This window comes from Paramormyrops kingsleyae, chromosome 5 (assembly GCF_048594095.1).
Source record: "Paramormyrops kingsleyae isolate MSU_618 chromosome 5, PKINGS_0.4, whole genome shotgun sequence".
Taxonomy (NCBI): Eukaryota; Metazoa; Chordata; class Actinopteri; order Osteoglossiformes; family Mormyridae; genus Paramormyrops; species Paramormyrops kingsleyae.
Window position 1 is genome coordinate 41978102 of NC_132801.1, and position 72089 is coordinate 42050190.

A 72089-nucleotide genomic window follows, 5' to 3' on the forward strand; every position below is an offset into this window, starting at 1 on the left:
TGTAAAAATCCTGCAGCACTGGACAAACACTGAAAGGGACTGGAGGAGGATCGCCTGCCACAACAGGATGATGGCCCCAGGGCTAGAGGGGTCATGTGAGAAAGAGACATACCCGTCCGGCAGGGAGAGGAAGAGCAGAGCTGGGCAGTGATGATTAGGGAGGACATACCCAGTGAATGTCAGGCCTGTCAGGACCGCCCCTCTGTTGCAGCTGACCTTCTGTTACAGTCAGGACACAGATGTCAGTGTGGCACCAGCATTCTATTAAAAGGTTGTGGAAAATTATAGTCATGCAATTTCATCACTCCACCCCTCCTGTTCCCAAATCCATTTTTTCTTTAACACCGTCCCCCTTCCCCCTTCCTAGTGATCCTCCCATCCTGAAAATAAAACTGGGAGAATGTGTATCCATGGCATCCAAAGCAACACAGTGCAAACGCGCTTCACAGCCCCACACAGCAGGGCGACAGTGTTGGATATGGATGACACTCAACATCGGTCGGGTTAGGAAAAGCCATGATCCACTGACTTTGGAGGGAGGGAATCTTCCACCACTCACCACATCTTGCCACATTTTTGGGGCAAAATATAGGCAGTTAGGTGATTTTCACAACCTTATATAAAAAGTGGGGTGGGCCCTCCTTTGTATACAAAGCAGCCTACAGCCATAAACACTTGCATTTTTCCCTTTTTAAAACTGTGCATGTAACCTCTGATAATGAATATGAATTAATGCTGAAAACAACAGGCAAAAAGCAGCAGCTGCAAGTCCCACAAGGAAAGGACAAAAATGAAAGAAAAACTGTCCTTGAAATAAGCAGAAAAAAATTAACACAAATTAACACATGGAGCTGGGGGACAGAAAAAAGTTTTTTTTCCTTTTTTTGAATCCTGTACCAATATTATTTAACAGCACAGACGGTTCAGACTGAGAAGGTCCAAGGAGCATTCTCCATACAAGGCAGCAGAGCATCTGACAACCCCATGACCTAGTGGTCAGTAGGATTCCTGGTGAATGGGTATGTAAATCCTGCCACTGGATACTTAACATTCATGAGGTGGCCTGTAGATCTGCAGGTTACCAGTCGGTGTCTGGAAGGCCATGGGTTAAAATTCTATGGCAGGTAGAGTAATGGCATCACTGTTGGACGCTTAGCCCCAAAAATGGGGTGAAAGAAAAAATGTCTGACCTCAAGCTTTGCTCTAAACCGTATGTATGTTTCATAGGAGATCAAGATGGAAATATGAAAATAATTCCTCTGTCCCTGAACTCATGATTGTACAAATGGAAAACAACTGAATGTACAAAAGTATATCAAAAGATGGCAGCTCTTTGCACAATGCAAGCAATTTGGCTGTCAAGGCCTCTCTTCTCGGTGGGGCTGTGGCTGAGATGCCCTCACATTAGCAGTACTCAGTTATAGCTGCTGGGGTTACACAGTTGCCAGCGGGTGTTCAGCAAATCGAAGTAACAGATGTCCTTGCCCATGTGTCAAGCTGGTGTGCAGCTACTGGGCATTTGTACCCCACACAGGGCTGGTACATAGACAATCGAAGACTGCCATTTTGACAAACAGGAGCTTCTCAGCAGCAGCTCAACAAGCTTGACGTGAGTCTTGAGGATTGAGGAACGTAATATGCAGCTCACAACTATCCTCTGGTGGAGTATCTGGGTACTACACTAAAACCACTACTAACAAAGCTCTAGCACAGGAGTGGGGGACCTGTTCCATGTCCAGCCAGTGTGAGTTTAGGTTTTTGGGATAGCTTCTCAATCAGTCAATAACAGTGGGTCCCTAGGACTGGAGTTCAGAACCACTGTTTTATTATTGTCTGATTGAGAGGTCATCCCAAAACCCACACCAGCCTTCCACAGAACAGGACCCCCCCCCCCGATCTAGGAGTTTGACTCAGTTTCTGACCTTCGGCTTGTCACACTTTTTTTAGGGGACAAGCTAATCTGACCTACCATGGGTTTCGGACTCACCCCATGGTCCAAAATCCTCAGGGAGGGAAAGAGCTTCAGATTTGGTGTTTATTTTTACAAAGTCCACAAAGTCAACAAAATCCAATCTTCAATCACACTGTCATAGCAGCAAAAGAGCATTAGGTACTGCTGCAGCTGTTATTGTGTGCTGGGTGCTCGTGTTCAAGGACCACACATGGGTTTTCTTCTATGACAGACAAGGAAAAAAACACCAGAGACCAAAGGTCTTACTAATATAGTTATATATTTATTTGTACATATATCCATTCACATTGGTTTTATTTTATATATATATATATATATATATATATATATATATATATATATATATATATATATATATATTTTTTTTTTTTTTTTCATATATAAAAAAAGATTTACAGTAATTTAAACAATTGTCGCAAAACGATCGTCATTCTGGGAACACACTCTCCCCGGCATGTTGCCTTTCAAAGGATCAGGAGTGAAAGTGGATTTGCAAGGAAACAGAAAAGGAGTACAGAAAGCTCTGGAAAATCGCAACACACCAACCCCTCATGTAATGTCGTCTTAAGTCTTTTTTTAAAAAATAAAAAAAAAAAAAAAAAACAGATACTTTTCTCCAACCACAATGGATGGCAGTCCCCTCCTCTGCTGGCAGAGCTATGCTGCAGTGCTGAACTGTCCATTTGTGTTTGAAAGCACCACCAGCTGCAGGCAGGGGACAGAAACATGTACCAGCCAGACAGTCAATGACTTGACTGCTTTACACTGGAGGAGGAAGAGGAGGAGGAGGAGGAGGAGGAGACAGCCTAAGAACAGCACCTTGATTAAAGCTATAGTTTCAGTGGAATTGTATACAAGGTGTACTTGATCATTGCCCTAACATTCCTCACGCATGTACACAAGCCTGACTGCGAGGGCCTACCATTCCTCACAAACATGCACACACCTGTCCGTGAAGCCCTAACACTGATCACACACGCACATCCATCTGTGAGGCCCTAACATTCCTTATGCACATGTTCACACCTATCGGTTAGGCACAGGAAACAGTATTTTGGAACCACAGGGAGTCTGATAGGGCAGGTTGTGTGTGTGTGTGTGTGTGCGCGAAAAACATCATGCCCTGGTGGCAAGTTGAAAACAAGGATGCAGCCACCACCACCAAAAAAAACACCACATAAAACACAATATATCCCTTTCCTTAGTAATGCAGTACAAGTAGTTTGTTTGCGCCTGACCATTTCAAATAGCACTTAACACTTACTGTTCAGTCACTGATGGTCACAAAGTTGCATGACCTGGGAGGGCTAAGGAGGATTGGTGAATTGGTGATTCACTCTTGCAGCTTCAGAAACAAGTCAGGGCTCAGTTGAACAGACCAGACACGCTGATTGGCCCCGAGTCCTTATTCCTCAAAAGGTGACTATACCACCCCTCTTATGGACCCGTGTATGTTATGGATTTCACAGCAAATTTTCATTCCCCAGCACTCTGGTGGTGGTGTTCATACACCCACTCACTCTGCTGACAGCCACTGTAACTTGTTTTACCATAGCCCCTGTAGATCCTGGGGGCAGCCAACATAAAACAGGAATCAAACCCAGGTCTAAACCATGGGGGACAAAGCTGTTCCAGTCAGCAGGGATTAGGTGAAACAGGAGTTTGGTTCACATCAGTATCCAAAAGGTGTGGGTACCTTCACAAGCTCAGTCAATACAGGGCCAGCCTGACATGCATGATTAGAGTAAGCACCAAATCACATGATACTAAAGAGCATTAACATCACTGCTGACTTCTCTCCCTTTTTTTTCCAGAAACAGAGATAAAAAGCTGTTCAAAGGGAGATCATGTGTCATAATCGCCCCTCCCCCCACCATCAAAAATAGCTTGCAGGGGGCAGGCAATGGTAACAGCCCCAAAAACAGAGATTACAAACACTCATATCTAAGGAGCTGACTGGTGACGAACACTCCCACCTTCTGACCCTACTCCCATGCTGGTGACGCGCAGGACAGAACACACAAACACACATGCAGACTGAACAAGCACAGCTCTCGTCCCTCAGTAAGAATTAGATGGATGGGTGTTGCTATTCCCCCCCCCAAAGGATTATTCAGGGGCCTCATAGTACAGGGAGGGTGAAGCTCAATTTGCATCTTGCTAACAAGTAACACAATGCAATTCCAACATAATGAGGAATCATGCACAGCCAGCTACTGCAAATTACTCTATAATTTTTAGCATTTAGCGGAACTACTAATGGAAACCAACTCCAGAGTTTGTGGGGCCGTATTCTAGTGTGCCATTCTTATCCAGGCCATGATTTTTCCTTTTGTTTCCTTGCTCTGCCACTTTTCTCCTTGGTGCAGGGGTCAGCATTTGGTTGTATGTCCTTGTCTCTTGATTCATTAAGCCACATTGTTACCTGGGCCTCCTTCACACAAAGTAACATGGCACCTGAAGCACTTCTATCTCCTACACAAGGATCGCTCGCTCGCACGCACGCACGCACGCGTCACATCTGGCAAATTAGTGTCCAGGTGTTGCAATTACACTCTACTTTAGAAACTACTTGTCCTTTGTTTTCTTTCCTAAGAAAAACTAACAGAAAAAGGATCGTACTCAGATCATTTTCCTTCACAAACAGGCGAGGTTTTGGTCACCTCTCTGCTTCATGCCAGCCAGGTCAAATCAAAATATCAGCTAGGATCATATAAACACACCCACTAGTCTTGGATTCAACATGTTCTCCTGCAGTTGTTAGACACCACTAGAGCTCCTATGTACTGAATACAAACCGCTAATAAAAAAAATAAACTATAACATCATGCAATGTTTGGCATTTTCTCAATCCCCTTTTTGGAAATCTCATTTGTTGACCTTTATAAAAAAATATACGATTCTTTTAAGCATTATGAAGCATGGAGTTGAGGAGGGGCTGGAAGAGTGAGCAGGGGAGAGACAGACCAGAACAGTGTGTTTGTGTGTGAGGGTGTGAAGTGAGCAGCAGATGGATGGACATGCCTCAGAGCACTGAAGTGTGTCTCTGTGGATACATGGAACTGATTTAGACAACTGAACTTTCAAAGAAAGGACAGCAGGGAATGCTGGGATACAGGTATCCAATGAGTGGGCCGCATGAGGCAGGCAGGCCAGGGCTCTGTCTCTCACTCCGTTTCTCCGATGCAGCGTTGCATGCGGGGCAGGGCAGGAACACAAACGTGCAGCATGTCGGAGTGGAGGGAGGGGCTTCAAGACAGGGGCTTCAACATCATAGCAGGATACAGCAGCGGCAAAACCTCTGACGGCTGCCCCCAACTGAGGGAGGGGGAGTGACCGGGGCAAAGTAGGCGTGCACCTTGATGTTGGGCAGATGAGTCTGGGGAGAAGAGGCGAGAAAAGCAGGAGGACGAAAGTCAGGCAAACACTGCAAACTGGCAAATGTCTTTGAAGCTCATCTGGGGTAAAAGCATGTGAACGTTACACCATCCTCTATGACCTACATATAAATACACCCAAAAAATACATAGAACACTACCAAGCTAGCAGGTAACATTTGTAGGCTGCCAAAGAATAGCATAAAGCTATCAAATTTAAAAATTTAAGTTAAAATTCTGTGAATATATAATACAGTCGTCCCTCGTTTATCGCGGTTAATCCGTTCCAGACTCTACCGTGTTAAATGAATTTCCACGAAGTAGGATTCTTTATTTCTTTATTATTCGGCTGCACCTGGCGTTGAAGGATTTGCGGGGGTGCTCGAATACACAGGCCTACAGTCCATACGTACAGTAATTTTAATTTTAATACAGAGGTGTATAATTGACTCAGACAACAGAGCGCGCGCATTATCATTTTTACTGTCTATCAACTTTTTAATGAAAAAATGTATTTCAATAAACCGGGATAGAGTAAAGCCACGAAAGTTGAAGCGCGAAATGGCGAGGGACGACAGTAATACATTTAAGCAAAACTGATTTCAACAGGAATTGTCTCTTAGAATCAACACTTGCAGACTGGGCCCACATTATAAGGAAAGGAAGCTACAGCAGGAGACACCCCAACAGCTAATAAAAGCACTGCTGCTTAACAGAGATCCATGCGAGTGCGGCGCCCACCCGGAGCCTCTTAATGCCAGCGCGGGTGATCTGCTGGCAGTCGTAGAGCTCGATGCGGTCCAAGCTGTGGCAGGCCTTCAAGTGCTCCAGCGATGCGTCCGTGATCAGTGGGCAGTTGTCCAGCTCCACCACCTCCAGCCGGTCATGAGCACAGGGCCCACTGCCCAGGTGCCTGATGCCGTCATCTGTGATCAGCTCACAATGGGAAAGGCTCTAAGCAGAGGGGAGTCATAAGTCCAGAGAGCCTCCCTGTCAGACTGTCAATTCATATAAATATGAAAAACACTGGGGGGGGAAAAAACTTCTATAGTAACACAGGCTGTGCTAGCTATTAAAAATATAGTAAAATATGCAGTATAATGAGTAAAGAAATGCATTTTGGAATTTTTTCCATGGCAGTATATTCTGATTGTCCACTAGATGGAGCCCTTGCACTTTGTACTTATTCACCCCACCAAGGTTTAAATAAATAAATAAAAACACAAGCATGTAAGAAAAACAGAGCCCCACTCTGCTCTAAAGCAGCTCTGTCACACAATTGAGGCTTCATTCCAGGTCTGGCCAGAGGTCCTGAGCCTCATTAAGCATTGTCATTAACACTGTTCCCACTAATTGGCTGGCCAGGCTAAGCCAAGGTGGCCCCAACTTACCAGGACCTGCAGATGGGGGCAGTGGATTGACAGCTGTATCAGCGTGCTGTCTGTAATCTGAAAGGAAGATGAGCAGGAGGAGTGCTGTTAGGAATCCTTGAGGCAGTAATGGCCGTAAGAATTCTAGAATCACCCTTGACTACAGGTTTTTTTTTTTTTTTTTTTTTTAAATAACACCACAAAAGCCTGATTTACTAGAGAATGAAATGCTGTGATAAACTATGCCGAGGTGTGTTCCAGGGGCCTCACCTGTACACACTCCTCCAGATCCATCTTTTCTAGCTCGTGGCAGTTCTGAAAGAGGAGGAGATGGCTTTTCAGAAGTGTTAGGAATGTGGCCATTCAGGTTTGACGGCAGAGCATTCACATAGGATCGGCTAGAGGCCCTACAGCAGCAAGCACTGTGCACTCACCCGGGCCAGTGTGGTGAAGCCCACATCGGTGAGCTGGGAGCAACGAGCCACCTCCATTATTCTAAGAGGGGGAAAAAATTGAGTCAGGCAGAGGTCCGTGATCCCAGCCTCACTTTGTGAGGCAGATGGACAGCTCAGTCTGGGTCTATTCAAATACCCTCCTGGAGGGGCAACAAGCCACTTCTCCAGATCCCATTATACCACCGAGAGCTCAGGCGGGTACCTAAGGCGGGGGCAGTTCTGGCCCAGGGCGTTAAGGATAGCATCTGTGATGTTGCCGCAACCGGAAACACAGAGCGACTGCAGTCGGTGGCAGCCACGGCAGATGGTAATCAGGCCTTCGTCTGTGATCTGCTGCTCCCAGTGCAGGGGCGGGGGGTGGGGGGGGAGGCAGACAGACAGTGGGTACGATACTGTCAGCAGCAGGTGGACAACAATGCTGAATGTGAAAAAGATGACAAATAAGACAACAGGATAGCATGAACAGGCTAATAACAGAGTACTGAAAGGAATGGGACTGAAGGATGAAACGAGGAGAAGAAAACATGCATATCATTCACAATGGCTTCACACACAATTAGCCATGTAGGTTATATAGAACCACACCCCCCTCCAACATACAGACACACCATGCCAGCTAAGGGAGGGAGAGACGGAGCAATTAGACTCCAGACCCATGGGGGGGGGGGTTGAATAGAAAAATCTGTTCTGTTTTCATCTTAAACGTTGCAACTTACCGAGCATGTCTGTAGGTTTAGGGTTACCAGCTCAGGACAGTGAGCCCCAATGTACTTCAAGGCTTCATCCTCCAGCTACAGTGGTGATACAAACAAACATGGCAATATGTTTATACCCCAACCAGATGTGCCCTCAAAAGTCATCATGCTGCACATATTCCAACAACTCTACAAGCATTAACCTTCAGTAAGATCAAATCATCAAGCAGACTGACAACCAGGTATATCCTACACAAAATCAGCAAAAAAAAAAAACTGTACCAAAGCTGCAGACATGACCAAAAGGGAGAGTGGAGACTAAAGGGGAGATCAGTGGGGACCAAGTGGCAATCACACCCAGACACCTTCATTCTGAGGAATGTAGCCAGCCAGAGGAGGGACCAGGCATGTTTAGTCACGTTCCGTTTATATATGCCATGTGCATGCTTATGACAGATGAACAAAAACAGAAGTGAACATTATTGAAGTCCAGGGGCCTCATGTATAACGACATGCGTAGAATTCACACTAAAACATGGTGTACGGACAAAACTAGGAATGTGTGTATGCAAGAAAAAATCCAGATGCACAAAACTGCTTAAGCACAGATCTACCCAAATTCCCTTTATAAATCCCAATAAGCGTGAAATTTTACGTACTCGAACGAGCCCACAGCCACCCCCCAACCTGCCCATAATTATTTGCATATGTAAATCTGTATAAATACCCACTTTGTTCTGTTTTTCTTAAACAATGGATAAACCACGTGGTAAAAAAGTATTTCAGCAAGTGCGAAGTGGAGGTCATGTTAACAGAAATCGAGAAAAGTGATATTATTTGGTGGTTTAAGTAGTGGCATCAGTAATAAACGAAAGTTGACGGAGTGGCACAGTCAGTTAAAAGTGTTGGTTCTGAAAATCGCACGGTGGCTGAAATTAAAAAGAAGTGGACGGATTAAATTTGACGTGAAAAAACGAGTCTATCATAATAGTCTTAACAGCACAGGCGGAGGTCGTGGAATTCCCAGAATTCCCGGTTGCTGAAATTATTGGGGACACACTTGTATCGTTTTATTGTTTGAATAAAAAACAAAGTCTTGTCTACATGAAGATGACTAAATGGTGTAGTTGCAACATTCAGTTGGATAAATAAATAAAAGCTAACTCATGCCACTATTTCTGGCTCCTTTCATTGAATATGTAGCAACTTTCATGTGTATGAATGAGCCATTGACACCTGGCCATATCCCTCCCCCCCTTTTATGGCACTGATGGGGATGTATCTGGATCGCGTTTCACTGTTGCGTTGTTCTTCAGATTATCGCGCGAATGTGATTTGAATACGCGCCTCCCCCCTCTGCCTCCTTGGGTGGACGTGCAGCCCTCTGGTGGCAGGAGGCCCGGGTACCTGGCCGCTATGGGGCGGCTGGGTCCAAGATCCCTCGAGGCTCTCCTGGCCATCTGGGGGCCCCGGGGTGGCGTTGTTGTGGCCTCACACACTCATTGGGAATCATTCCATGTTAACCTGCACACTCATACACACACTCACAACACACGAACATACACACATGCGCACACACATACACACACATGTATATATGCGCTCACACACACACGTACATATGCACACCCACCCACATACATTCACACCCACCCACGTACACATAGAACATGCACACACGCACAAGATAGCCCAGGGCTTTCTTGCCCTATTTTATCCCTCTCTCTACTTCTTGTCTGGGTGTGTGTGTGTGGCCTCCAACCTTTCTTCTCAGATGCAGATACTGGTGCGGCACTATCCAGACTGTGTTCCTGTTGGTCTGCTTATGCATTTTTTTCTTTGGTATTAATGTATCTGACCCCTCATTTATTATTTTTTCCTCTTCTTTCTTCTCTTCCCTCTCCTCTTTCTCTCCCTCCTCTCTATCTCTCCTATTTCAGTTAACTTTCCCTGTCGGCTCCGGTTTAATAGCGCAATAATCTAAAACGGTGAATAAAGAGTATATCTCAAGTAACAAGAGGAGCTTAATCTGAAGCTCCATTTGGCAAAATAAAAGTGTTGGCACAATATAGCACCCAGACCTGCTTGCTAAACTGCCGGACATGACAGGGGTATATTAAATTAAAAAAAAAAAAAAAAAAAAAAAAAAACGCGTTAATGCGGCTATTTAGAATGGGAATAGCAATCTTCGGGTGAGAGCGGTACTACACGCCCCCGATGCAGGTAAAACAAAGTAAGGTGACATGGTTTACTTTTTTGCCGATTTAACCTCACTTTAAAAACTTTAATACTTCCGACAATGAACGTTTTGAAAAGAATAAAGATTACAGATTTAGCCAGCGTTTTTTTTCATGATTTTACATTAAGATTTCAGCGAGATAATCTGAAATGGACGCGAAAAGTATACTGCGTCGCCGACGATGCACTCGACCCCAGAGGGTTAATCTTTGCCTGTTCAACCACAGTGTAAGGAAATTTTATATATCTGGGTGACAAGCGGATTATGCCGTCCCATACAGCTGGCATGGCATGACTTGGTATTGACTGAGAAATACCAGATCGGTCCGCAAGTTCTCGCTGAAAAGCACCTGTAGCTAAGAACCCGAGAGTGGACAGAACTTGTAAAGGAACAGGTATGGCGTAATTCCTCATCGTCTGCCTTTGTAATGCTAGCCCCAGTTCAGCACACAGTTCCAAAAGGATTGCTCTTGGAAATCTGAATTGACTTAGAGGCCAGTCATCATCATGGGCCAAGAAATCACTATGATCCCTGAATACGCGCTCTCTTATAATTCTTCCATAAGCTATGTCTTCCAATAAAACAAGAGCTGCCATGGTAGTTGTAATAGTTCAGTCATTTTCTGCACCATTTTATTGTTACAAATTGATTAAAATTGGGTGCCGTACATTTGTAAACAACATACAATTAATGTCGGTGTATTGGATAAAGCCAGCATCATGACTGTGTATAAATAGGGAAACCACAGTAGCAACGACTTTCCACTGGGTGCCATCCGCTTACAAAACCGAACAGAAACATGCGTATGCTGTGTTTGGAGCTGCCGTGAGAATGTGCATAGCGGTACGCCAAGTTTTGTTTTTATACATCTCGCGTGAGCGTGGAAATGGACGTCCGCAACATGCACCGTTTATACATGAGGCCCCAGGTTCTTCATGAAACTCCCTTAATTCATCATTTATCTTGGGTGTCCCACACAAGGGACCAAATCCCTAAGGTGAGTAGAGGTACAGCCCAGTCCGTGCAAGTTGCCCAGCCCAGCCACCATACCTGTGTGCAGCCCTTGAGGAACAGGCCCTTAAGACCGGGGCAGCAGCGAACCAGGGCTTGGATGCCATCCTTTGTCACCTGGTCACACCAGGAGATATTCAGCTGTTCCAGCAAGGGGCAGCCCTCACTGTATGGAGAGGTAAGGCATTAAGAATCAGTCAAAACCCAGACAGATGAACTTAAAATGCAGTTACTGCACTTGTATGGGCTCTGATGGGCAATCATTTCACAAACAGAGGGAAATGTGAGTGTAACTGCAGCGTATATGGTGAGGAGACCTGCAGGTAGAGTACATGGGGTCAATTTAGTGTGAAATATTTTTTTTTTTTTTAATATCACATGTCTGTAAGTGAAATAGCTGAGCTTGTATGAAAATTTCAGACCTGGATGTGGTCCTCAGGGAAGTGCATGGTGGCAGATAGTCCATGTGAAACCTCACCTGAGTGCTTTCAAGGACTGGTTGGTGATAGAGGTACATGAGGCCAGATCCAAGTGCTTCAACTTGGGGCAGAACTTACTGAGGCTGGTGCACGTCCTGCACAGTGGGGGGAGGAGAGAGAGTGTAAGGCCATGGGCAACAGGCCTACAAACCACCCAACAGCAGCAACGTCAAGCACTTACGTGTCAGTGATCTTGGTGCACCCATTTAGACTTAGCAGCTCGATGTTCCGGCAGTTTTGGGCAAAAGTCCTGCAATTAGAGTGTTTTGATGAGTTTTCTCAACTGTCTACATTCCTCTAATCAAGCAAGCTTCCCAACACTTCTCAAAACCTTTCTATTACCATATATTTAGTCTTTCTAACTTATAATCACAAGGCACTCTTTGTTCATTCCTTTCATGGTCCCTTTGTTTACATTTCTCCTGAGAAGAGTGTTTAAAAACTGAACAGTTAACATTGGTTTCATTTTCCACAGAAGCAAAATACATAAACCAAAGATACTTATAAAGTATAGGTAATTTTAGCTATAGCAGTGTTTCCACTAGTAACATTTCTCCGCCACGGCAAAATCTTTGCCACAAAAAACAAATAAATAAAATCTATCCAACCAATCAATTATCATAACCAGCACTCTGCTGACTCGCTCAGGAAGCCGGATTCCCATCTCCATTCCCTGTGTGCATTACAGATTTCAGGTTGTTAATGGTATTGTCATTTAGCAGACGCTCTTATAAAGCTCTAATAAAATAAGCATTCAGGTAGGTGGGGGTGAAAACATCTCTCCTTGCTCTCTTACACCCCAGACACACACACTTATACATATCGCTATTGTGTTGTGTGGGGATGGGAGCAAAACAGTAAGGTCTAATCATTAACCTGTCCCCTGGCGACCTAGTAACATTACCAGTAACCTTCTGACATGGTTCCAGTGTGAACGCGAAAGAGTTAAAGATTACCATGTTTGAGATGGGCAGGGGAAGGGGGACTTCTCCCCCTTTATTCACTACATGGATATCAGTTGGGAGTATACGACACACATTACTTTACCATTATGGAAGACTGAGTGGGAATGAAAATTAATCTATGTTTTTTTCCTGATACATTAATACACACTGGGAGAGACTGACATCCCACAACAAAACTGCCAAGTTGTTATGTTGTTGAGTGAAGCACTGAAACTCTGCGGAGAAAACTCATTTCGGCCGCTTGCACTCGCGATGTCGTTCTTTCGGTCACTACCCACAGCTCGTGACCATAGGTGAGGGTAGGAACGTAGATCGACTGGTAAATCGAGAGCTTTGCCTTTTGGCTCAGCTCCTTCTTCACCACAACAGACCGATGCAGCGCCTGCATCACTGCTGATGCCGCACCGATCCGCCTGTCGATCTCCCGTTCCATCCTTCCCTCACTCGTGAACAACACCCTGAGATACTTAAACTCCTCCACTTGGGGAAGGGCCTCCTCCCCGACCTGGAGAGAGAACTCCACCCTTCTCCGGCTGAGGACCATGGTCTCAGATTTGGAGTTGCAGATTTGCATTCCAGCCGCTTCACACTCGGCTGCGAACTGTTCCAATGAGAGACGAAGGTCACGGTCTGATGAGGCCAACAGAACCACATCATCAACGCCCTGGCTGCGCCTAGAAATTCTGTCCATAAAAACTATGAACAGAATCGGTGACAAAGGGCAGCCCTGACAGAGTCCAACCCTCACCGGGAACGAGTCCGACTTACTGCCGGCAATGCGGACCAAGCTCTGACACCGGTTGTACAGGGACCGAACAGCCCTTATAAAGGCAGTCCGGCACCCCGTACTCCCGGAGCACTCCCCACAGGACTCCCCGAGTCCACAAAGCACATGTAGACTGGTTGGGCAAACTCCCACACACCCTCCAGGACCCTGCGGAGAGTATAGAGCTGGTCCACTGTTCCATGGCCAGGGCGAAAACCACACTGCTCCTCCTGAATCTGAGGTTCGACTATCCGATGGACCCTCCTCTATAGCAACCCCGAATAGACCTTACCAGGGAGGCTGAGGAGTGTGATCCCCCTATAGTTGGAACACACCCTCTGGTCTCCCTTCTTGAAGATGGGGACCACCACCCCGGTCTGCCAATCCAGAGGCACCGCCCCCGATGTCCACACAATGCCTTGAGGAACTCCGGGCAGATCTCATCCACTCCCAGGGCCCAGCCACCGAGGAGCTTTTTAACCACTTCAGCAACCTCTGCCCCAGAGATAGGTAAGTCCACCCCCAAGTCCCCAGACTCTGATTCCTCATTGGAAGGCGTCTCGATGGGATTGAGGAGGTCTTCGAAGTATTCCTTCCACCGACCCACAACGTCCCGAGCTGAGGTCAGCAGCACACCATCCCCACCATAAACAGTGCTGATGCTGCACCACTTTCCCGCCCCGAGACGCCGGATGGTGGACCAGAATCTCCTCGAAGCTGTCCGGAAGTCATTCTCCATGGCCTCGCCAAACTCTTCCCATACCCGAGTTTTTGCATCAGCGACCGCTGAAGCCGCGTTTCGCTTGGCCTGCCGGTACTCATCAGCTGCTTCCGGAGTCCCACAGGTCAAAAAGGCCCGATAGGACTCCTTCTTCAGCTTGACGGCATCCCTCACCACCGGTGTCCACCAGTGGGTTCGGGGATTGCCACAGCTCCACAATGGCCGCCTCCACAATGGAGGCGCGGAACATGGCCCATTCGGACTCGATGTCCCCCGCCTCCCCCGGGACATGGGAGAAGTTCTGCCGGAGGTAGGAGTTGAAACTCCTCCTGACAGGGGATTCCGCCAGACGTTCCCAACAGACCTTCACTATACGCTTGGGCCTGCCAGGCCTGGCCGGCTTCCTCCCCCACCAGCGGAGCCAACCCACCACCAGGTAGTGATCAGTTGACAGCTCCGCCCCTCTCTTAACCCGAGTGTCCAAGACATGCAGCCGCAAGTACGATGACACGACTACAAAGTTGGTGCCAAGTGCACATATGAACACCCTTATGCCTGAACATGGTGTTCATTATGGACAATCCGTGACGAGCACAGAAGTCCAACAACAGAACACCACTCGGGTTCAGATTGGGGGGGCCGTTCCTCCCAATCACGCCACTCCAGGTCTCACTGTCATTGCCCACGTGAGCATTGAAGTCCCCCAGCAGAACAAGAGTGTCCCCGGGGGGAACGCTCTCCAACACCCCGTCCAAGGACTCCAAAAAGGGTGGGTATTCTGTACTGCCGTTTGGCGCATAAGCGCAAACAACAGTCAGGACCCGTCCCCCCACTCAAAGGCGAAGGGAGGCTACCCTATCGTCTACTGCGGTAAACCCCAATGTACAGGCGCCCAGCCAGGGGGCAATAAGTATGCCCACCCCAGCTCGGCGCCTCTCCCCGTGAGCAACTCCAGAGTGGAAGAGGGTTGAACCCCCTTCGAGGAGACTGGTTCCAGAGCCCAAGCCGTGCGTCGAGGTGAGCCCGACTATGTCTAGTCAGAACCTCACAGCCTCGCACACCAGCCCAGGCTCTTTCCCCATCAGAGAGGTGACATTCCATGTCCCTAGAGCTAGCTTCTGCAGCTGAGGATCGGACCGCCAAGGTCACTGCCCAACTCACACTGCACCCGACCCCTATGGCCCCTCCTACAGGTGGTGAGCCCATTGGAGGGGGACCCACATGCCTTGTTCGGGCTGTGCCCGACCAGGCCCCATGGGTGTAGGCCTGGCCACCAGGCGTTCGCCATCGAGCCCCACCCCCAGGCCTGGCTCCATCCAGAAATGCTATACAACACATTTAAACATTACTTTTTAAAGCTGATGAATCACACTAACACAAAACAAGAAATACACGGGACCCACAAAGACTTTGAATGCAGCTGAAAAGAAGTGGCACACACACGTCTGTGGGTTTACCTTCCCAGACCACTGCCCTGTGAACCCCCCACCCCCAACTGCGGACGCACGCACACTAAGGGTGTCTACTTACGATTTGGTCGACAGACGATTCAGGGCTCATGGTTTGATACACTCACAATATACACTCACCTAAAGGATTATTAGGAACACCATACTAATATGGTGTTTGACCCCCTTTCGCCTTCAGAACTGCCTTAATTCTACGTGGCATTGATTCAACAAGGTGCTGAAAGCATTCTTTAGAAATGATGGCCCATATTGATAGGATAGCATCTCGCAGTTGATGGAGATTTGTGGGATGCACATCCAGGGCACGAAGCTCCCGTTCCACCACATCCCAAAGATGCTCTATTGGGTTGAGATCTGGTGACTGTGGGGGCCATTGTAGTACAGTGAACTCATTGTCATGTTCAAGAAACCAATTTGAAATGATTCGAGCTTTGTGACATGGTGCATTATCCTGCTGGAAGTAGCCATCAGAGGATGGGTACATGGTGGTCATAAAGGACATGGTCAGAAACAATGCTCAGGTAGGCCGTGGCATTTAAACGATGCCCAATTGGCACTAAGGGGCCTAAAGTGTGCCAAGAAAACATCCCCCATACCATTACACCACCACCACCAGCCTGCACAGTGGTAACAAGGCATGATGGATCCATGTTCTCATTCTGTTTACGCCAAATTCTGACTCTACCATTTGAATGCCTCAACAGAAATCGAGACTCATAAGACCAGGCAACATTTTTCAACTGTCCAATTTTGGTGAGCTCGTGCAAATTGTAGCCTCTTTTTCCTATTTGTAGTGGAGATGAGTGGTACCCGGTGGGGTCTTCTGCTGTTGTAGCCCATCTGCCTCAAGGTTGTGCGTGTTGTGGCTTCACAAATGCTTTGCTGCATACCTCGGTTGTAACGAGTGGTTATTTCAGTCAAAGTTGCTCTTCTATCAGCCTGAATCAGTCGGCCCATTCTCCTCTGACCTCTAGCATCAACAAGGCATTTTCGCCCACAGGACTGCCGCATACTGGATGTTTTTCCCTTTGCACACCATTCTTTGTAAACCCTAGAAATGGTTGAGCGTGAAAATCCCAGTAACTGAGCAGATCTGTGAAATACTCAGACCGGCCCGTCTGGCACCAACAACCATGCCATGCTCAAAATTGCTTAAATCACCTTCCTTTCCCATTCTGACATTCAGTTTGGAGTTCAGGAGATTGTCTTGACCAGGACCACACCCCTAAATGCATTGAAGCAACTGCCATGTGATTGGTTGATTAGATAATTGCATTAATGAGAAATTGAACAGGTGTTCCTAATAATCCTTTAGGTGAGTGTATTCAACAAAATAAGTCTGGAAAAAAAAACTAAGGATCTCACAGTTCTCATTTATTCCTTTTTTGGCATATACATTTCGAAACCATATATTTTTTCCTTATTCTTCCGACTCCAGTGCAAAATGCAAAAAACAACTTAACTCTTAAAAGTGCTTTAAACAAGCAGATCCCTACCTTCTTGAAACTAAAAGGAAAAACAATTGAGAATGTCCTTAGTGTAAAAGCAAAAACAAACAAAGATCTCACAGATCTTACTTAATCCCTTAAATTGTTTTCCAGTTTCTTCCTTATTCTGCAATCTCTAATGCAAAATAAATCTCATAGCAAAACTGAGATTATGCCTATTGTGTCCTCTTGCGTTAACATTAATAAATGATTCCGTGCCATGGTGCATTGTTACACCCCTACAATGCGTATTGTCCTATTTTTGAAACGGGAAATATCAGGTAACGGTGCATTGTTACACCCCTAACAAGCATGCGCATGCACGCGCGCGCACACACACACACACGCACACACACACACACACACCCCCTGCCTTGTGGGTTTACCTTCCCACACCCCCTGCCCTGTGCAGCCCACACAGACACAGGCTTACCTCAAAGCGCTGTCCCCAACACCCAGGCACCCCCTCAGACTGAGCTTCCTCAGGAAGCCCCCACAGCGCTTGGAGATGTTCTCCACAACACGGCCCTGCAAGGTAAACAGGGTGTCTGTATTCTGGGAAAGCAGCATTGCTCTCTACACTCATGACAGCATCCCCACACATGACACCAACAATGTCTTTAAGTTTGCAGATGACACAAATGTGGTAGGAGACAGTGGAGATAAGACAGTATACAGGGATGATGTCCAAACAAGCTTGCCCTGAACATTTGCAAAACAAAAAGAACTCTTTTGAGTTCCGGAAACACAGCACAGAACACAAGCCTCTGTATATCAGTGTGGACTATGTGGAAAAGGTCCCTGCTTTCAGGTTCCTGGGCACACTCATTATGGAGGATCTCTCCTGGACCGCCAACACCACAGCAGCAGTCAAAAAGGCACAACAGCGACTACTTCCTGAGGATCTTCAGGAAAACAAACTACTAGAAGCTGCTAGTGTCTTTCTACCGCTGCTCAATCAAGAAAGTGCTGGTGAACTGCATTACTATGTGGTGCACTGGCAGCTCAGCAGTGGACAGGAGAGCCCTTCAGAGGGTCAACACAGCCCAGAAAATCACTGGATGCATACGGCTCTCTCTGGAGGACCTTTTCAGCTCCCACTGCCTCAGCAGAGCAATAAAGATATCAAAGGAACCATCCCACCAAGGGTATCATCTGTTCGAGTTGCTGCCCTCTGATAGACAACTCAGGTTCCATCATTTCATGGACAAACAGACTAAAGAACAGCTTTTACTAGAGCCATACGTGAACCAAACACTGTCAAACTATGACGCCAACCTTAGGGTCTACAGGATCCTTACTGCAATATTCTAATTCACTGTGTAATTGTAAGGTATCGTGTTATTATGTCATGTCGTGTGTGATTTCATATGTCTAATAGTTTTCATGTCAATTTTGCTCACTTAAAATAACGCTGCAATGTTTACATCAAACTGCACTTTATCGGTATTAACTGCACTGTTAATTGCATTTATTGCACGTTACTCATCTATTTATGGTATACAGGTCCACGCTGGGTTTGTAGTATTATTTATTTTGTCCTGTGTGATGTCTTATATCCAGAATTTCTGATGTTACCATCTGTGTGAATGCACCCATTGGACTGCTGCAAAAATTTCATTATACTCTGTACAATGACAGTAAATGATCTGAATCTGGAAAATAATCCTGGCAATAAAGCAAGTGTGTGCGTACAAACACAAACACAATGGGGGACAGGAGGGGGTTCACACTACTCTTGCCATTTATAAAGATCACAAAAAAAAGTGAATGACCAAATTAATTATACTCAAAACATAATCAAAATGCATATAATAAATACCAGGGTGGTATTCCCTGAAAGTAGCTAAAGAAAGGCAGACTTTCCCGAAAAAGTCAGACTCAGCCTAGCTCCATCTCTAAACTTGCCTCATGTCATTCCACGAACGAAGTTCAGTTTTAACTAATCAAGGCTCATTCAAGACAGACTTGCATAGTCTCACTTAGTACGCACACCCACAATATGCAAGAAGCCCAAATAAATGGATGAACGATAGATCGACCAAATGAGTCGGAAAGCCTGTAAAATGACAGTAGTGTTGTTTTCCACCACAGAACAAACGCTGCTGATGGAGCTGTATGAAAAGTACAAAGATGTAATCGTTAAAAAAAGGCAATACTGTGGCCATAAACACAGCCAGGCAGTTGGCTTGGCAATGAATTGCAGACAGACTAAATGCATAAGTTACGTAAATGTTACAAGTGCTTAGTAGAGTGGCATGGTGGTACAGTGGTTTATGCTATCGCCTTATAATGTGACAGTTGCTGGTTCGATCCCCATAGCCAATGGAGAACCTTCTGGGTTGATTTCACCTGTCATTATTACTGTATAATATTATTTGATCTCAGTAAAATACTTTAAATCACATCCATGTGAAATGTTCTGCACAAATAACCGTATCTTGTCTTTGCTATCTTAGTAATAAACTTTCAAAGTAGACAGCGACTAAACAAAATATAAAAATATCTTCCTGTTCATAACGGATTTTTTTTTCCAATTACAGTCATTGCAGTTCATGTTTCACCTTTGTAATATTCGTACGCTTTTATTTTACAGTAAAATACCATTATAACGGACTTCCAGGGACCTGGCAAAACAGTCCGTTATATCCAGAGTTGCTGTATGCCCAGAACACAACTACAGGACACCATTTACTCATGCCACACCTCAGCAGACACACTTGTGGTATAGATTATTATATTGTACATGTAGTAATCCAACTTTACCTGATCAGATGCGTGACTATTAATAATCCCGACTACGTATGTATCTGCGCTGGATATCACCGGCACGCCACACGCCTTGTAGGCAGAACTGCATGTCCGTTATAGCCGAACAGAACTACAGCTAAAAGCAGTCCTGGGGACCAAATTGTTTGTCCATTATAAGCGAAATTCCATTATATGCGAGTCCACTATATCGATGTTTTTTCTGCATGTTCTTATAGGCGCACAGCCGGGACAGGTGGACCTTGTCCGTTATAGTCGATATTCCGTTATAAGCAAGTCCACTATAACGGGAATTTACTGTAATTATTTTGGAATTAATTGGAATGCCAAGACATGATTTCATAGGTTTTATTATATTGATTATGTAGCAATCTCAGCTCTGTTCTCCATATTATGGAAGTATCACGAAGAGGATTACTTCCGAAAAGATGGTTTTTATTCTTTGCTTTCTCGTCTTGCTTTTACTCACAGCACTAACTACAGGGTTCAATTTTTTTATATACGTATATACAAGACTCATTCTCCCACTAACTCAAACAAAATCATGTCATTGTTGGTACACCTTACAGATTAACCAAATAATTCAATCAGATAATGTAAAATATAATGTCAGATGAGGGGACACAATTTGACAGATTACATGACATGAATAGTAAGATCATAGAATTTTGTCCAACGGAACGATCTTTTGGGAATCTGTTCCCACATGTCAGACGTTCTTTGAGACAACGCTAAACTAAGCGAGACAGTTAGCCTGGTGCGGAGCAGACTTGTTCACTCACCTAAGTTACCATGGTAGCTCAGCGGGGATTCATTTAAGACACGTTGATGGAACGGAATTCCCACTTAAATGAGCCAGACTTGTCGAAATAAGTCAGACTTTCCCTTAATTCTGCTTTGTGGAATAAACTCCAGTTTTTCATTGAAAGTGAATTACAGAGACAACAGAAACAAGGGGATGGAAAGAAGAGTATTTCAGTTACCTCAATGTCTCTCTGGAAGTCGAAAAGATCAATTCTCTGCCAGTTACTACCATCCAGGGCTAGCACGTTCCAGGACTGGGGAGGGGGGGAGGAGGGGGAAGTAAAACATCAAGCATGCAGAAAGACAAACACAGGCCAGACTTCAGCACATGAAGATTACTTTAAAATCCCTAGTACATGCTACCAACATAAATGTGCACACAGAGAAAGAGTCAGAGAACATGCTTACCCGTGAGACCTGCGCACATCGGCACAATGTCACCACATCCAAGAAGGAGAAGATTCTAGGGTCAGAGAAAAATAGGAGACAAGAGAATGTGAAAGGGTACCATCATCCACTTACTTCCTACTTACATACTGTTTTGAGAAGGGGGATGGCTGGGGCTGGGTGACTGCTCTCATTGGGCATTAAGGTTCCTATAGCTCTTTATTGTAAAAGGTTACACCAGCTCTGTTCTCTCTTGCCCTTAGGACACACGCACCATGATGACTGACCCCACACCCTATTGCAGCCTTACTGAGACCTGACCTCCCTTTCATTTTCCCCCAATCCTCAAAACACATTTTCACCCACTTTCTATCATCCCCAGATCCAGGGCTGGAATCATCCAGGGCCGGCGTCATGAGGGGGTATTCATGGGCCATGCCTCCCTCCCCCAGAATGAGCCAATATGCCCCTCCCCCCACCCAAAAAAAAAAAAAAAAGTATATACACAAGTCATTCATCAAAAAACAAATAAGCCCGGTCTCTCCCAGGGGTGTGGCTAGGGATCATATGCCCCACCTCCTTCCTGCCAGAATTGCTCTGGCCTGGTGTTCAGACGAGTTGAGCTACCTATGGAGACGTGCTATCGGGCCTTTCTGTGCATGTGCAGTTCCACCGTTTTGAGATTAGGGTTAGGTTTTAGGGGTTAGGGTTAGAGTAAGGGTTTTAGGGGTTTTTGGGGGGTTAGGGTAAGAGTTAGGGTTAGGGCTATCGATTAGCACTACGTTCGCCTAACTCGACAAAGTAGCTCAACTCGACAGAACACCGGCATTGCCCGAGTACCTGGATTTGTTCGCTGTACTTAGCTTAGTTAGTCGTTAAACAAGTAGTGAGACACTAAACACTAACAAGCACGTTTAATTTCTAAAAGGGGCTGCTGATTCACACTTTAAACTGCTTTGCATCGCAAACTCCAGTAAGCTTTGCAAGTAGCTTTGCCAAAACAGCCAAATAAACAAACAAACAAGATCGAGAGATGACGTCGCAGTGAAACCTCTGCAGCAGCCAACGGGAACGACCTCTCGTGCTCTGTGCTTACAAGCCTACCCCTTAGTCTCCCAGAAACAGTGTAAAGGGCTAAAGTAAATGGCGTTCTTATTTCGCATTGGGTTAACCAAATCCATGAAAAACGGAGAGCAGCGTTATATTTTCATACGTGGCCAGAACAGCGATGGGGATTAAAAAAGAAGCAGATGGTACGAGCGTCCCGATATAGAAGATTGTGTTAGGTGTGTCGGTGCGAGAGCCGGGTAAAGGTGACCTGGAAGACAGGGGCCGACGGGCCTCTCACCTACCTCAACAGCAGCTCTTTGGGAAGCTTCTTGTTAATCGCGGCCTCGTCGCTGTTTGAAAACATCTGCGGTCAAAACAAGACACACTGTTAGCAGAAAATTCAGTTTGCCTGATCCCTCATGGGAATATTGTGAGATTGAAGAGTCTTGGATTTCATTTGAGAATAAAACTATAAATGCCTTTCCTGGAGGTGTTTTGCGTGTCTTTACAGAACCGAAAGCAGTACATTTAATTTCTGGTCTGGTACGTGTTACTACTTTGTTTAAAACAGTGTCGTTAAATAGCAACACTGTGCCACAAATTACTACATTTCTTTATATGTAAGCCTAACAACAATTTAGTTGCAGTGGATATTTAAAAAGTGAAATAAATAAGTGCCGAAACGTGAGACCTGCAAGGCAATTTCGATTTGCGTTAAAAACTAAACAAATGTTCACTACCAACTGGGCCAAGTGAGGGGGTGCATGTCGGATCCGTACCAGCGGAAAAGTACCCACATTTATACAGCATGTTCGAACACGGTTGTAAAATGAATAGATGAGTGGATAAACTACATATAAAATATGTAACTAACAGTGTCACTAATATTCCTATAATATTGGCTACAAACAATAGACCAAATTATTTTTCATTTACGCATTGCAAGTTTTGGCCAACCCTTGAAGATGTCACCAGGCGAAATCGCTGTATCCTGGCGCACCGGTTATATAACCATCTTGTACGCTATAGATAGGCATATGTAAGAGTTACTTGCCCGATTAAGTACAAGGTACCGACAGGACTGAAATCTGACAAGTAAAATCCGGCAAGTTAGCTCCGTAGAAATTTAAAGCAGTATGTTTTTGGGAGGGGGGGATAATGCCAGAAACCAGAATTTTACAGGTGTCCATATATAAACCGTAAAGCATTTTTTAATAAGGATGAACATCCCTGTATACACATTTCCCAAACTAAACTGACTATAATCTATAAAGTACTAAACTACGATACGTGTTGTTTAGCCCCACATTAACATTGCCACGGCCACACGGACGTGTGGAGGTCTTGACACTGTATACTGTAGAATAAACAAGAGACACTGTTGTTATGTTGAGCTCATCTCGAGCCTTTGCGTAAAGGCACCTTTAAACCTGCACAGCAAGGCTGTTTTCAATTAACAAACTACACCATAGTTGGCCGACAAGCAGCACTATACTGTTACATGCGTAGCTGTATGCGTAGGTTAGTCAACTTAATGGATCAAATTTAAGACTGTTCAATAGAAAAAGCTACGATACCATATTCAATTATATATAAATAAAATGACGTATTACCAATACTGGATGATGTATTTGATGGTGCAGATATCAAGCCAGAAACTATAGGGCCCGGATTCGTGTGCTCAGCTGTACAACATTAAAAATAAGTAAAACCACACAAATCCCGTGCTCCCTTGCTAGAGGATTAAAAGACAAAAAAAAAAAAAAAAAAAAAAGACATGGAGTAATATAGACCCGTGAAACGCTCTCATATATATATATATATAAATAAAATACACACACACACACACACACACACACACACACACACATACATACACACAATACAATAATTTAAAACAGTTGTTGACCAAATTGATATTTATTTTGTTCAACTGAATCATGAATGACCGCCCCCCCCCCCTTCCCAAAGAATTAAAAGTTTGATGGGGGCCTAGTGAACAAACATAATCAACACGTCAGCAGCACTGCATAACTGCAAGTGTTTGTAACAGTACGCGTGTAGTAAGTGCGTATACTGTATTTCTCCATTGTTCGCGATTGTGATGTGGTCCTTTTTAGTTGGAGCGGCTTGTTTTTCACAAGCGTTTCGGGCCCCGGCAGCCTCAGCAGCCATTAGCAAACAAAAGAGCTGGGTGATCAGAAAGTACACAGCAGCTCCAGGGCTCCGTGAATATATGACAGACCAGGTTGGGCCCGGCACTTATATCGCACATCCCAAAATGTCAAGACTTCAACTGTGTTTAGGACATCGTCTGCATTGCTGTCTTTGTGTTAGAAGCAGGAGGAACAGGAAGCTCATATAGTTTACCTTAACATTAGCACTGAAGCACTGAAACAAAGTATTTTAAGACCGTTTCAGTGAAAATATATGTGGTGTCACCATATCACGCACTGTAAATCAGTCCTTTTTTTCGAAAAAAAGAACAAAAGACGACAGCACGTTACCTCATGAACTCCGACGGAAATGCGAATTTAGCAGCCAAAATACTCACCACAGAAACATTTGCGGACGTGAAGTAGTGTTACACCAAAGGTCAGCAATCAGTATGCGAAAATCCTCTTCATTTTAATTCTTATAAAACCAACATATAAATGCACAATATGTCATTCTCAGCTTTTAACGAACGAGAAACTAACCTCAAACCGGCTCCGAGACACTCCGTTTACCTCCTTTCCCATCCCGGATTGTGAATTATACAACTCAATCCGCCGTTAAAAATATCGAACACCTTTAGAGATTATCATGCTACTGTTGTTTTCCTGTAAAGAATGCTAGCTTGCTAGTTTTCGTTAGATGACAAAACAAATACAGAGCCTCCTCTTTGCTAACCCATACCAACCGACCTCTTATCTCATTTGCTCTCGAGCCCAGTCTCCCCTCCCTCTCTCATCTGGGATCGTGTTGAGTTTATTTTTCAGTCCACAGGCAGTATTTATCCAGCTTTATAGCGACGAACTCGCAGACGATAAATCGACCCTAACCACTATTATAGCAGTGAGTTAATTATGTGATTTATTCCACGCAACACAAGGATAGTCTTCAATCTCTACCTTCCTTTTCCGCTTATGGTCTCTAACATAATCAGGCCTAAACTCGTTTGATGTAATGCAACACACTTTCTGTTTAGTGTCTGCATTAATATAGTATTTTCTTGGTTTAAATATATGACTTATAGAAATCATCATATGCCAACACATAATTATAATGTCTGGACTAACATACGATATGTGGCTATACCCATTTGAGAAAGCTTATTGGATGCATTATTATTGTTTATTTGGCTGACGGCATTATCCACCGTCAGGAAGGCCGGGTGCATATATAAATGATTTCTATATTTACAAATTTAATATGATCGTAATCCGTTTTAAGTTTTATAAATTACTTCCAAGTCTACAACTATATCGGTCTTAGTATGACCAAACTTACAATAAAAACAAACTTTTTATTGACAAACAGAACTTCCGTTTTAAATAATCACGCCCCCAAAAAAGATAACCTATGAAAATGCTGCAAAATGGGATATTGTGATGTCATTGTCGCGGGAAAATCAAGCGTGGCCATTTCTATTTCATATTCATAAGGTAGGAAGTAGCATCACTCTGTCATCACCACATGACATCACTTCCTGTTTGAATGTAAACAAATACTTGCTTTTTCTTTTTCTTTTTTTTACTGCTTGACATTTCTTGTCAACATACTTCTATAAACGTACAAAGCATACGTTATGTGGCCCGGCACAAGAAGAAAAAAAAAAGAATAATACCGTTAGCCATCTAACGCTATGCCAGCATGAAAGGCACCCAAGAATGGCAAGCTAGTAACTTTTTTGACCGGAGCTGTCCTAACTTCAACCACCGTTACGTTTATGTCATAGTTTGATGTAGGTACACACATATTGCACATACATAGAATTGAGCTTATGGTTGTAACCAGTAAAAATGTACTCTCTCCAAAATCCTTTTTGTATTGCTCACACACTATACAGTCTAAGAGGCTAAAAGGTAGATAGTTTCTCCTATCCTATGTGCAAGTATACAGAGGTCAATGACCAGCTTTAATCTAAATCTAGCATAGCATGGATTCTACAGGTACCTAGTTTTAGGGTTGCAAAATAATTCTTCTGTTTAAAAAGTGCTGTTTTTTGGTATTATTATATCCCAAAAATGTCCATGAGGGATGAAGCCTGATAAACTGAATGATGTGGCCATCCCTGTTATTTCATTTATCTTCTCATTATAATACTCTGTAATACTGGAAGAAAGCACTGGCCCATGAAAAGATTTCTCTGCCTCCTGGGTATGAATGCTTCAGATGCAATCGGATGAAAACAATACTGCAGCATGGTCTTTAATTTATCAAAGGTAAATGGATCATCAGGAAAATTCATCCCACACTCTAGAGCGCTACCACCTTAGGGACAGTGGTTCTAAATCAGAACTAAGGAAACCATCACTGACGCTGCTTCACCCACAAGCTTCAGCTGTACTCATCAGACCACGTGATTTCTCCCCCACTGCTCAGTAGACCATCTTGCTTCAGTAAATGCAAAAAAAAAGCAAGGGCATGACACTCCAGCAGTTTTTACCTTCCTCAAAATTCCTTATGGAGCAACAAGTAGCAACCTCTGTGACTGTGGCTCATTCCAAATATGTAGCAACATCACTAATAATTCTCAGATTCTAATCATGGGAAACAGACTGGCATTTTTCGGATGGTCCCAAGCACAACACCACCCACGGTGAATGAAATTTTATATAAATTTCTAATTCCAATCAAAGGAAAACAAACATAGAATCATAACTAACAATGTACAATGCATGTACATCTGTACTTCATTTTTGTTTTATAAAAACATAATCCTCAGAAGACAATTGTGTTGCATTTCATTTCACACTAATGCAGGTTTTGTTTTGCTGCACCCCCTTCCAGCCCGTTTTTGTTTCTCAGTTAAATAATAGAGTTCAAAGAAATCCATTGGTAAAAAGACCATTTTTTTTTTTTTTTTAAGTTCAGTAAATGCATATTTCCAGGTAATGCCACTTTCTACTTTGTTGAAAAGCAAAGATATCTTCAATTACACAATACGTGACACAGAAGTGTGAGGGGGGACCTGTACAACAATTAAAAGTTTAACTCAGCAATGTAACATACTCCATAAAAAAATTGACAGATTACAGAAATGTAAAAATACTACAGCTGTTCACAGAACACCTTCCCAAACCAATTCTTAAAAATAACTATCATAAGTAATAAGTTCTGCAAACTTTAGATAGATAAAAAATAAGGATTAAACAATGTATAGTTTATCCACTGAATGAAAACTTCCATGCTACAAAAAAATAAATTATTAGATCCTGCTCCTTAGTTTCAAAAGTAGAGAAATAAAATTTAGTATGTTACTATAACAATGTTGCAATGTGTTTGGCCTCAAAATTAGGCAACAGAAGCAAAAGTTATGTTTAAGACTGAATTAGAAATATTCAGTTTTGATTTTTAGACTATGTGCAATTTTTCTCCAAATGTGTCACACTGGTCCTATCTCTGTAACCATAATTAGGATGCAGTTTTTTTGGCTCCGCAGTAAAGAGTACAGGAAATTTCTTAAAAAGAACATCCAGGGGGAATTTGATTTCCCAAAGGAACATATGATAAAATAGCAGGGTTTAGATAATCATGCAACTCACACAAGCATTGAACAGCATTAAATCATTGTATGCCCAGAGGCCCTGGTGCACGATACATTATCATGATCACAAATACAGTCAATTTGTTTTTTTTCCCTTTTCAAACCTTACCCTGCATGTAAGACAACTTTGTTGGCCATATTCAAGAGAAGTGTACATTTACATTTAAAAGGAAAAAAGGAACTTGGCTGGGATGAAAACCAGCATGCTGATGGTCTTTGAGGAACTTCTGTCCATCCATTTTCCACACCCACTTGTGGTATGCTGGGTTGGGAGGGGGTGCGGTGCCTATGCAGGGAATAACCTTGGGCTATCAATTCACTACAGGGCGTACTCAGACACCATTCACTCACACCTATGCGCAATTTGGAAATTACAGTTAATCTTGGCATGTTTTTGGACTGTGAGGGGAAACTGGAGTACCTGGAGGAAACCCCTTGATAACAAGGAGAGAACATGCAAACTCCACATATGTAGAGTCGAGGTGGAGACTCGAACCCTGGTCCAAGAGGTGTAAGGCAACACTGCTAACCACATCAGCTAATATTCATAAAAATAAAGCAAAAAGGCTGCTCCTTTTGCCCCAGCTTCCTGCACGGCTGATCTCCACATCGCCACGATAGAAAGCGCCAGCTTGGTGCCAATCTATCTGACGTAGTCCCTCGGTGACAGGCATCTTATTTGAAGGGTTCCAGGTTACCCGTGAGTGCGGAGTCCATGAGGTCATCATCCTCGGTGTGTAGATAGGGAGGGCTGGGCCGGGCCGGACGATCTGATCCCAGCATGGAAAGTGTTGGGTCTGGTGCTGAGATGGGTGAGCGAGACCAGCTGTCAGGCTTGAGCGGGTGTGAAGATGAGCTGCAGGATGAGGAAGACTTCTTTTTCTCTTTGTCACGCTCCCGGTCCCGTTCCCTCTCCCTTTCCTTCTGCTTCTTCTTCTCCTTCTTGTGTTTCTTGTGCTTCTCGCCTGAGCTGACTGGAGTGGAACTGATGTACTCGTGGGGGGTCTGCAGGGGCCGCAGGGCCTGGTCATCATCTGAGCTGGGGCTGTTCTGGTGCGACTTCTCGGCCACAGAGCTGCTGCCAGACTCGCTCTCGCTGTCGGGGTTCAGAGGAATGTACCCCGGAGAGCGGCTGTGGCTGGGGGAGCAGCGGTCATGCTTGGGCGTGGAGCCGCTGAACAGGGGAGAAGCCTTGAGACCTGGCAGTTGGGTACGCATAGCATCAGCAGTGCCCTCCCCAGGCTTCTGAAGAGTTACCTTGGCCTTGATGCTTGGAGACCCCCCATCCGGCTTGCTGATTATGATCTTGGCCACCCCGGTGCTTCCAGCACCCCCACTTTTCGAATCCAGCGGCTTCTTGTCCCCTGAGCTCCCTGACACCAACACTTTGGATTTGCCCTCCTTCTCCATCTTCTCCCGCTTACTCATGTATTCCGTGCTTTGGGAGGACATTCCATGCTTGGAGGATGGGGGACCAACATTTGAGGAAATCCCCGCACCTCCTCCAGAACTACTGCCACCTCCACAGCCTCCCTCGCCACCTTCCTCACCCCCCACCCCTCCCCCTCCCACACTCTTTAACTTATCAATCACGGCTGTGAGGGAAGGCTTTTTGTTGCGGCTCGGCGACTTGCCTTTGGCATTGGGGTTGTTGTTGCTGCTGCTGCTGCCGCCGCCGCCACCACCACCACCTCCCCCACCACCACTGTACTGTGACTGCGAAGCTGCAGAAAATGACATGGTGCCAGAAGATGAAGAGCTGGAAGAGGAGGAGGATGATGATGATGATGATGAGGAGGAGGAGCTGGAAGAGGAGCCACTCATCTGCTTCTGGGAGCTCATTCCTGAGGAGGACTTTGAACCCCCAGAGCCCCCACTGCCTGAGCCCATGGGTGACTTTGCCTTGGAGGATGGTGGCGTCACGGGGACCTGGCTCTGCTGCAGCTTCATGGGAGAGGAGAGCTTGTCGGAGGTGCCAGAGCGAGAATGCGACGGTGAGATGTTGGGCTTGATGTTTGGGTTCATGAGAGATCCTGGGGGCTTTCCCCCCTGAGGTTTCATTTTGCTGCCACTTCCTCCCCCGCTGCCCCCACTCCCCATGCCAGACAGCCCATGTTTAGTTATTGGGGATGAGCCTGGCTTTCCAACGCTGATCCCCTGCGAGGAGCCCTTTGACTGGGAGCCCACAGGCCCCCCGCCCCCTCCGCTGCTGCTTGGTTTGGAGCTATTGCTCTGACCCAGAGAACCCTCTGATTTGTTGCTCTTCACTTTGCCTGACGAGGAGGACGAAGATGATGACGAGTGGGAGTGGTGGCTTTTGCTGCTGCTGCTTCCACCCAGGCTGCCCCCACTACCCCCAGCAGAGCTGCTGGATGTGTATCCTCCATGGGAGGAGGTCTTGCCCCCTGACAAGGTGCATTTTGGAATCTGAATGGTAATTTTGGGAATAGGTGGTGTGGCGCCTCCTGGAGGAGTCTGTGACCTCCCAGAGCTCCCGGGGGATTTGGAGCCTCCACAGCTCATGGGCACGCCAGAGCCCACAGCCCCGCTGGGTGGGGTGTAGGGTCGGCTGCCCGTGCTGTGAGACGGAGACTTGCTGTCAGGGTCCATCTTCTTACGCTTGGGGGGCTTATCTTTTGACTTACTCTCACTGGAAGGGGTGCGGCTCCGCTTCACCTGCTTACCTTCGGACAGGCCCCCCAACACACCCCCCAGGCCAGAACTCCCAGCACAGCCACCATCATCTTTACCCCGCATCATCTGCTGTTGCTTACTCTTCAAATCAGCACCCTTAAATTCACCAGTTCCACCCCCACCCAAGCCCATCATATGAGGACTCTGCCCCCCTCCCGAGTGTGGGTCCCCCAGATCAGGGGCAGGCACAAGCAGGGGCTTTCCTCCTCCACCCGCACCCCCAAAGACGACATTCATGTCAAAGGCATCCTTGAGGGGGGGGTCAGGGCTGCTGCGCCCATGTGGAGTTGGGTTCTGGGGCGTCCCTATAGGGGTATTCTGCTGGCTGCCCCCAAAGCCCTTGCCCAGGTCGAGGTCCCCGTCTGCGCTGGGGGAGCTGTCCCCAAAGTAGGACTGGTGGAAGCCCTGGGTGCTCAGGAGGTCAGGGTTGAAGTCCACCGTGTCTGGGAAGAAGTTAGTGGAGGAGGAGTCGCTGGTGGGTGTGGCTGCTGTGGTTGCCTCGGCAATGAGGTCAGCAGCGTCTGGGAATGGGTTCTCGTTGCTACCTGCGTTGAACAAGTCGGACTCAAAGACAGCACTGCCCTGGCCTGAACTAGAGGAGTCCCTCAGTGGAGTGCCCAGCGGGCCTGCGTCCTCCCCGCTCAGGTGGTGCTGACCGTGAGCGCTGGCCCCACCACCCACCGATCCTTTCGCTGTTTGGTCGGGGAGGTCCGAAAGGATCTCATTGATGTCAGCACCGATACTGTCAGAGCTGGAGAGGCGCGTCATGCGGTTCAGGTTGGGGCCTGAGGGGGGTGGCTGAGGTGGCGGCTGTTGCTGTGACTGGGCCTGGGTGTGGGCTGGGGCGTGATACGGCATGCTGGGCCCTGCAGGGGGGGTGCCACATTGACTGGGGGCTGGTGTTATGCTGTGGGGAGTGTCCAGGCCATCCCCTGGCAGATTCACATCAAACATGTTCTGGGTGGCATCCACATCCATAGAGAAAAGCTCGCGGTGGAAGTCATCCTCAGTGGGGTGGTGGTGCTGCATGGGCCCACCCTGCTGCTGCTTGATGCCCATAGCTGCCCCGGACACTCCACTCTTCTCAGTCCCCCTCATTCGCTTCTTCTTTGGCTTGGTGCCCCCCCCAGTGCCCCCCAGGCCGTCGGTGCGAGGTGACTCCGAGGATGAGTTCTGCCTCTCCAGAGGTCCAGAACTGTAAAGGGCTGAGAAGTCCTGGGAGGGGTTATCCTTCAGCAGGTGCATGAGCATGGGGTGGTTCTTTGTGTTGCTGGCAGGGGAGGAGGTTGGGGGTGGGGTCTGGTGGGGCTGGGGCCCAGAGGAGGGGGGCTGAGGGGTGGGACTGGAGCCCACGCTGCCTGTGATCTGAAGTAGGCTTGTCAGGATGGGGTTCTGAGTGACTTTACTGAAGTCATCTCCATGAGCAGCCTGCTGCTGCTGTACCTGATGCTGCTGGCCCCCGCCGATCTGGCCCATGCCCTCCGACAGGGAGCCCGTGCCCCTGCTCATGCCAAACAGCGAGTTGATTGGGCCTGTAAAGGAGGGCCCTCCTCCAGCACTGCTTCCCATGCCGCCACCTCCAGTAGGCGTGTTCCCCCCTCCGGCCCCTGAGAGGCTCATGGGGTTGCTCCCGCTACCTCCGGAACCCATGCCATAACAGGGGCTGCAGGCACGAGGCAGATTCTTCTTCACCATGTCCTCCAAAGTCTCCTGGATCAAGGACAGGGCGGGGGTGTCAGCCTGGATGGTCTCTGCTTTGCGCCGGATGGCTCGCATGGTGACTGGGATGGACATGCACCTGGGTGGTAGGATAGTTGTTAATGTTAGAACAGTTGGATATTTTTTTAGCATTACACTTAAGCCTCGTTTATACTGTAAAATGAACCCGCACAACTTCAGACACTGTCATTAACTGCATGTATGCGTCCAGTTCTGTTTATACTATATGCATAGTATTCACACCGGAAAGGCTTCCATTTCCAATTATATTTTATTCATTTATCTGATGCTTTTATCAGATAAAAAAAAAACAGGGTGATGTTCCCTGGCCTGGCTGAACAACAGTGATCCAGGTTAAGGGCCAGGGGACACACCTTTGGACGACCTTGGTGATGAAGTCATCTGTGCAGATGAGGGCATCAGAGACACCTTTGTAGAGCTTACAGGATACCTGCCTTGAATCAGTCACATCCATGACCACTGGAAAGATTAGTGAAAAAGTAGGAAAATGAGGTGACATAAGCTAAAACAAATGACTTTCATATCCTGAATGTCCAAAGTAGGTAGTAATTAAGACTGTGTGTCCTCACCGCAAACCAGGGACTCGTTGACAGGGTGCTGAAAGGATACACTGAAGCTGGAGTCCGTCAGTGGACAAACCTCAAACTGCAGCAGCCCCGGTGTATCTAACAGGACAGAAAAGAGGTGGGTCAGCAATCACCCAGCGACAGATCAGTACAATATGAATACACAAAGCCAATCCTAATAAATCAGAAGGGGGGGGGGGTGAGTCAGGCTTTTGCAACTATTCTACCCAAGTCCAACTATTTCACCCATTTTGAATAACCACTTATGATATACGGCATTTGGATGCTCCAGGATGTACAGGGCATGAGACAGGGAAAGTCCAGTCTAGAGTCACTACAGGTAATCTGTACAGTGGGAGGACACCCATACAAACATGGTGAGCACTCGTCAGGGTTAAACCATCAGCCTTATTTAAACAACCTGTATTCACCATTGATGACAAATACATTTTAAAATGGAAACATAATTAGAACTTATTAGAGGTGCACCAATCTGATATTCAGATCGGTATCGACCCCGATCCATACCTATTATACGGATTAGGTATCAGACATATGTGACCAACTCATGTCCGATAGTTACTTTTTTAGTTTTCTGCGTTCTGTAATAGAAGTGACAGCTCCTATTTCTTGTTTGTACAACCAATTGCACAACAGCTCTTGCCCATTTGACGTGCTTTTTTTTTTAAACCGCATTCAAGTTGAACACCAACGTTGCCACTCAGTCTCTTTGTCACTCAGTGGGTGTGAGCACAGTGACTTCTGCCTGCTGTGACATTGTGACGTCATGTACTTACCTTTTGCAGTAGGAGCAAGTAAGAACATCATATTAGAGGGTGGAAATCGGGAAGTATTTTATACTTTTAAGAACAACTAGTAGCATATTGATTTGCAATCTTTGTAAAAGCAAAGTTTTGAGAGACGAAAGCAGCGTTTAATGGAAAATCCCACTAAACAAAAATACACGGAATTGTGCAAGACAAAGTGAGCAATATAAAAATAGTAGTGGATGATTTGAGAGTTGCTAGCTTGGGCTGATTTGCGTACTCACTACATGGGGGGGCTGCTATCACAATGAAGTTACCAGTGGGAGAAAAATTATGGGGCATTTTAAGCATTCACCATTTGTGTATCCTCGCTTGGATGATATTCAAATTGAATGGCAAATGCCTCAAAAACGCTAAAAACAAGATGCACGAATGAGATGGAATAGTACATGTTTGCTTCTCGTAGCCCAATTAAAGATTTTTTGGCATGCATTTTTTTTCATTTGAGAAAAAAAAAAACAAAATCTGGCTTGTGCACACACCCCTGATAAAATTTACACTCACTCACTCTATGACTGAACTATAACAGCACATGGAAAAGTGAAGAATGAATTGGCCCATACAGTCTGCACTCGGTGTCTGACCATGAGTGACCCATGAGCAGATGGAACTGCACCTACCCTCTTTGATAAGTGTCTTCTTGACACAGCTAGCAATGAGTGTGTTGTATGCAGCCTGGTGTCGGATGACATCCAGCAGTGCTGGCACCTGTGCAGGGTGCCGGAAGGGAATCTTAGACACCAGTGCCCCCTGCAGGCACCGCCCATCCTGGACTGGTGCATCACAGTTCAGGAAATAACAGTGCTGCTGGCCGGGCAGAGACTGATATAGGAGGAAATATGAAACCAAGTGAGATTCAGGACATCTCTCATGTATAAATAACAGAAAGTGGTATGGCAGGCGAGGTGCTGAGGAGGCACTCACCGCATAGAAGCGCATGGTGTGTGCATGGCTTGGCATAGGGCCCGCCCCCTCGTCCTGTAGCTGGCTCTGCACAATGAGCTCATACAGCGGAGCCAGGGCAGGGGAGGTTTCAAACACAGAGATGCCTGGGAAAGGGACAGTGCTGGGGTTAATGGAAAAGAAACAATATGTCTGTCTCAATCACAAGACTCTTCCCAAGACAAGAAGTCAATTTCAGGGAATGAGAACTAACCGTTAACCAAATGTTATACTCCGTAACAGTAACAAACTTTTTAGAACACCAGTGTTACATAATACTGCAAAATTACCAGTCTAGAGGTTTCTGCTGGACTTTGAAGTCTTTAACAATACAAATTTATCTTGACCTTTTATCAAAGCACTAAGAATTTCACAAGCCCAGCCTCTCCCACCATTTTCTTCTCTCTCCCATGACGAGACAAGCAACGTTCAGTATTACTCAAAAATCTGCACACAATCTCTCTACCATACCTACACAAAACAATTAACTCAACCATGTTGCACTTACTACATGCTGCCATAGAATCCTTTCAACACAGAATGGCATATATACCCAAACAATGACCAATAAACAAACACAGGGAAACAAATCTTAGCATTGACCACTAACCATGAATCTCAGTTTTCCCAAAACTCATTTCTTTTTTGTTTGCCACATACATTCGTTAGGTTAAATCTAACATTCATCCATATGGGCAGAGCAAAACCAGCTGAATAGTGCTCAGATGTCTATTATGCCATTTATATAGGATACTGAGGCCTGAAATTCCATAACCAGTACAGATTCATTAGAATTTTACTCATGTTCATCTATGAAATGAAATGTTTATTCCTAAAATTATTCCTAAATTAACCGATTGTTAACCCCTTTAACACTACTAAACCCCCCCCCGTGACCCCTCACCTGTAATGGTGTCCATGCGCTGTATGAACGACAGCGAGCAGGGAGTGGGCCGATTGATCTTCAGGAAGAAGCAGGCTGGTAGGTCCACAGAGTTTGAGTTGGTCACAGCAGAAAATGAAGGAGTTCTGAGAGGGGAGACATTTATCCATGGACATAAAGTGAGTAACCATGTGCTTTTTCTAGGGTTGGGAAATGTATCAAGGGAACACATAGCGTTCAATATGAACATTTGTTGACTGACTTAATGCATGCAAAATTTTGAAAATGGGAGAAACGAACAAGCAAATATTTTTAATAGTGGTCATATAATATTTCTTTCTGGTTGTAAACTATGCGAGTTAAAGTCATGATATTACACAGAATCCCAGAATTCAAATCTAAAATTAAAACATTCACGGGATGTGACCTGGTTTATGTCATTTTTAAAAAGAATTTAAAATTAAAAGAATTTTAAATAATGATTTGCAGTATGTTTTATTTTTTTATGGGTTGTACCTTAAAATATTAAGATCTTTCATGTTATTAAGTACACCTTCACTTGTTATCAGGCTTCTGCTCTGAGTCAGATAAATTTTAGATCTAACACGCAGATGGAATTAAACAGTCTGTTGATCCACCTATTGAGTAGCTGCAATTATATGTACATGTGGTATATGCCTTTGCAAGGCCATTTTGAAGGCACTGAAATTCAGCTTGTACTTGTTTGCAAGTAGTATTTTTGTTGGAAATTAATATGAACAAGTTTAAACCATTCAACAAATAGATGGTAACCTCCTTGAGACAAAGAAAAAGGGAAAAAATTGGTTATAATGATCATCCGCTTATAGTGCTCAATTTCACCCAGACAGACTTGATCACTATAAGTGGATTCCACTGTATTTATGATTGCAAGTTTTGATGTCTGGTGCTATTAATCATGGCAAGTTGTGCGATTCATTGGTTAATTTTTTCAATCGATACAAAGTTGTAGTTTTTACACAATAACACCTCACAATATGTAATACATTAAGTGAATCAGTTTTTAAATTGACAATAATCTAAGTTTAACAGCTCTTTGCAAAACATGAGAAACACAGACACACATCTCACTGCCACCATCCCCCTTCATTCATCCCTCATCCTGGTTAACCTCCCCCCCCCAATCTTTAGCTCCTCCTACCCTTTGTTGTCCACAGGGTGGGAGCCAGTGATCAGGGGGGCAATGGGCAGCTTGTACACTGAGGAAGTGCCTTCCACTGTCACTGACATGCTGATGCCTAGGGAGCGAGGCACTGCAGTGGCCAGGGAGGGGGAGCATAGTGAGAGGGTAAATTAAGGCACTCAAAGCACACCTTAGCAGCAGCACCAGCAGTTTATTTCAATAATAATAAAACATGTCCAATAGATCCCTCCCCTCTTGTACAGACAAGCAGTATTTCATCGGCCATAATTCAGACCTCCCTCTACAAGACTAACCATTGGAATCAGTGAAGTTCAGCAGTGCTCTCGTCCCCTCCTCGAAGACATCATACGGTGACACGTAGCATTGCAATGACAACAGGTGACCTGCAAGGGGTCGCATGCACAGAAAACACATTAAACTGAAAACCACAATTTTTACATTACACAGACACAATTTAAATACAACTGCCATGGAACAGATGTAGCAAAAGCTTATACAGAGGCTTTACATAGGTACATTAGACTCTGGTGCAGAGGGTACCTCCACTGCGAGCTGTCAGGAGACCGACGCTCCCATAAAGGATGGTGTCCAGAGTGTTGGCATTTGTGGCCAACCTATAACACACAGATCAACACACATAGTACTGGTCATGGGACAAACTGGCAACAAAATAGCAGGAAAATGCAGACATGGGGATCAGACCTGAACATGTGCATCATCTTTGTGAGGTCCAGCTCCAGGGACTGTAGGGTCAGGTACATCTTTGTCTTAAGCTTGCTGCAGACCGAGAGTGAATGAGGGAGAGAAAAGATATGATGTCACTGACAACCTGCACTGTGTACACCCAGTTTCATACCTGTGACAGTGTCACCCCCCCAGCCCTTAATCCATTAAATTCCCCACCAGTAGAAATCATATTTGCCAAAGAATATCTGCTGTGATGTGTAGCTATGAGGTATCAGACATCACAAAAACACATCCGTTAGACCGCAAAAGCATTTTAACAGAAACATCACCTATACAGCGGACACCTATACACATTTAAAGAACACTCTTATATCGTCATGTTTTTCCCCCCGTCTTGGCCTTCCATCAGTGACCGGTTTACACTATTTTTGTTAAAAAGCTACATACAGAAGGAAAAGATGACAATCTACGTGTACTACACACTAGTCTATTACTGAGAAGTGAGGCTTGCATCATATGAAAAGCAATCCTGTTTCCATCATAATCTGAGACCACCAAAATGTGTTTCTCAAGCTTGGCCCTGGGATACCAGTGACAGGTGGTTTTAGCTGAAAAATTAGGCGTTATTGAAGTCTACTCACAGGATTCCATTTTTTTTTTGTAAAGACAATTCTGAAACTTTTATAATGAGATAAATCAGAAAAGAATACATTCTTCGGGTGGGCCAATCCACATTTTTCTTGTTACGATCCAATTCCAACACACAACTGCCAATACCGATACAGATTCCAATACAAGAGCTCCTTTTACTTTAATACTCTAATATAATAAATACATATAAATATTTATATTTTATATACACCACCGTTCAAAAGTTTGGGGTCACTTGTCCTTGTTTTCCATTAAAACTTACATGAAATGAGTTTGAATAGGAAATTCAGCCAATATATAGGAAATAGTTATTGACAAAGTTAGAAATTATCATTTTTGAAATTAAAACAGTTGTCCTCTTCAGAACTTGCTTTTGTAAAAGTGTCCTCCATTTGCAATTACAGCCTGGTAGACTTTGTGCATTCTAAATGTCAGTTCGTTGATATAAACTGACAAGTAACTTCAAATAACATTTTGAGGGATAGCCAGCATGGATTTAGGAGAGGTAGATCCTGTTTAACAAATCTGTTGGAGTTTTTTGAGGAAGCTACTCAGGAAGTTGATGATAAGAAGGCCTATGATGTCATCTACTTAGATTTCCAAAAGGCTTTTGATGTTGTTCCCCACAAGAGGCTCTCACTTAAACTCAAAGCGACAGGTATTTTAGGAACTGTAGCGACCTGGATTGATAACTGGTTAACGGATAGGAAGCAGCGAGTAGTTATAAGAGGCTCAATGTCACAGTGGGCCTGCGTTCATAGTGGGGTACCGCAGGGTTCAATTTTAGGACCACTTTTATTCATAATTTACATAAATGATATAGACACCAATATATACAGTAAACTGGTGAAATTTGCAGATGACACCAAGGTGGGTGGTGTAGCAGATACTGAACTAGCGGCTCAGCAGCTACAGCGGGATCTTAATTTAATTAGTGACTGGGCTGACACCTGGCAGATGAAATTTAACATAGACAAATGTAAGGTACTCCATGTAGGGAGCAGAAATATAAAGTACAGGTATTTTATGGGACCTACTGAAATAAAGGTAGCTGATTATGAGAAAGACCTTGGTGTGTATGTTGATGCTTCCATGTCTCATTCTCGCCAGTGCGGGGAAGCAATAAAAAAGGCCAATAGGATGTTGGGGTATATCTCCAGGTGTGTGGAGTTTAAGTCAAGGGAGGTAATGCTAAGATTATACAATTCCTTGGTGAGACCTCACCTAGAATATTGTGTACAGGTTTGGTCACCATATCTTAAAAAGGACATAGCGGCCTTAGAAAAGGTGCAGCGTAGGGCCACAAGAATGATTCCTGGTCTTAGAGGAATGTCATACGAGGAAAGGTTATTTGAGCTAAATCTGTTCAGCCTCAAGCAAAGGAGACTGAGGGGGGACATGATCCAGGTCTATAAGATTCTAACAGGTTTGGATGCTGTTCAACCGAATAGTTACTTCAGCATTAGTTCCATTACAAGAACTCGTGGCCATAGGTGGAAATTAGCGGGAGAACATTTCAAACTGGATTTAAGGAAGCACTTCTTTACACAGCGTGTAGTCAGAGTATGGAATAGTCTTCCTGATAACGTAGTGCAAGCTGAATCCTTGGGTTCCTTTAAATCAGAGCTAGATAAGATTTTAACAACTCTGAGCTATTAGTTAAGTTCTCCCCAAGCGAGCTCGACGGGCCGAATGGCCTCCTCTCGTTTGTATAGTTCTTATGTTCTTAAGATTTCACCCCGATCCATCCAATTCTAAGTTGGATTGGCTTGATGGGCACTTGTAACAAACTATTCGGTCAAGCTGCTCCCCTAACTGCTCAATATAGTTGAGATCCAGTTACTATGCTGACCAATCCATTATACACAGAATACCAGCTGACTGCTTCTTCAATAAATAGTGCTTGCATAGTTTGGAGCTGTGTTTGGGTCCTATTACAGGACAAAACTGGCTCAAATTAAGTGCCATCCACAGGGTATGGCATGGCAAAATGGAGTGATAGCCTTCCATCTTCAAGATCCCTTTTACCCTGTACAAATCTCCCACTTTACCATCACCAAAGCAGTCCTCCTCTTTTCATTTGATTGCCCATTGTGAGATATGGCTTTTTCTTTCAATTCTGCCTAGAAGAGTTGCCTCTTCACTGTTCATGTTGAGACTTGTCTTTTGTGGGTTATATTTAAGGAAGCTGCCAGTTGAAGACCTATGAGATGTCCGTTTCTCAAACTACACTCACTAATATATTTATCCTTTCGCAGAGCTGTGCACTCAAAGCGACAGGTATTTTAGGAACTGTAGCGACCTGGATTGATAACTGGTTAACGGATAGGAAGCAGCGAGTAGTTATAAGAGGCTCAATGTCACAGTGGGCCTGCGTTCATAGTGGGGTACCGCAGGGTTCAATTTTAGGACCACTTTTATTCATAATTTACATAAATGATATAGCATAAGATTTTAGTCGACTAAATCTACTGTAGATTTAGTTGACTAAAATATATTGGGTTTAGTCTAGTTTAGCCTTCCTCTCCTCTTTCTACTGCGGTTAGAGCCAATTTGTGCTGTGAAGGGAGTAGTGCAGAGCATTGTACAAGATCTTCAGTTTCCTGACAATTTCTCACATGGAATAGCCTTCAATTCTCAGAACAAGAATAGAGTTTCAGAATAAAGTTAATTTGTTTCTGACCATTTTGAGCTTGTATTTGAACCCAGAATTGCTGATGCTCCAGATACTCAACTGGTAAAAAAGGCCAGTTTTATTGCTTCTTTAATCAGCACATTTTTCTTCTGTGCTAACATAATTGCAAAAAGGTTTTCTAATGATCAATTAACCTAATTTGCATTAGCAAACAACATTCCACTGGAACACAGACAGGATTAATTGTTGCTTAAAATGGACTTCTATACACCAACATAGATATTAGATTAAAAAACAGCAGTTTCCAGCAATGAAGGTCATTCACAACATTAACAATCATACTGTGTAGACAATCTGATGATATTTTAATGGACAAAAAACTTGCTTCTTTTCAAAAGCAAGGAAATTTCTAAGTAACCCCAAAGTTTTGAATGGCAGTGTATACACTCACCTAAAGGATTATTAGGAACACCATACTAATACGGTGTTTGACCCCCTTTCGCCTTCAGAACCAGTGTTAATTTTGACAGCAGATTTCAATTTAGTTTTAGTCATAGTCTTTTGACTAAAATGCAATTTTAGTTTTTGTCATATTTTAGTCATCTGTTTTGTTTTAGTTTTAGTCTAGTTTTAGTCGACTAAAAAGCATAAGATTTTAGTCGACTAAATCTACTGTAGATTTAGTTGACTAAAATATATTGGGTTTAATTTAAATGTAATTTAGTTAAACCGTGGTAATATACAAAATATTCTAACTTAAAATTAAATAAAGCCAAGTCTCATTAAATATGTGGAATATCGTCTTTCCATAAAAACCAAAAATTAGATATGCATTGTTTAGAGCTTGCATATGACATTCTTCATTCTGTAAAGCAAAAGTGCAACTCCAAATTATTTAAAAGAAAAACTGTATTTGGCAGTAATGCCATTGCAAATACTGCATGACCTGAAAAAATTACCTTGCAGATGTCGCTTTAGATTTGTTGTATTTTTACCAGCGATTTCCGCTCCACACGGTTTACACAAGGTCTTGTTTGTCTTGACATCAAACGTTAAATTATTCCATATATCTTCTCTTCTTTTTCTCCCAGCCATTGCCATGTCATTTTAGTTTAAGTCAGACAGACACCCACCAATGTATGCAAGATGTACTGTCGCATCTCGCGTCGCAAGGTGAATCAGTATCTTAATTTTCCAAATGTGCGTGTGCGTCTCACCGCGCCACGCACCAAGATTAATTCTGATTGGATCATTTCCAAAAACGTCCCTCACTCACATTTTCGTCTCGTTTTTATTAGTTAACGAAAATGTCAATATATTTTTATTATAGTTTTCGTCATCATCACTTAATTTTTATTTAGTTATCGTCTCGTTTTCGTCAGTGAAAATTTGTCGTTGACGAAAATTATAACGAAAATATTTCGTCAACGAAATTATCACTGTTCAGAACTGCCTTAATTCTACGTGGCATTGATTCAACAAGGTGCTGAAAGCATTCTTTAGAAATGTTGGCCCATATTGATAGGATAGCATCTTGCAGTTGATGGAGATTTGTGGGATGCACATCCGGGGCACGAAGCTCCTGTTCCACCACATCCCAAAGATGCTCTATTGGGTTGAGATCTGGTGATTGTGGGGGCCATTTTAGTACAGTGAACTCATTGTCATGTTCAAGAAACCAATTTGAAATGATTCAAGCTTTGTGACATGGTGCATTTTCCTGCTGGAAGTAGCCATCAGAGGATGGGTACATGGTGGTCATAAAGGGATGGACATGGTCAGAAACAATGCTCAGGTAGGCCGTGGCATTTAAACGATGCCCAATTGGCACTAAGGGGCCTAAAGTGTGCCAAGAAAACATCCCCCACACCATTACACCACCACCACCAGCCTGCACAGTGGTAACAAGGCATGATGGATCCATGTTCTCATTCTGTTTACGGCCAAATTCTGACTCTACCATTTGAATGCCTCAACAGAAATCGAGACTCATCAGACCAGGCAACATTTTTCCAGTCTTCAACTGTCCAATTTTGGTGAGCTTGTGCAAATTGTAGCCTCTTTTTCCTATTTGTAGTGGAGATGAGTGGTACCCGGTGGGGTCTTTTGCTGTTGTAGCCCATCCGCCTCAAGGTTGTGCGTGTTGTGGCTTCACAAATGCTTTGCTGCATACCTCGGTTGTAACGAGTGGTTATTTTAGACAAAGTTGCTCTTCTATCAGCTTGAATCAGTCGGCCCATTCTCCTCTGACCTCTAGCATCAACAAGGCATTTTCGCCCACAGGATTGCCACATACTGGATGTTTTTCCCTTTGCACACCATTCTTTGTAAACCCTAGAAATGGTTGTGCGTGAAAATCCCAGTAACTGAGGAGATTGTGAAATACTCAGACCGGCCCGTCTGGCACCAACAACCATGCCACTAGTGTCTCCCTAATCATCCATTGCTTTTTTTGTATTACTTATTAGAGGTGTAATGATACACATATTCGTATTGAACCGTTCGGTAGGAGGCTTTCGGTTCGGTAAGCATTACAAACCGAACGATTCAAAAAAATACTTTTATCCCTCTGGAGTCGACGGCATCGTCAGCGATGCCGAGTATCTTTCTTGTCTATTTCAGTTCATAACTCGCTGAAATCTTATTATAGAAACATGAAAAAAACGCTGACTAAATCCGTAATCTGTCTTCTTTTCAAAACGTCCATTGTCGGAAGTATTAAAGTTTATAAAATTAGGTTAAATCGGCAAGAAAGTAAACCATGTTACCTTACTTTGTTTTACCTGCTTCGGGGGTGTGTAGTACCACTCTCAACCGAAGATCGCTATTCACATCCCATTCCCATTCGCATGGTAATTTTATTAACAGCGCAACGGTGAAACGCGATCCAGAAACGTTCCAGTCAGAGCCATAAAAGGGGGGGAGGGACGTGGCCAGGTCACAATGGCTCATTCATACACATGAAAGTTGCTACATATTAAATGAAATGAGCCAGAAATAGTGACATGAGTTCGGTTTTTCTTATTTATTTATCCAACTGAATGTTGCAACTATACCATTTAGTCATCTTCATGTAGCCAAGACTTTATTGATCAGATATCTTGGATCAAAACAAACTGCCAGCATTGCTTACTATATACTTTTATTATGTGTCTGCAATTATTCCAAGCTGCATTTTGCAATGTCTATACTTTGATGTCAAATTACAAACTTAACATAAATCTGACATATTTACAAAGTACACTAAGATAAAGATGAGTTTAATGCCAAAACAAATATATAAGAAATAATTTGCCATGAATTAAGTTTATGCTATTGAATGAAATGTTTGATCATGCCCCAATCATTGAAAGAGTGTTCCCTACCCCTAGACTCCAGAGGGAATAAGAGAATAAAGTGTGTAAAATATAATGTTTTGCAACATGCTGACTGCCCCTCCCACCCCCAAACACTACTCCAGTCAGTCAGGCATTTGCTGCACTAGCTCGTTGCAAAACGGCTAGTAATGTTAATGCAATTATCAGACCAGAAATAGATGATCCTCCTATAACCAACAGGTCTGGAGTTTGGGAGCACTTTGGTTTCCCTGTAAGTTATGAGGGTGATGGCAAGAGAGTGGTGGATAAAATGTGGACACACTCATCTTTTTGGTTTTGGTTATAAAGGAGGATTTGTATTATTTGCTGCTAAAAAGAAACCTCAGAAGATGGGTGAAGAATAGCTTCATCATTGTTTAAAGTAAAAGAAAAAAAACAAGATCATATTTTTTTGATGTTTAAATAAATAAAAAAGTGGAAAAAAAAAATCAAAGAAATTATCTGGCATTTTTTGCTGTATCGAAAACATACCGAACCGTGACACCACTGTGTCGTACCGAACCGAACCGTGATTTTTGTGAACCGTTACACCCCTATTACTTATGTTGTCTTGCACAATTGCATGTGCTTTGTTTAGTGGGATTTTCCACTAAATGCTGCCTCCATCTCTCAAAACTTTGCTTTTACAAAGATTAGTGACATGAGTTAAAAGCACATATGGCCGATACCTGATCCATCTAATAGGTATGGATTGGTGCTGATACCGATCCCAAATATCAGATCATTGCACCTCTATTACATTACAGGATGTTTTAGCTCTAGGATTTCAAATATAATTTTAGTCAAATACCTTGTTTTACATACAAGTTCAACAAAATATGTGATAAACCAATTGATCTCCCACCAAATAACATTCCGGTTAAAAGATCCACTGTGTATAAACTATGGATCAGATCAACGCCCTACTCAAGTGCCAAAAACCAAACCTTCATTAAGTAAGAGTTCAGCTGGAACCAAAGCCAGACTACAAAAGACCCCCTTAGAACTGGGACCAAGAATGCAGATTCAGCAGATAAGCAGAACCACCCACAAGGAGGGCCCACACCACAGAAGCAGCTGGCTACAATATTTTCGTTATCGCAGTGACCTCGGCTCTAACCGTGGACTATTAGCCCTTTCACACCAGGGCTGGTGCCCGTGCCAAGCCTAAATTCCAGCCCAGTCGTTGCATTCACACCAAAAATAACAGCAGTACAGGGCCAATATATCTGGGCTGGAGCTCATTTTTCTGGCCCTGAAAGACTGCTGGGCCAGAGTCAGTTGTTACAGCAGAAAGCAAAAGTTTATGAAGCAATGCCGAATGACTTGGAGAAGGCAGGTGTTATCAGAATAACGGAGCAAGATTTAAAAAATAAAATATATGTATACAGAAAGTTGAAAAGATAGCTAAATAAAAGTTGTGCCCCAAAAACAAATATCATGAACTTCATGTTTGTAAACACACCTGCTAACCAGGTGACTGGAGAACTGGGGGGTATTCCAGAAAGCTTGCTTAACTTACCATTTGGTAAATCTTAACCTCTGGGTTGATATACCCCAAACCCGCATACCATGAGTATGTCGGTTCCAAAACACCTGAGAAGAGTAAGTTCAATCAACCTCCTATTGCTTACCCAGAGTTAATGCGCGTGCACCGTGCACACAAAGACGTTTTCAATTGATCGCCGATTTCACGAGTCAGAATGGAAAATCAAAGTGAAAAAAAGAGAGCGGCATACTTCACAGAGGCGGAGTTGGAAGTTTTAATGCACGCATATGAGGAATTCAAGCCAATAATAATGAAAAAAAGCAATACGGCTGCATCGGCTAAAGAAAGAGTTGGCTTGGCAAAAAATAACGGACAGAGTAAATGCGTGTGTATTAAATTGCAAATTTGACATCGCCATTTTGCATTTATTATAATGCAAAATAATTAAACACGTAACCCTTCCGCATCCTTTTGACTGTTAAATCACTATGAAAGCAGTTACTTTTATATGGTTTCTTATTTAATAAGGTGTAATCCTTCTGGAGCCAGAAGAACTTTGAGCCAAGTCAAAATGAAACACAAAAACATTCTGCAAAAAGGTAATATTTGATTACACGATCACTGAACTATTTATTAAACACGATTTAGTATATTCTTTATGTCATGTAGCTAATAGAAAAAAGGCTGAAGCCCGTCTAACTGGCGGGGGCCCACCACCACCTCCCCTCACCCCTTCTGAGGGCAACCAGTGGTAACCAGCATTGTAGTGTCCTGTAATGATTACCTATAGTTAGTGGAAAAAAGTAATGAGTTTGATGATTTAACCAGGCAAAAAATTAAGGATACAAAATCAAGTTACCTGCACATTGATACTACGAATAGATTTCCTATTAACATAGTCTCCCTCATTTATTGAAGGAGCTTTAATGCACCCAATTATGAATGAATGAATTAATGCCTTTTATTGTCACTATACATGTATTACAAATTACATTTGGAAACCCTGAAATAGAAAGTCATATATGGAAGTATCAAGTGTGTGTGTGTGCAGGTTGAATACATGTAGGCTATAGATATAAATAGTATGACTACATATTAAATATGCATCATAGATTTTACTACAAAGGACAAACCTACCACTCTGTGGAATTCCTCTTTAATAACACGCAGAGCTTTATGGACAGGGAACTGTACAAACGTGTGTAAGAAGCGTCAAGTACCAGACATACTGTGCGAACGACTCTACACACAGTTGCCTTTCCTACATGCTCTGCGTCGCCCATATTATACAAAAAATGCCGACGCAAAAAACCGAAGTGCTATGTAGAGAATGTTTTCTGTGCTAAGCGCAGACCCGCGGTTTGCAATATGCGGTTTCAAGAGATGTTAAGTAAATTAACGATTATTTTGAAAACTGATAACGCTTTTTCAAATAGTCATTAGGAAATGAAAAGACATCAATACGCGGTCTTATAACTCTCTCCCGGCGAAAAAATCCTTGTATAATTTGTGCCTCCACGTCCACAGGATCGTCATCAAAAGGGCACGCCATGCTCAGTAACCTTCTGCAACAAACTTACCCTGGAACATAACCTGCTCAGTAGCAGGTTATTTTCAGAGAGTAAGCTGCTATGGTTACGTACATACCCAGAAAGTTAACCTCCGTTTTTGGAACCGAAAGTTGAGGTTATCCACTAACTTACCCTTAAACTTACCCAGGTATGTCACATAACCTGCTTTCTGGAATACCCCCCTGATCTCCATGACCGCTTTGGAGGAATTGGCTAAGTTGTTATTGTTGTGTTTACTTGTAATGTGATTATGAACTTTAACTTGCAAGGATCCGTCAGACATAACAGCATATCGTTAAATGCTTGGTTATGTTGGCGCTGATTTGACAAGAAATTACTATATATTTTATCCTTTCTATGCTAATTCATACATCAGCTGCAATATAAAGGTTAAAATGCACAGTAATTTCTTGTCATATCAGCATAAATGTACATAAGTGACGCATTTGCGCTGTTACAACAATCTATGATTGCACAAATTGCTTTAAAATGTAAATTTGGGGCACTCAAATTTCAAATGAACTGTGTTGGGTTAAAACCAGGAACAATAACATATAAAGAGAGAGGTAAGGGGCGTACGCTGATTACAGCACATTGCCGCACCTATCACATGACGAACCTGAGTGCAGCGGGTGCAGTGGGTGATACTTCAGCACCACACTAGTCCGAATGAACCAGTGTAATTTTTTCCAGTGGCTAGAATGCCAATCCTGCCACCAACCCCCAAGTTTCCCTGTAGGTTGGAGGACTTCCTTGCAGGGCACATAAAGCTAAATAAATAATATAATCATTATTTTTGCAGTAAATTCAAAAAAAGTCTTGCGTTCATCGAATTTTGCATGTTCCTCCATTTTTGTCTTTACTTCCAAAACAGTACCCCTCCCACCGCAACACACACACACTGACGTCATCTTTCTACTCTTTCAGCACCAAGTGCCGTGTCAATGTCAAACGATATTTGGTGGGGCTGATGTGAGCTCCAGGCCAGTACCAGCTGAGCACCGACACCAGTACCGGCTTGGTGTGAAAGAGGTTGAGGGACTTACTTGTCTCCAGGGAGTTTATACAAGTTGACCAGACCCTTGAGGTGTTTGGAGAATTCCTCAAAGTTCTTATCTCTACAGGCAAACAGAAGAGGGGACAGATCAGCATGTGGCTCACTGCAACAACCAGAGTGAGCTACAGGAAAGGGCATGAGTGTTCAGTGTAGGCCATACCGAAGGTGCTGGACAAGCTCTGGGCAGCTCTGTAAGAGAACAAGAGCCAGCAGAGTGCAAGGGTGAAACATCACTAGCTAAAAAAATATTTGATTTGCCACATATAATTCCACCATCCACAGAAACCCCCTTCTCATATTCCTGTTCATCCTATTCTCCCCCTCAGCTCCAAATAAGCAGAACTCACCGCAGGATTCTCTCCATGATGCGCCACCTTGACATCTACCAGCTGTCCTCCCGTGTCTAGCTGCACCTCGACGTAAAACATGTCTGATGTGATGTAGCACTCTGTCCCAGAGGGGCTGAGGTGGGAGCCTAGCCTATTCAGGGGCAGCAGGGGGCTCAATTTAGGCTCTGCCATCACTTACACCTCTCAGTCAAATTTGACCAACAGACTGCATGAAGGCTGCGTCCCCTGAACTTACCCGTTCTGTCTAGCAATGGACTCAAGACGGTCCGTCATAGAGGGCAGGGAGATCACTGAGATGAGAGACCATAAATGAAAGTTGTGAAGCACATACAAGGTAGGCGGCTGAGGCCCCAAATGGCACCCAGATTCACTTCTCACCACTTACCTTTCAGGGCACGCTGCAGCGTTTCTAGGCATGTGAGAAGAAGCTGATGGCCAGTAGCATTCATTACCCCACGCTTCTCCTGGTGGGCAGAAATTCTTAGCACGTTACCATTCTTCATTGCTGGACCAGCCTGTACACCTACGACACCCCCTACACCCCTGCCGAACCGCAGAATGCTACCCATAGACTGTCTTAATCACAAGGCCCCTCCCCCACATCCCTCCCCACTGCCGTGAGGCCGCTGCACCAGTCTAACAAACATTTTGCAGCAATGTAGGAAACTTCACTATGCACACTTTCCCATTCTCCCCCCAGGGAAGCCTCAGAACATTTAGATGTGCAAACAATGACAAAGCAATGTTGCACCGAAAGCTCCTGCGGCCTCCCCTAAGCATACCAGCACCCCCACTCACCATAGCCTGCCGGACCACCTTGCTGGTTTCCTGCCATGGGCGTGCAGTATTGTATTTAGCATGGAGCCTTTCCAGCAGGGCATTCATCCGACTCTGCTTCTCTGCTTCTGTGGAGAGGAGCAGACTGACATTCAGATTACATCGCAAAAATATGGTGTCCTATGGAATAATAACAAAAATACTCAAATACTCTTTCCACTAAAATATCAGTCCTTTTTATTATCACCAATCGGAAACAAAATTTATTTATCTGGTTCAAAATTAGTTTCCTAGAAAGCTATTCTGAAAAGAAGTGATTTTAATAATGAAAAAAACAGCAATGATATAACAAAGATGAAACATTTAGCAAAGTGGTGGAAAACAAAAAACGTCATAAACAACAGATCGCAGAACGCTTTCACGGCGTACCCTGAGCACGGTAGTTACGCATAAATCACTTAAATATTATATCCACCTCCATACATGTATAAATAAAGTACATTTAAAAAATCCAAGTGTCTGTCGTATAACATCAGGCACGAATAATTAGACAAAATCCAAAGAAACAGTTACAAAGAAAGTTGTGTGTATATATGTATAACATAAGTAACTCCGACTAACAGGCTAGCTGACTGCGATTCCTTGTCTGTACAATACATCTGGGAAAAGAATGTGATTGACTAAGATCTTAATTATAGCATTTACCTGTTCCCTCCTCTACTTTTATCCTATCTCCGACTACTAGGGCACTACCAGTCTGAATACCAAGTTCTCTTGCTGGGCTACTGTCCTGCATTGAAACTGTGGACACCGCCGCCATTTTCGTGATCTTCCGCCGCCTCTGAAAAAGCTTCCGATGTAGCGGGGCAGAGACGCAGTTCGATGACGTAAATTCTCCAATTGGCTCAGATGGCGAAAACATCATCTTACTGCGACAGAAAGTGTCGCAAAAAAGTATACTTTTTGTATAATTCAAAATGTCTGGACTGTTACAACAGAAAATAGATCAATTTTATAAAACATTAATAACTGAATCTCGTACATAATATCGGTTGAGCTTTGTACGTATAAATATTTACCGGCGGGTACCTGTCGTGTGAAACATCGACATAACTTGTACCAGTGGCATGCATACAGTAAAACTGAAGTTACATAATCGATGGATTTCTTTTCACATGTTTGCCCACAACATATTGTTGCCCTACCAGCGTGCATGGTATGTTTCAGACATTTCCCACAGCAAGGCTGACGCGGTGTTAGACATTTTATTGTGACCGAAGTCGCAATAAAAGTCGGGGCTGTAAAATCCTTCGATGCTTCGACAGCCTTAATTGGTGCAGTTAAATGTAACATCGCTGTGTCGCTTTTCTGGACCAGTGAAGGTAAATTACTTGCAATAACTAAAGCTAGAATTAACTAGGGTGAACCAATCATAAAAGACAGTAACTATTAACCACAGTCTTGGCAACAAAGCAGCCCATCTATGGAGTTAATTTAGTGCCAAAAGTATCAATCAAAATTTTGAAAACCGCAAGCAAATCATTAAGTATCAGAATGAAAATTTGTATTCCAAATATCAAAAAAGTCAAATAAAATAATTTTATCCTTCTTCTTCTCTAATTTGTTTTGCTTTTGGAATGTTTTTCTTTGCTTTTGGAATTTTTTTTTTTGCTTTTGGAATATTTTTCTTTGCTTTTGGATTTTTTTTTTGCTTTTGACTTTTGGCACTGTTTTAACGGGTGGGCGGGCCTTAGCAGCTTACACGTCTATTGGTCAGCTGGAATTTGGAGTGAACACGCCTTTAACCATCTGAGCACGCCCACTCCATGACGCATCAGAACATCGCGACATAGCGGGAAGCTCCGGAGCCAGTTTACAGCATGGAATTGCATCTTTGTAGTTGTATAATAGTCTACTTTTATTAGGAATCGGTGCATGCAACACATATTTCGCGTTCATAAAATGTCACCAACCCATCCAATTCAGTAACTTTCGCTATTCCACCAACGCGCTGACCAGGGAAGTTTCTAGCTAAAGCTTCTAGCTTCCAGCTGAAGTTTGCCTTGATCAGGGGAACCTGGGGGACAATGCACACCCCTTACATTTTCAGAATAACTTTCTCTCTAACAGGTATTAATTAGTGCGCTGTATCCATATTACATGTCATTGAGGCAACACACTAAAGCTTAATGCTAATGTATTAAATGTGACGAAACACATAATCAAGCAATTCAGCTGCGGTACATTTGCTTTGTCCCACGGTGCACTGCCTTAATCACACTTTACAACTTATTTATTGATTAATATGTGTTATCTCTATTATATCCATGGGCGTCAGAAGCATTTTGAATGTGAGGGGGGGGGAGGGGGACGCACTGGCATAAAACTAATTGAGGTGTGCATTGTCCTCCAGAGTCCACTGATCAAGGCACACTTCATAGGACATGGCTGTCCCATTTTAAAATTGTTTCAGAGCTGTTAACCCCTTATAGTGTGTTGCTCCATTGCACTTTAAATGGATGCAATATAATAATTAGTAACTATTACAGACAAAAATAATCTGAAAATCCAAGGGGTGTGCATTGTTCCCTGTAGTCCACTGATCAAAGCACACTTCACTAGATGTGTGCCTGTCTTATCTAGTTTTAAAGTTATTAACCCATTCATGTATTATCCCATTGCACATTATACGGATACCTTCGAACATTCAAAAATTAATTAAAAATCGTATGTAAAGCAATCTGGGAAAGAAAGGGGTGTGCAACAGTCACCATGAGCCCAAAATGCTAAACCACCATGTCATTATAGCTGACAGGGCCTATTATATTAGCTATTAACACGATTTTGCACAAATCACGAAATGGTTTGAAGCGCAAAAATAATCGGTGTGCATCGTTGTCTGTGTACTGGACATCAAGATTCTGACATTAAAAACGCCCCACCTTACTTCCGTTAAATGTTATTAAAGCCTGAAAACTGAATATCGAATACGAAGCTAACTTAACTGCGGTGCCCCAGGTAAACTTGACTTAGCCTCTCATCTTTTCAATAGCTAGCAACTTCCCTGGTCAGCGCGTTGGTGGAATAGCGAAAGTTACTGAATTGGATGGGTTGGTGACATTTTATGAACGCGAAATATGTGTTGCATACACCGATTCCTAATAAAAGTAGACTATTATACAACTACAAAGATGCAATTCCATGCTGTAAACTGGCTCCGGAGCTTCCCGCTATGTTGCGATGTTCTGATGCGTCATGGAGTGGGCGTGCTCAGATGGTTAAAGGCGTGTTCACTCCAAATTCCAGCTGACCAATAGACGTGTAAGCTGCTAAGGCCCGCCCACCCGTTAAAACAGTGCCAAAAGTCAAAAGCAAAAAAAAAATCCAAAAGCAAAAAAAAAATCCAAAAGCAAAGAAAAATATTCCAAAAGCAAAAAACAAAATTCCAAAAGCAAAGAAAAACATTCCAAAAGCAAAACAAATTAGAGAAGAAGGATAAAATTATTTTATTTGACTTTTTTGATATTTGGAATACAAATTTTCATTCTGATACTTAATGATTTGCTTGCGGTTTTCAAAATTTTGATTGATACTTTTGGCACTAAATTAACTCCATACCCATCGTTTTATCTTGGGTTCAGGAGAAACAGAAAGCTGAAATCACGACGCATACTTGAGCTATAACGGCATCGCTACTCCAATGCAGCTCTTCTGCTCTGTCAGCAAACATTAATCAAAATGTACGTCTCGATTATTAATTACGATCATGAAAAGCTACATCAATTTATAGATGCAAATACGCTATCAGTACTAGACCATGTGTTACCCCCTTATACAGTAGATTTTGCCAAACGTGAAAGATCTATGGCTACAGCCGTTACGATGGACTTTTTAAAATCTTTAACATACTGCGGAAATCATCGCCCGACCGGTCCTCACATCGGGAAACCCTGTACAAGACAACCTACAGTAAACTGTAGCATATTGCGATGTTAGACTAATGGGTAGTATTAAGTTGACGTCATTTTCCAAGGTACGCAGAAATGAAAACGAGGCGGCGGCCATTTCACCGGGGTGCGAGTGACAACAGCAGCAAGAAAACCTCGAATCTAAGTTTCTTCTGTATACCTTCGGATCGTACAAATAAAGGCAAAGAGACAAAAGAGCTGCCGGAAAGGCTACAGAAAACTTGGCTAAGATCCATCAATCGAAAGAACTTGAACGACGATACTGTCAAGAAGTGGCATGTTCTGTGTTCTGAGAATGGGCAGTATTTCAGTTAAATGCATTAAAAATGTGTATTCATTTCCTTTTGAGCATTTTGTAATTTGTATTTTGCTGGATGGAAAAATCTATCCATCCATCCATCCATTATCTCCCGCTTATCCGAGGTCGGGTCGAGGGGCCAGCAGTCTCAGCAGGGAAACCCAGACTTCCCTGGCTGCGCCTAGAAATTCTGTCCATAAAAACTATGAACAGAATCGGTGACAAAGGGCAGCCCTGACGGAGTCCAACCCTCACCGGAAACAAGTCCGACTTATTGCCTCCCATCCGGACAAGACTCTGGCACCGGTCATACAGGGACCGAACAGCCCTTAAAAGGAAGCCCAGCACCCCGTACTCCCGGACCACCCCCCACAGGACTCCCCGAGGGACACGGTCGAATGCCTTCTCCAAGTCCACAAAGCACATGTACTGTAGACTGGTTGGGCAAACTCCCACGCACCCTCCAGGACCCTGCGGAGAGTATAGAGCTGGTCCACTGTTCCATGGCCGGGGCGAAAACCACACTGCTCCTCCTGAATCCGAGGTTCGAAAATCCGACGGACCCTCCTCTCCAGAACCTCCGAATAGACCTTACCAGGGAGGCTGAGGAGTGTGATCCCCCTATAGTTGGAGCACACCCTTTGGTCCCCCTTCTTAAAAAGGGGGACCACCACCCCGGTCTGCCAGTCCAGAGGCACTGCCCCCGATGTCCACGCGATGCTGCAGATGTGTGTCAACCAGGACAGCCCCACAGCATCCAGAGCCTTAAGGAACTCTGGGCGGATCTCATCCACCCCCGGGGCTCGGCCACCGAGGAGCTTTTTGACCACCTCAGTGACCTCCGCCCCCGAGATAGGGGAGTCCACACCCAAGTCCCCATACTCTGCTTCCACATTGGAAGGCGTGTCGGTGGGATTGAGGAGGTCTTCGAAGTACTCCTTCCACCGACCCAAAACATCCCGGGTTGAGGTCAGCAGCACCCCATCCCCACCATAAACAGTGTTGATGTTGCACCACTTTCCCACCCAGAGCCGCCAGATGGTGGACCAGAATCGCCTTGAAGCCGTCCGGAAGTCGTTTTCCATGGCCTCACCAAACTCCTCCCAAACCCGAGTTTTTGCCTCAGCGACCGCCGAAGCTGCATCCTGCTTGGTCTGCCGGTACCCGTCAGCTGCCTCTGGAGTCCCACAGGCTAAAAAGGCCCGATAGGACTCCTTCTCCAGCTTGACGGCATCCCTCACCACTGGTGTCCACCAGCGGGTTCGCGGATTGCCGCCGTGACAGGCACTGACCACCTTACGGCCACAGCTCCGGTCAGCCGCCTCCACAATGGAGGCGCGGAACATGGCCCATTCGGACTCAATGTCCCCCACCTCCCCCGGGACATGGGAGAAGTTCTGCCGGAGGTAGGAGTTGAAACTCGTCCTGACAGGGGATTCCGCCAGACGTTCCCAGCAGACCCGCACTATATGCTGGGCCTGCCAGGCCTGGCCGGCTTCCTCCCCCACCAGCGGAGCCAACCCACCACCAGGTAGTGATCAGTTGACAGCTCCGCCCCTCTCTTCACCCGAGTCTCCAAGACATGCAGCCGCAAGTCCGGTGACATGAATACAAAGTCGATCATCGAACTGCGGCCTAGGGTGTCCTGGTGCCAGGTGCACATATGAACACCCTTATGCCTGAACATGGTGTTCATTATGGACAATCCATGACGAGCACAGAAGTCCAACAACAGAACACCACTCGGGTTCAGATCGGGGGGGGGCGTTCCTCCCAATCACGCCACTCCAAGTCTCACTGTCATTGCCCAAATGAGCATTGAAGTCCCCCTGCAGAACAAAAGAGTCCCCAGAATGAGTGCTCTCCAACACCCCTTCCAGGGACTCTAAAAAGGGTGGGTGCTCTGAACTGCCGCTAGGCACATAAGCACAAACAACAGTCAGAACCCGTCCCCCCACCCGAAGGCGAAGGGAGGCTACCCTCTCGTCCACTGCGGTAAACCCCAATGTACAGGCGCCCAGCCAGGGGGCAATAAGTATGCCCACCCCCGCTCGGCGCTTCTCCCCGCAGGCAACTCCAGAGTGGAAGAGGGTCCAACCCCCTTCGAGAAGACTGGTTCCAGAGCCCAAGCCGTGTGTCGAGGTGAGCCCGACTATGTCTAGCTGGAACTTCACAACCTCGCGCACCAGCTCAGGCTCCTTCCCCATCAGAGATGTGACATTCCATGTCCCTAGAGCTAGCTTCTGCAGCCGAGGATCGGACCGCCAAGGTCCCCGCCTTCGGCCACTGCCCAGCTCACAATGCACCCGACCCCTATGGCCCCTCCCATAGGTGGTGAGCCCATTGGAGGGGGGACCCACGTGCCTTGTTCGGGCTGTGCCCGACCAGGCCCCATGGATATAGGCCTGGCAACCAGGCGCTCGCCATCGAGCCCCACCCCCAGGCCTGGCTCCAGGGGGGGGGCCCCGGTGACCCGCGTCCGGGCAAGGGAAAATGTGTTTCCCATTCTGAATGAATTAAGGAAAACAAAACTTAAATTAAACGAGATTAATGAGAAAAAAACACAGTTCTTGGTACAAAGGCTTAGACTGGAAAATTTCGAACAAATCAACAAATCAGGTAGATTTTTAGCCAACCAATTAAAGCTGAACAAGGAAAAAACAACAATCTCTTCCGTAAAAGACCTATTAGGTAATATTACACATGACCCAGATGAAATAAACAACACCTTTAGAAATTTCTATGAAAATTTATATAAGTCACAGATTGATCCACCACAGGCTGATATTGATGAATTCCTTAACAATATAAATCTTCCAAAATTACAGGAAGATCAGGTAATGGCACTGCAGGCACCCATTTCAGTGGCAGAACTCCATGATGCCCTTCAGCATATGGCCAACAATAAGGCTCCGGGACCAAATGGTTTTCCAGCAGAATTCTATAAAGAATTTTGGACTACGTTAGAGCCCACTTTCCATAGAATGGTATGTCATATTAGAGAAAGCGGCAAATTACCTTTAACTTTACCTTTTAAATTGCCCCTCGGGGACAAATAAAGTTTTTTGAAATTGAATTGAAATTGAACTATGAACTCGGCCAATATTAGTTTACTCCTAAAACCAGGTAAGGACCCCACGCTCCCATCTAGTTATCGTCCCATATCACTAATAAACACAGATCTGAAATTAATATGTAAAGCTTTAGCAAAAAAACTGGAGAAAGTCACCCCTTTCATAATACACCCTAATCAAACAGGCTTCATCAAAGGTAGACAGTCGGCAGCCAACACACGCAGGTTAATTAACTTAATGGATTACTCTACCATCAACAAACTAGAAACTACAATTATTTCTTTAGATGCAGAAAAGGCTTTTGACAGGGTAAATTGGAAATTTCTTATAGCAGCACTAAATAAATTTGGGTTTGGATCATCTTTTATTAACTGGATTAAAATTCTATACAGCTCTCCTAATGCATCAGTCAGGACAAACGACCAAACTTCACCAAGCTTTCTTCTCCAGAGGGGTACTAGACAAGGCTGCCCACTCTCCCCCTCTCTCTTCGCTATTTTTATTGAACCTCTAGCAGCCATGATAAGACAAAATAGAGATATTGCAGGTATTCAAATTAAAAATGAGCTTCATAAGATAAGTCTTTATGCAGATGATGTATTAATTTTCCTTCCAAACTCTCAATCCTCCCTATCTCACACAATTTCAGTCATAGAAAGATTTTCATCAATCTCTGAGTATTCCATCAACTGGTCAAAATCCACAGTCCTGCCTATAAACTGCGATTTTCAAAATGCGCCAACTACTACATTACAATCAGGAAATATCAAATATTTAGGTATAAATATTTCCCCCAGGTTGTCAGACCTGCAAAAATTAAACTTTACTCCACTTCTTAAAACAATAGAAGACGATCTTATACGGTGGAAAACCCAGCCCATATCACTCATGGGGAGGGTGGCCTCTATTAAAATGATGGTTCTACCCAAAATTAACTATTTGTTCTCAATGATCCCCTATAAACCCTCTTCTGCCTGGTTCAATTCATTAAATTCACACATTTCCAAATTTCTATGGCAGGATAAACCACCAAGAATTAGTTTAAAAACCTTACAAAAGACTAAACAATGCGGAGGTTTAGATTTGCCAAATTTTTACTACTACTTTCTTGCCAATAGATTACAATATGTTTTGAAATGGATTAATCCAAGCCCGCTAGACAGACTATGGTTAAATGTAGAACAGGAGTTCTGTGATAATTTAGATATCTCCGATTTGCCATTTATCAGCTCTAGTATCAAACACCATAAATGTTTCCTAAGTATTAATATTAGAACATCTCTGACAGCCTGGTGGGACTTTCTTAAATTAAACAAATCCTCGCTAACCCCATGCCAACGAACGCCCATCTGGAACAATCCAGACATCCTACTGAACAAGAAAGTGTTAAATTTCACTGTATGGAGGGATAAAGGCATACGGTATCTAGAGCATATTATCCAAAATGGACAATTTATTTCATTTGAAGAACTTGTCTCACAATACAATATTCAGAGAAGCAAGTTTCTAGAGTACCACCAACTTAAATATATAATGCGGGTTAAATACGGACATGATGAATTAAATCTACAATTACCTACAAAGGTAACTCGTGGCCTCGTGGGTGCGGGGTGGAGCGCGGGGTTCCGGGGGGCCCGCTAGTGGGGTGGGGGCCTCGTCAGTGCCGGGGGGGCCGGTCTCCCCCTGGGCGCCCCTTCCCATGTGGGACTGACTAGGGTGTCACTCTGGGAGCCTCTGGGCATGCTGGCCTCTGGGGGGAGGGCACCGGGGCAGGGTATAGAGGGTATAGGTCCCAGGTCAGTCTGTCTGGTGAGTGTAGGTGTTTGTGTGAGAGCGGCTCGTCAGCGAGGCCTTCGCAGATGAGGCTCCGGATACCCCCCTCGGGTTGGGGCGGGGGTGCTTCGGCGGGGGGGGTAGCGCCCCCGTGGGCGTTGGCGCCGCGCATCCGGGCGCGTCGTGCTGGATGCCCGCTGCCCTGCTGCATTACCACCTATTCCCCCACAGCCCCTACAGCCCACACCCACCTACACCACACTCCATATAGGTACTGGGGGGTGATCAGCTAGTCACCCCCCATCTCTTTGACTTTAGACACCACACCCACAACACCACACTGCATCACACAGAGGGAAGGGGGGGGTGACTAGCCACTCACCCCCCTCTGTATTATTTTAATTGCACTTTAGACATACATTCATGTCACACCACTTTTTCACATAGGGCATTGGAGGGTGGGGGGAGCTGTGCAGGTCCTGGGTCGGCTGCTTCGGCAGCCCACAGCTGGACAGCGCGACTCCCTTCTCCTCTATTTTAACTCCACTTTAGACATTGAGGGCCTGTGGGGGCTGGGGGGGGAGGACCGCAGCTCTGGCTGGGGTATCCATCCCCCACTTGTGTCCCCCCACATTTTAACTGCACCCTAGCTCCACACACACACCCATTCCCACTGATCAAGGGGGGTGGTGGGCGAACCGGGGGAGTTGGGGGATGGCGGGGGTGGCGGGTGTTTTTGCCGGACGGGCCCGGGTGCGGGGCGGCGGCGTCCGTGGGGGGCTGCCGGCCTTCGGCGGGGGGCCACTAGCCTGCGACCTGGGGGGTGGGGGAACAGCCTCTGGAGCCGACCACTGGACAATTCCAGGGCATCTGCTGTTGGGCCTCGAGATGAGTGTGTGCGTGTGGGCGTGCGTGTCTGTGTGTGTGTGTATCTGGTGAGTGTGTGCGTGTGGGCGTGCGTGTCTGTGTGTGTGTATCTGGTGAGTGTGTGCGTGTGGGCGTGCGTGTCTGTGTGTGTATCTGGTGAGGGTGTGCGTGTTGGGCGTGCGTGTCTGTATGTGTGTATCCGGTGAGTATGCATGCTCTGTTTGTCTGCATGTATGGCCTGGGACGGGGGAGCACATTGGGGTTGGGGTGGTGCGGGTGTGGTGGGGTGCGAGTGTTTGGTGAATGTGGGTATCTGGGTATGAATGGCTCGTCGGCGATGCCGGCGCAGATGAGGCCCCAGACACCTCCTTGGGTTGGGGCGGGGGGGCGCTGCGGCGGGGGGCGGGGGTGTCCCCCTGGGTGTTGGCGCCGTGCGTCCGGGCGTGCCTTGCCTGGCGCCCGCTGCCCTGCTGCACTGTCGACTATCGCCCCACGCCCCCCCCTGCCGGCCCGCATCCACCTACACCACACATAGGTAATGGGGGGTGATCAGCTATTCACCCCCCATCTTACACATTAGACGCCACATATATACATCACACCGCACCACACAGAGGGAAGGGGGGGCGATTAGCCACTCATCCCCCCCTCATTATCTTAACTGCATTTTAGACAATACATCCACGTCACACCACTCCTCCACATAGGGCCTTGGAGGGCGGGGGGAGCTGGGCAGGTCCTGGGTCGGCTGCTTCTGCAGCCCGCAGCTGGACTGCGCAGCTCCCTTCCCCTCTATTTTAACTCCACTTTAGACACTTAGGGCTTGGGGGGGCCGGTGGGTGTCTTTTCCCCATATGCTCCCCCATATCTCAACGACACCTTAGCTCACACACATGTACACCATCAATGATCAAGGTGGGTGGGGGGCGGTTGGGGGGCGGACGGGGTGAGGGGTCCTGGGTGTGGCGGGGGCGGCGGGCGCCGGTGGGTGGGCTTGGGGGTGGGGCGGCTGCATCTGTGGGGTGCTGCCGGTCTCCGGCGGGGTGCCCGCTCGCCTGCGATCTGGGGGGGTGGGGAACATCCTCTGGGCCGTCCACTGGGCAAGTCCAGGGCATCTGCTGCCGGACATCAAAGACGAGCAGGTGTGACTGGGAGTGTGTGTCTGAGTGTGTGTATGAGTGCATACATGGATCGGTGTGTCTGCATGTTTGTCCTGGTACGGGGAGCACGTGGATGATGGGGTGGTGTGGGGGCGGCAGTGAGGGGACTTGGGGGAGGGAGGGTACGGGGGCTGGGGAGGGAGGGTTGGGATCTGGGCTTGGGGGAGGGGGGGTCGGGGTAGCCAGGGGCGGGTGTGCTTGGTGGCTCTCGGGGCGTCCCCCTGGTCCCCCGGGTGGGGGTTCTTGGGGGGGGCGGGTCTCCCCGGGGCTGGCGGGGCCCCCACGGGGTGTGCGGGTGCTCCGGGCTCTATCCGTGCCTGCGTGGCCGGCCCCCGGGGGGGGGCGGCGCGCTGCCGCCTGTGGCCGTGGGGTTCCTGGCTCGTGCTCGCCGGTGGGGGGCGCCCGGTGCCTCCCCCCCTGCCTTCCTTGGGTGGACGCGCAGCCTTCCGGTAGCGGGGGGCCCGGGTACCTGGCCGCTGTGGGGCGGCTGGGTCCATGACCCGTCGGGGCTTTCCCGGCCGTCTGGGGGCTCCGGGGCGGCGTTGTTGTGGCCTCGCACACTCACTGGGAATCATTCCATGTTAACCTGCACACTCATACATACACTCACAACACACAAACATACACACATACACAGATGCGTACACAAACACATACACGTATGCGTACACACACACACATATACGTACATATGCACACGCACACATACACACACTTTCATATCAACACACATACACTTAGAACGCACACACACATAGACATGCACGCACACATACACACAGGAGAGCCTAGGGCTCTCATCCCCTATTTTACCCCTGTTTCTCCTTGTATGGGTGTGGGTGTGAGAGTGTGTGTGAAAGTTGGTGTGTGGCTTCCACTCCCTCCTCTCAGATGCAGATACGGGTACGACGATATTTAGACAGTGTTCCTGGTGGTCTGCTTATGCATATATATTTATTTTCTTTCGTTGGTATTAACGTATTTAATTCCAGGAGCAGATACTGACACAAGCACATTCCCATGTCATAATAGTACCACTGGTTTCTTTGTGTGTATACTGTTTGTGTGTGTCCCTGGATCTTATCTTTCAGATACAGCAGCTGGTGTGATGATACGGTGTAAAGCAGCAAGATGCAGAAGCTGTCCTCTTATTACTCTTTCTTTTTTGTTCTACTGTTTATGTATTATTTCTCTTTCCCTGTCTCTCTCTCTGACCTCCCTCCTTATTTTATTTTTATTTTTATTATGCATTTATTTATTTTTCTACTTCCTCTGTCTCTCACCCCTTTCTCTCCTTTCTCACTTTCTCTCTCTATCTCTTTCCCACTAACCCCCCCTGTCAGCTCCGGCTTTGTGGCGCAATGACATACAACCGATTAATAAAGAGTATACCTCAAGTAACAAGAGGAGCTTAAATCCGAAGCTCCACTTGGCAAAATAAAAGTGTTGGCACAATAAAGCACCCAGACTAACATCCTGCTTGCAAAACTGCCGGACACGACAGGGGGGAAGAAAAAAAAAAAAGAAAAAAAAGAAAATGTGTTTCCATCATGTTTTTCTTCATAAGGGGTCTTTTGAGCTGCACTTCGTCTGGTTCCTCACCCAGGAACAGTTTGCCTCGGGTGACCCTACCAGGGGCATAAAGCCCCGGGCAACTTAGCTCCTGGGATCACTGGAACACGCAAGGTTTCGGCTCCAGGAACATTAATATGCATTTGTTCACCATGTCATATTAGCCAAACAGTCTTTAGTCCTGACAAACTGCAACTACATTTTTCCATGAGACGTTTCCACGAAATGGTCATATTTAAAATGCCTTCAGAAATTCATCACACACTGTTTGATATTACAATACATTTCATAAACATGCCTGGGGTGAACCTAAAACAAAGGAAGATGACACTTCACGATTCTAATACACGTATCACTTAATTTCAGAGTACCGCAATTCACTACATAGCTTCTACTGCAAGAATCCTACCAACATGCCAATTAAAATCAGGCTCAGCGGACACTTCTAGCTGCAGAAAAAAATATATAATTGTGACCAATTTAAATTCGGCCTCAGTGTCTGCCTTTTAAAACGCAACGCTTTATTCCCAATATTTTTGTTTAAAGACAAATAGATTTCAAAATGTGTCGATTTGTTGAGCAACACATGATCTGTCTATACATACCGGCGACTGGTTTGTTCCACTGATATAATCATGTTACCTTGTTAGCTTTAACATGTGGTGACATTTCAGTGCCATTGTTTTAAAATACTCTGATTGTTGACTACAGTAAATCAGAACAAATATAAGGTGATTAGAGGCTACTTGAAATTAATCAAATTAAGAATGTTAACAAAACCGAATGAGCCTTTAACTGTTTTACGTTAAAGAAAGCATCCATGTTTGTAGCTATACTCAGGGGCGTTGCTAGAGATTTTGGGCCCCATGAAAGCATATCATATTAGGCCCCCCAGTCCAAACCAGTCCAGTTATTTTCCTAATTTTTTAGGGCCCCTGTCACTCAGGGGCCCTTGGAATCCTCCTAGCTTTCCTCCCCCTTACGGCACCCCTGGCTATACTTAAACACATGTTGGCATAGGCGCATGTAGTTTACTGTCCCCACGACAGTACACTTCTCCATCACCGATCAAACACCAGGCCGACTGTGCTTAGGCAACCACACACAACATGCAAACCAGAAAAATATGCACATGCTTCTGGGGGATTTCAATAGTTTTGTACGTTTATTTATTATTTTTTTTAATGGTGATTAGGTTTTCTTCTAAAGCGTGTATGTACTGAATAAAAAGACCAGCTAAAAATGTTATTGCTAGCCAGCTCCCTATAAGACTCAACAAAACCCCGACATTGACAGCAGCATTAAGCGCAAATATACACGATCCTGGCTAAAAGTGTCTCGGTGATAGATAGCCGCACCTTAAGAATGTCAGAGCCCCCACCGTTTGCAGCGTTACATCAGCTAGCAGCTCGCGTGTCTCGTCGCGCCACACCACGGACTCCCTCGTGCTCAGTGCCATTGTGTCCGACATATTATGGATGAATGAATGCCTTTTTATTGTCACACGTATGGGCATGCCTTACCTTGATTTTGTTTTAATTCATTTAGTTTAAATAGACATATTGGACATCTGTCTGCGTGCTCCGCCTTGGATTGCCACCTTATCGTGGTGGAGGGGTTTGCGTGCCTCCGTGAACCTGGGGGCAATGTTGTCGGGGGCAATAGCCCCTGGTAGGGTCTCCCAAGGCAAAAAGGTCCCAGGGGAGGGGCCAGACAAAGAGCAATCCAAAAGAACCCCATGAAAAAGTTTAAAAGCAAAGTCCCGTTTCCCTCGCCTGGACTAGGGTCACTGGGGCCCCACCCTGGAGCCAGGCCTGGGGGAGGGGCCCGTTGGCGAGCGCCTGGTGGCCGGGCCTTGGCCCGTGGGGCCCGGCCGGGCATAGCCCGAAAGAGGCACGCGGGACTGTCCCCAGGTGGGCCCACCACCCGCAGGGGGAATGTCAGGGGTTCGGTGCTTTGTGGATCGGGTGGCGGCCAAGGGAGGCCCTGGCGGTCTGATCCCCGGCTGACAAAACTGGCTTTCGGGACATGGAATGTCACCTCTCTGGTGGGGAAGGAGCCTGAGCTTGTGCGTGAGGTTGAGAGGTATCGACTAGATATAGTCGGGCTCACCTCAACACATAGCTTGGGTTCTGGAACCAATCTCCTGGAGAGGGGCTGGACGCTCTTTTACTCTGGAGTTGCGGCGGGTGAGTGACGCCGGGCTGGGGTGGGGCTATTGGTGGCCCCACAGCTCGGTGAATTAACAACGGAGTTTACCCCGGTGAACGAGAGGGCTGTTTCCCTGCGCCTTCGGGTCGTGGATAGGTCTCTGACTGTCATCTGTGCTTATGCGCCGAATGTAAGTTCAGATTACCTGGCCTTCTTGGATTCCCTTAGCGGTATGCTATTTGGTGTGCCGCGGGGGGATTCCATCGTTTTGCTGGGGGACTTCAACGCTCACGTGGGCAATGACAGTGTGACCTGGAAGGGGGTGATTTGGAGGAACGGCCTCCCTGATCTGAACCCGAGTGGTGTTCTGTTATTGGACTTCTGTGCAATGCATGATTTGTCCATAACGAACACCATCTTCGAGCATAAGGGTGTCCATAAGTGGACATGGTACGAACATGCCCGGGGCTACAGGTCGATGATCGATTTCATAATCGTATCATCTGATCTGCCACCTTCCGTCTTGGACACTCGGGTAAAGAGAGGGGCAGAGCTGTCAACTGATCACCACCTGGTGTTGAGTTGGCTCAGGTGGCAGGGGAGGAAGCCGGTCAGACCTGGTAGACCCAAGCGCATAGTGAGGGTATGCTACAGGGGGATCACACTTCTCAGCCTCCCTGGGAAAGTCTATTCCGGGGTACTGGAGAGGAGGGTGAGATCGATAGTCTAATCTTGGATTCAGGAGGAACAATGCGGTTTTCGTCCTGGTCGTGGAACACTGGACCAGCTTTATACCCTTGCAAGGGTACTGGAGGGGGCCTGGGAGTTTGCCTATCCAGTCTACATGTGTTTTGTGGATTTGGAAAAGGCTTACGATCGGGTTCCCCGAGGTGCTCTGTGGGGGGTGCTTCGAGAGTATGGGGTCCGGGGTCCGCTGTTGTGGGCGATCCGGTCCCTGTACGAACGGAGCAGAAGCTTGGTCCGCATTGCCGGTAATAAGTCGGACGTGTTCCCGGTGCGTGTTGGGCTCCGCCAGGGCTGCCCTTTGTCATTGGTCCTGTTTATAATATTTATGGACAGGATTTCTAGGCGCAGCCAGGGTGTGGAGGGTGTCCAGTTTGGTGGCCTCAGGATTGCCTCGCTGCTTTTTGCAGACGTTGTCCTGTTGGCTTCATCTGCTGGGGATCTCCAGCATGCACTGGGGCGGTTCGCAGCCGAGTGCGAAGCGGCAGGGATGAGGATTAGCACCTCCAAGTCCGAGACCATGGTTCTCAGCCGGAAACGGGTGGTTTGCCCTCTTCGGGTTGGGGAAGACGTACTGCCTCAAGTGGAGGAGTTTAAGTATCTCGGGGTCTTGTTCACGAGTGAGGGTAGGCGAGATCGGGAGCTGGATAGACGAATCAGAGCGGCGTCTACAGTTTTGCAGGCGCTTAACCGGTCCGTCGTGGCTAAGAAAGAACTGAGCCAAAAAGCAAAGCTCTCGATCTATTGGTCCATCTTTGTCCCTACCCTCATCTATGGTCATGAGCTATGGGTGTCTGGGCTCTCCCTTAGGGATAGGGTGAGAAGTTCGGATATCCGGGAGGGCCTCAGAGTAGAACCACTGCTTCTTCACGTCGAAAGGAGCCAGTTGAGGTGGTTTGGACATCTGGTGCGGATGCCTCCTGGGCGGCTACCCGAGGCTTTCCGTGCATGTCCTACAGGGAGGAGGCCCCGGGGCAGGCCCAGGACTCGCTGGAGGGATTATATCTCTCGGCTGGCCTGGGAACGCCTCGGTGTCCCCCCCCGAGGAGCTGGTGGAGGTAGCTGGGGAGACGGAGGTCTGGGTGCCTCTCCTGAAGCTGCTGCCGCCGCGACCCGAACCCCGGACAAGCGGTAGTTGATGATGATGATGAGTTTAAATAGAGATTCCTGACAAAGTCAAAAAGCTTTGATGCAGTATATATTTAGAAAAAAGGGTTCTTGGGGGGTGCTATATAGAACTATAGGGGTTCTCACCAGAGTAAATAGAACCATTGCCTTCAAAAAGGTGCTATTTCTTTTAATTGAACCCTCTATAATGGTTCTATATATGTTACGATCGGTGGTGCAGGCAAGCAGACGAGCTGACCAAGGAAGCAGGGTAAACGTGACTTTATTGCACGCAGACAGGACCGGGGAAAACACGACAGCAACGTCAATGACCGGACTGGGGATACAAACGGAAACGCAGACTAAATACACTGAACTAATGACAACAATCCAAAACAGCTGTAAAACACTGGGATTCCACATGAGGTTAACGAGGGGGCGTGGCACACAGTAGGATCGGACGGAGCGGGGCGTGACATATAGAACCTTTGAGGGTGTCATATATGTACCAAGCTATAGAACCCTTAAAGGTTCAATATGGAGCCTTTTGTTTTAAGAGTGTGCATAAATATATGTGCTGCTTTTATGCATTTTTAAACTTAAAAACAGGTCGGTGCTGACCCTAACAGCACAGGAAGGTTAATAATGTCTCTAAGGACAGTAGGAAACAGGGGTCTTTGACCCCCGTTTCACTAGACGTTGCGGGTGGCGAGTCGTGTTGAGCGAGGTAGTTTTGATAAACCGCATCATTTTCATTATTAGTGTTGTTGATGTTAAATTTCAGCTTTGCAGTCCTTCTAATGTACATAACACACAAAAATAATGGCCCGCTGAATTAAAATAAATAAGTAAATAAATAGACCGATAAATAACACAAAACAAAGCAACATTCTGGTCTGTTTAATTAAAATAAATAAAATTTCAAAATAGTACCCTGAATTGTTCAGGCCTTTTTATTAACACCAGCCACAAAAAAAGTCCAGGTCTGTTGATGGGCTGCCAGCACAAGACAGATGGAACCACCTGTCGCATCCATTACAGGCAATCTGGGTGAAAGTAGAAATTATTGACATAGTAAAAATAATAAAAACATCCTAGCTCATATAATTTGAACTTTTTTGGGTCAACCTCAGTGACATCCTAATAGAAGCAGAACTATGCTGAAAATAGTTATTCGTTAGTAAAATGCTGACAGTAACCATTGTTATTGTTGTGGAGGGTGAGCGAGCGAACCGGGAAGCAGGCGAAGCAAGCCGAGAATGCAGGCAAACGGGGTTTATTCCGGACAACAGGACAGAGACACCAACAAACATCAGTGACGGATCTGGGGTAACGTACTCAGACGCGGACTAAATACAGAAGACAAGCCAAAATAACAAGGAACAGCTGGGCACGATCGGGGAAGCACACGTGGATAATGAGGGGGCATGGCACACATCGGGAGCGGACGGAGCAGGGCGTGACAGGACCCCCCCCCAAAGGCGCGCACTCCGGGCGCGCCTGAGAGGAGGCGACGGACGGGACTAAGGAACAGGACCTGAAAGACAAAAAGCAAGACCATCAACCAAAAACAGGGAGCAGAACAGAGACACAGAACAGGCCAAGAGACAAGAAGAAAGACAAGACACGACACAGGACAGGAAAAGCAGACAAACAGACCGAAACAGAAGACACAGGGGGACCAGAGAACGGAGGAACAGGGCGAGGAGTGAACAGAGGAGACAGAGAGGGACGAGGAACAAAGGCAGGAGGGACAGACGGGAACGGAGGAGGGACAAAGGGACGAGGAGATGGAACAAAGGGAGGAGGACAACGGGGAGCCCAAGGGAACCCTGGCGGGTGAGGGAAGGCAGCCGCAGGGGCCACAGGCGGACGGGAGGCCGGAGCCGGAGGGGACCACACAGGGGACAAGGAGACAGACGGAGGGACTGACAAAGGAAACGAGGAGGGAGCAGGAGGGAACACCGGCGTAGGCAGGCAGGAGGGGGAAGCCGCAACAGGCGGAGGCACAGCCGGAGCCAGGGGAGGCGCCGTCCGACACCCAGCCGAAGCGGGGGGGCCCGGAGGCGGCCGACGAGGCGCCGACGGAGGGACCGCAGGTGGGCGACGAGGCACCGGAGGGGGACCCGGAGGCGACGGCCGAACAGGAGCCACAGGACCCGCAGGCAGCCACCGAGCCACGGCCAGGGGGCGCACGGGCGAGCCAGGGGGCAGGGCGGGCGGGACCCGGGCCCGACGCCTGTGTCCCCGTCCTTTACTGAAAGGCGGGGTCCTGGGGGGTGTCGGCCTCGCTGGGGTAAGGGCGAGGAAGTCAAGAGGGTGGTGTCCGAGGGTGTTGGCTTGGGCAGAGCAGGGGGCGTGGCCGCAGGCGGTGCAGCTGAAGCTGCGGCCAGGACAGGAGAGTCGGGCTGGACGGGAGAGGCGGCCTCAAGCAGGGCCGCGGGCAGGACGGGAGAGGCGGCCTCAGGCAGGACCACGAGCGTGTGGCCAGCAGGGGGCGCCGCCATCACGTGGCCAGCAGGGGGCGCCTCTGCGGACACCTCGGGCAGTTCAGGCGCCGGCAGGACAGGCGAGACGGGCAGTTCAGGCGCCGGCAGGACAGGCGAGACGGGCAGTTCAGGCGCCGGCAGGACAGGCGAGACGGGCAGTTCAGGCGCCGGCATGACAGGCAGAACAGGCGCCGGCATGACAGGCAGAACAGGCGCCGGCAGCGTAGGGCCACAAGAATGATTCCTGGTCTTAGAGGAATGTCATACGAGGAAAGGTTAGTTCAGCTAAATCTGTTCAGCCTCAAGCAAAGGAGACTGAGGGGGGACATGATCCAGGTCTATAAGATTCTAACAGGTTTGGATGCTGTTCAACTGAATAGTTACTTCAGCATTAGTTCAAATACAAGAACTCGTGGCCATAGGTGGAAATTAGCAGGAGAACATTTCAAACTGGATTTAAGGAAGCACTTCTTTACACAGCGTGTAGTCAGAGTATGGAATAGTCTTCCTGATAATGTAGTGCAAGCTGAATCTTTGGGTTCCTTTAAATCAGAGCTAGATAAGATTTTAACAACTCTGAGCTATTAGTTAAGTTCTCCCCAAGCGAGCTCGATGGGCCGAATGGCCTCCTCTCGTTTGTATATCTCTTTTGTTCTCTTATGTAGGGGAAGCGCAGGTTTCATGAAATGAACTCAGAATGTCAAGTTATAATGAAATCTTCATTTTGTGTTAGTTTGTCATGATTTCTTCACGAAAACACATTTTTGTGGGCCGAATGGCCTCCTCTCGTTTGTATAGTTCTTATGTTCTTATGACATACATTCTGTGATTATAGGAAGGGTCCCCCTGAATCAACTAAGGGTTGCTCAGGGCCACACTGACAGGTGTGGGAATCAAACTCAGATAGTTGTCTGCTTTAACCATTAGACCAGGGGTGGCCAATCTTATCCGCAAAGGGCCGTTGTGTATGCAGGTTTTTGGGATAACCTGTAGGTCAGCTGTTCAAGCCCAGGTATAACGGCTCCTAGTGTTTTCTTCTGTCAGAAGTTAGTTCATGATTCAACTGATGTTTAGCGTGATAATTTTGTTTATTTATTTATTTATTTTTCCATCGATGTAACAAATCACACCATGAACCACCGTGAAAAACTGAAATAAAGAAACACTACCATTACACATACAATGATCATTTACGGGTCTTAAATAAGCAATCTACATGCTTCTACTATGTATACAGGACAGCGAAAACTCAACAAACATACATATTAAACATACATATTAAAACAAGAAAAGGCAAAAGAATGACATACCGTGTGCTCCTTCTGACCAGAGTTAGGAGACATTACTGCATTACATCTTTCTTTCAATCCTTTTTGATTTTCTTTTCTTAGCTGTTGTTCACTGACTTCACTCTGCTTGCTAACCTGGGCTTCCTTCCGCTGCTCATTACGCTAGGTCATGTGATTACGTAAATAGACTGTTCTGCTGAACAGTAGGAGGCACTGTTACAAGGAACCCTCTACATTAAACCTTTTACAAATAATATTACAAATAATAACATGTTGCCAACAAAATGAAACAAAATACATTCACTGAACAAAATACAAATAAATATTAAATAAATGCATGAGCACCAATCTCCTACACTGCTACACTGCCACCAAATTACAAAGATTTATATTAGCAACACAAACAAAATAAATCTTGTAATTTTCACACAAATTTTCAACTCAAAATATACATACTATGTAGGGCTGGACAATAATTCGATATCAATATATATCGCAATATAATTTTTTTCGATAACGGTGATACGATTTTTAAACACATTTCCGATATTTCAATATACATTTGAATATTATATATATTCACCGGCTTTTAAAAATGTATCACAAGTGCTAAACAGCGCGTATTCAAATCGCATTCGCATGGTAATTTGCTGAACAACGCAGCTGTGAAACGTGATCCAGGTAAAACTTTTTTAGACAGCATAAATAATATTGAAGCATTTGTTTTCAAGCAGACTGTTAAAAGCAAAAGCAACAAAGCATTTTAGACTTTGTAAAGAAACCATAGTAACCACGTGTATGATACTTTTCAGAGCTGCGTCAGAGGGAAATGACTCGTGAATTTAATTTTGACACTGGTTAGCTTTTTGTGAAAACGAACTACAGTACACCCCGCAGGTTTTTTGTGATTTTGTGAGCGATCTTTGTGTTTTCAATGTTGGAGAATATAATTAAAGGTTTGTATCAAGAAACGACGGTGGTTTTTATTGTATACTGGTAAATCTCTGCTGTTAGTTGGTGGTATGCCTTTTGTTAGCCAACATGTATGTCGGGGCCGGCTCTACGCTGGGGCAACGCCCACTTAAGCAAACGTCCTGCCCCCTTAAATCAAACTTTTAGAAGTTGAGGAAGAAAATAATAATTACCCACAAACTGAATATGGACAAGATTTACTACAGTAGCTGAAAAATCCACTGAAAAAGGCACAAACGAGATGATAAGTTTCACTTCTTGTTCGCTCTTTCCCTCCGCCTTCTGTTTGTGCGCGGGCTCACGCAGCACTCGGCAGATCCCCTACTCACCCTCCCCCCAGCTAAACATCCAATCACTGTTAGTATGCAAATTAGCCAGTTTCTCAGTAGGCAGGGCAAAGCGAAATGAGCTGCGTGATTGCGGAAGGTTTGGAGGAAACAGCAATCTCTCTCGTCAAAATCATAGTGACTAGTGAGATCATGGTTCGAATTATTTTTGTCTATTTGGGGGGGTCTTGATCGGGGGGTACTGTACCCCCCAGTACCCCCCGATCAAGACCCCCCCCAAATAGACAAAAATAGCAGTTTGGGGGGGGGGGTATTAACATTTTTCTTGTTTTTTTTTTTTTTAAGAAAGAACCTCACCTTGTAGGAAAATTTTATGTAAAACGATTTTAGACACCCCTAGTGTGGATCGTACCATTTGAACCACCTTGGCGCTAGAAGCAGCTTAGCCAGTCGGTTACGTCATTCATTCTCATTGAGCGACTTGTTCGTTGTGATTTCAAGATTCTTTATTCGTCACATACATAGTTATAACAAGTACAACATGTAGTGAAATGAACCCTGACCGATCCTATTTTTCAGTTTTATATTTCAAGACTCGGTGAATTGATTTTTTCTTTTTCATAACTTAGCCTACCCTTTTTAGTTTTGGTAATATTGGCAATAGTGAAAAGTGTTTTGTTGGGTTCAAATATGTTTGATATAGGCCATCCAATTAAGGTAAATGTCTTGTTTTTAATCTGATGAGGAATATTTTATTTTATTTTTTGTTTTACTTTTCAGTTTTCCCCCTGAGGGATTGCCACCTTACTGTGGTCAGGGGCTTTGTGTGCCTCAGTGACCCTAAGAGCTACACCAGCAGAAGCTTAGCCTTCAGGTGGGACACCCAAGTTGGACAGGTCTTAGGGCAGAGGCCTGACAAAGTGCAATCCAATTACATGACAAAAACAGTTATCCAGAGCACCACCCCACCCCTTTCCCGCCTTTGTCGCCACCATATGCCCCCTTCACATTTCTGTCTGCCCCCTCATATATGCATGTCTAGAACCGGCCCCGATGTATGTACATATTTATAGCATGCCGATCGCGTCAAACAAATCGCGGCAATGCCAAAAACCCGTGCATGTACATTCTCAGTTATTAACGCACATAAATACATAAAATT

At 45.5% G+C, this 72089-nt stretch overlaps 2 protein-coding genes across 6 annotated transcripts; both read right to left on the reverse strand.

The window, feature by feature from the left end:
• Positions 1–2340: 2340 nt before the first annotated feature.
• On the reverse strand, positions 2341–25488 carry LOC111841126 (F-box/LRR-repeat protein 20). 5 transcript variants are annotated; one of them, XM_023806629.2, is made up of 16 exons: positions 24923–25488; positions 24571–24650; positions 22319–22380; positions 20988–21042; positions 20759–20833; positions 17440–17534; positions 11780–11848; positions 11598–11693; positions 11159–11285; positions 7891–7965; positions 7377–7507; positions 7154–7214; positions 6990–7034; positions 6741–6797; positions 6091–6303; positions 2341–5351 (listed from the first exon to the last, which is right to left on the reverse strand). In XM_023806629.2, exons 3-16 carry the CDS (start codon positions 22378–22380, stop codon positions 5244–5246), a joined length of 1269 nt encoding a protein of 422 aa, XP_023662397.1. In that variant the 5' UTR covers positions 24571–24650; positions 24923–25488; the 3' UTR covers positions 2341–5243. The 5 variants fall into 5 exon arrangements, with proteins under 5 accessions (XP_023662397.1, XP_072568865.1, XP_023662396.1 ...); XM_072712764.1 differs by lacking the exon at positions 24571–24650; XM_023806628.2 differs by lacking the exon at positions 24571–24650 and having other exon boundaries at positions 24716–25488.
• A 1328-nt stretch (positions 25489–26816) lies between these two features.
• On the reverse strand, positions 26817–50028 carry med1 (mediator complex subunit 1). The gene is made up of 17 exons (XM_023806626.2): positions 49882–50028; positions 49198–49304; positions 48785–48863; positions 48635–48689; positions 48397–48529; positions 48210–48238; positions 48039–48110; positions 37306–37380; positions 37144–37217; positions 36897–36986; positions 36601–36712; positions 35442–35566; positions 34520–34644; positions 34216–34417; positions 32772–32867; positions 32556–32661; positions 26817–32260 (listed from the first exon to the last, which is right to left on the reverse strand). Exons 1-17 carry the CDS (start codon positions 49994–49996, stop codon positions 28444–28446), a joined length of 5412 nt encoding a protein of 1803 aa, XP_023662394.1. The 5' UTR covers positions 49997–50028; the 3' UTR covers positions 26817–28443.
• Between the last annotated feature and the right edge of the window lie 22061 nt (positions 50029–72089).

What these genes read in the sequence shown, in the direction of transcription:
- med1 (XM_023806626.2), bottom strand. Translation starts at nt 49,996, where the DNA reads ATGGCGGCGGTGTCCACAGTTTCAATGCAGGACAGTAGCCCAGCAAGA. An exon ending in GAGCTTGTCCAGCACCTTCG is followed by an intron (nt 48,111 to 48,209) that starts GTATGGCCTACA and finishes GTTTGCCTGTAG; the next exon opens with AGATAAGAACTTTGAGGAAT. An exon ending in CCTGACAGCTCGCAGTGGAG is followed by an intron (nt 36,987 to 37,143) that starts GTACCCTCTGCA and finishes GACCCCTTGCAG; the next exon opens with GTCACCTGTTGTCATTGCAA.
- LOC111841126 (XM_023806628.2), bottom strand. Translation starts at nt 24,757, where the DNA reads ATGGGAAAGGAGGTAAACGGAGTGTCTCGGAGCCGGTTTGAG. An exon ending in CCCAAAGAGCTGCTGTTGAG is followed by an intron (nt 21,043 to 22,318) that starts GTAGGTGAGAGG and finishes CTCTGACCCTAG; the next exon opens with AATCTTCTCCTTCTTGGATG. An exon ending in CAGTCCTTGAAAGCACTCAG is followed by an intron (nt 11,286 to 11,597) that starts GTGAGGTTTCAC and finishes CTCTCCATACAG; the next exon opens with TGAGGGCTGCCCCTTGCTGG.